General features: G+C 40.9%; 5 protein-coding genes and 2 long non-coding RNA genes across 16 annotated transcripts in view; 2 read left to right on the forward strand and 5 right to left on the reverse strand.

Moving 5' to 3' along the window:
• Nucleotides 1–3,243: 3,243 nt before the first annotated feature.
• Nucleotides 3,244–12,729, reverse strand: LOC136676689 (cytoplasmic polyadenylation element-binding protein 1-like). Of its 4 annotated transcripts, none has more exons than XM_066653868.1 (12): nt 12,604–12,729; nt 11,895–12,063; nt 10,489–10,680; nt 9,840–10,054; nt 9,359–9,620; nt 8,156–8,269; nt 7,968–8,057; nt 7,338–7,474; nt 5,325–5,523; nt 5,158–5,252; nt 4,701–4,781; nt 3,244–4,539 (listed from the first exon to the last, which is right to left on the reverse strand). In XM_066653868.1, exons 1-12 carry the CDS (start codon nt 12,706–12,708, stop codon nt 4,429–4,431), a joined length of 1,770 nt encoding a protein of 589 aa, XP_066509965.1. In that variant the 5' UTR covers nt 12,709–12,729; the 3' UTR covers nt 3,244–4,428. The 4 variants fall into 4 exon arrangements, with proteins under 4 accessions (XP_066509965.1, XP_066509964.1, XP_066509963.1 ...); XM_066653867.1 differs by having other exon boundaries at nt 7,953–8,057; XM_066653866.1 differs by having other exon boundaries at nt 7,941–8,057.
• A 1,756-nt stretch (nt 12,730–14,485) lies between these two features.
• On the reverse strand, nt 14,486–21,817 carry LOC136676173 (RNA-binding protein, mRNA-processing factor 2a-like). Of its 2 annotated transcripts, none has more exons than XM_066653014.1 (8): nt 21,328–21,817; nt 19,527–19,604; nt 19,091–19,129; nt 18,818–18,880; nt 17,660–17,864; nt 17,125–17,273; nt 15,561–15,633; nt 14,486–15,476 (listed from the first exon to the last, which is right to left on the reverse strand). In XM_066653014.1, exons 1-7 carry the CDS (start codon nt 21,379–21,381, stop codon nt 15,568–15,570), a joined length of 654 nt encoding a protein of 217 aa, XP_066509111.1. In that variant the 5' UTR covers nt 21,382–21,817; the 3' UTR covers nt 14,486–15,476; nt 15,561–15,567. The 2 variants fall into 2 exon arrangements, with proteins under 2 accessions (XP_066509111.1, XP_066509112.1); XM_066653015.1 differs by having other exon boundaries at nt 17,660–17,810; nt 21,328–21,814.
• Nucleotides 21,818–23,739: 1,922 nt separating this feature from the next.
• On the reverse strand, nt 23,740–29,644 carry LOC136676272 (uncharacterized). The gene is made up of 3 exons (XR_010796274.1): nt 29,550–29,644; nt 26,695–26,769; nt 23,740–24,155 (listed from the first exon to the last, which is right to left on the reverse strand). It is a non-coding gene; the product is annotated as an uncharacterized lncRNA (long non-coding RNA).
• Nucleotides 29,645–31,041: 1,397 nt separating this feature from the next.
• LOC136676820 (uncharacterized) lies at nt 31,042–35,314 on the reverse strand. The gene is made up of 3 exons (XR_010796321.1): nt 35,175–35,314; nt 33,119–33,180; nt 31,042–31,628 (listed from the first exon to the last, which is right to left on the reverse strand). It is a non-coding gene; the product is annotated as an uncharacterized lncRNA (long non-coding RNA).
• On the forward strand, nt 34,662–42,080 carry LOC136676819 (solute carrier family 25 member 44-like). Of its 3 annotated transcripts, none has more exons than XM_066654063.1 (4): nt 34,662–34,719; nt 36,975–37,654; nt 37,786–37,913; nt 41,139–42,080. In XM_066654063.1, the coding sequence occupies exons 2-4, from the start codon at nt 37,024–37,026 to the stop codon at nt 41,328–41,330; spliced, it is 951 nt and encodes a 316-aa protein (XP_066510160.1). In that variant the 5' UTR covers nt 34,662–34,719; nt 36,975–37,023; the 3' UTR covers nt 41,331–42,080. The 3 variants fall into 3 exon arrangements, 2 of the variants coding, with proteins under 2 accessions (XP_066510160.1, XP_066510158.1); XR_010796320.1 differs by lacking the exon at nt 34,662–34,719 and adding an exon at nt 35,313–35,468 and having other exon boundaries at nt 37,791–37,913; nt 41,139–41,276; XM_066654061.1 differs by lacking the exon at nt 34,662–34,719 and adding an exon at nt 35,317–35,468.
• A 5,330-nt stretch (nt 42,081–47,410) lies between these two features.
• Nucleotides 47,411–54,651, forward strand: LOC136677117 (cellular retinoic acid-binding protein 1). Its single transcript, XM_066654535.1, has 4 exons — nt 47,411–47,642; nt 49,188–49,366; nt 50,838–50,951; nt 54,167–54,651. The coding sequence occupies exons 1-4, from the start codon at nt 47,573–47,575 to the stop codon at nt 54,215–54,217; spliced, it is 414 nt and encodes a 137-aa protein (XP_066510632.1). The 5' UTR covers nt 47,411–47,572; the 3' UTR covers nt 54,218–54,651.
• Nucleotides 54,652–57,018: 2,367 nt separating this feature from the next.
• The window catches only part of LOC136676625 (paired amphipathic helix protein Sin3a-like), a 20,783-nt gene continuing 7,741 nt past the window's right edge, over nt 57,019–70,060 (reverse strand). For 3 of the 4 annotated variants that reach the window (XM_066653735.1, XM_066653733.1, XM_066653734.1), the window contains exons 8-21: nt 69,862–70,017; nt 69,662–69,748; nt 68,333–68,451; nt 68,014–68,224; nt 67,666–67,782; nt 67,075–67,313; nt 66,731–66,914; nt 64,712–65,285; nt 64,254–64,423; nt 63,856–64,029; nt 62,927–63,019; nt 61,981–62,075; nt 59,578–59,779; nt 57,019–58,543 (exon numbers count right to left, since the gene is read on the reverse strand). In XM_066653735.1, coding sequence (XP_066509832.1) covers nt 58,322–58,543; nt 59,578–59,779; nt 61,981–62,075; nt 62,927–63,019; nt 63,856–64,029; nt 64,254–64,423; nt 64,712–65,285; nt 66,731–66,914; nt 67,075–67,313; nt 67,666–67,782; nt 68,014–68,224; nt 68,333–68,451; nt 69,662–69,748; nt 69,862–70,017 — 2,643 coding nt within the window. In that variant the 3' untranslated portion in view covers nt 57,019–58,321. The remainder of the gene's footprint in view (nt 58,544–59,577; nt 59,780–61,980; nt 62,076–62,926; nt 63,020–63,855; nt 64,030–64,253; nt 64,424–64,711; nt 65,286–66,730; nt 66,915–67,074; nt 67,314–67,665; nt 67,783–68,013; nt 68,225–68,332; nt 68,452–69,661; nt 69,749–69,861; nt 70,018–70,060) is intronic. The other variant, XM_066653737.1, reaches the window with a different exon arrangement.

The raw sequence follows: 70,060 nt of genomic DNA on the forward strand, positions 1-70,060 counted from the left end.
AAGTGGATAGCAAGGGATGACCAAATGGAAGGTATCTACATAACCGTGGGATAGACAGACTCCACTGGTGGCGATTGCACTCGTGCTTTTCAAGAAAACTCCATTGAGTGGTTGCAGTGCCTCTTTACAACAAGAACACGGCAAGCCCCAGGCTGCTCCGGGAATCTCACACACTCTCCATTCTTTAGGATTCAACACAGGAGCCCTTAAAGAGAGCATAAGGGGATGGTGTGTGGACACAGACCAGGAATCAGAAAGAGGATATTATTCAGAAGAGGCACTATGGGAATGTGGCTTTAAACAATTTTCCTTTAAAAAAAAAAAAAAAGCCCATTTGTGGTTCCAAGTCCTAGTCCTGGAATTTCATCATCCTGCATTTTGTTGGTTTTCCCTGCTCCAGGGGGAAGCAGGGAATGAGGGCCAAGACCCACTCATATAAGCTTCTGTTATTATGTGCTCTGTCACAGTTTGAATGGATCCTCATTAGTCTAGAGCAATAGTGAGGGATAAAGTGGACGGCTGACCTGTAAATTTATTACGTGAAAGAAAACTCTCCACACCAGGCCGTAGCAGTTCATGGCCGCTAGCCATCTATTTTTTTCATATGTAGTGCATCTAGAAGAGCACAAATCCCAATCCTGACTACCTCTCACTATGTTTTCTCATTTTGACTAATCCTATAGTGAAGTCACAACATGACGTAGTTTAAGTAGCAGGACCACATCTCACCGCTCTATTTAGACCTCTCCACTCTCATTTCATCCCCATGTTGAACCCCCTTCTTCTCTTCACCCACTTAAGCCCACAGGGGGCCATAGCTCTAGGCACATGCATCTAAGCTGCACCAATCTCCTGGGTCACCCAGAAATACACCCCCCACCCCCGGTACAGTATCACCAAATCGTCTCCAGGCATGGTCCATGCTAGCAATAAAACTCATTACGTAATTAAACTTTTGGAAGCTGGAGGATGTGTGAGAAGCAGGAAAAACACAAAAGTGAATGGAACATAGGGTCACCATGACTGCACACTTAAGTTAGCATAACTTTAATGACACAAATGTTGGATCACTCAAGCACTGACACCAGCCTATTTTACATTTTCGTTCCACTTTAAATAATAAAGCAGTTACCGAGGTGTGGATGTAAACTGCTGTGCCATTTAAAGCGAAACGAAGCTGGAAGCTGGAGAAGAAAAAAGCTAAGTAAGTAAAACTCACATCTTTCTCATAGGCTACTGGCACCATCTATTTGCATGTGGGCGTGGCTTTCCCCATCACTCACCATCATTGTGTGGTTGCCCACCCCCCAGGTTACCATCCTCTATGCACCCAGTTTAAAGCTGTAAGGTTATACTAACCTGGGCTTGGTTTTGAAAGTTCTAAGAGCAAGCTACTGCTTTTTCTGCTGTAAGTGCAGCTTGTGGTTGGTTGAAAACCAAATAAAGGTGTTGGTTGTGCACAGCTGTGGTAGAATTGTTGGTATAACATTAGAAATGTATAATATTTATTTGTAGTAATTCATTATTAGTAGAAACAACCCCTTGTGGTTTTAAGTAATGTGAACTTAACTAGAGCAACTCCAGTTCACTTATTTTACTTAACATTTCTGGCCACATAACTTTTTACAAGTGAGTCCATCTGAACTGCGTACCTGTGATTTAGACCAATTTCACTCAGTCTGCATCCCAAGTGAATTTAGAAGTCATTAAAAAACCTACACGATCCCCTACTGAGGACCAAATTAAAGAACAGCCCTAGAGATTTCAGTGGGCACATTGTTATGTCTGGAAATATAGGGAAATCCATATATTTATACCTTGTTAAACTCTTTAGTGGAGTTGCTTACTTAGTTAGTTACTAAAGTATTGATTAATTACACTGCAAACAAGTTTCTTAAATATTTATCTTTAGGAAAATGTATGGTGTGTCACAGCAAGAAAAACAGTGAGGGTACCAAAGCAACAGGATTTAGAATAAAGGACAAGGATACAGTTTCAATGCAGATTTGGTATGATCAGTGCATTCATCACGTATGACTAATGTAGGGAGTGATGCTCCAACTGTGTGGGACAACTGCGATTCTAGACTCGGAGGTGGGATGTGTAGCGAGAAATGAGAAAGGAATGAAGGCACTTACATAATCCTTAATGAACACAGTACCCTCCGCACGACTGGTGATTCACACTGAACCAGTCCATGTTGTAATTCAAAACAGTTCAGCTCCTTTCTCTATACGCTACACTGGTCCTCTGATGGGACACTGCTGTTCTGTAACGCTAGCAGTGACCATTTCCTCTGTGGTGAAAGGTGTTAAAGCCAGAGCTGGAATTGGAAAGGCCCCTTCCAAAAAAAAAAAAAAAAAAAAACATTGACTTGTGCTTCAGGCATTTGACACCTCACCAAATCCCCCAACGTCCATCCACCTCAGCCATGTGGGCACAGCCTGTCAGGAGGCTACAGCTGGAGATGGATCAATTTAGTTTACACCACCATTTTACAACACCAAACACAGGCCAAGAACGGCAACAGCCTAACTGCTCTGCAGCCTTTAATCCAAACACTCCAGGAGACTTCCCTGCTTTAACAGCAGCTTGAGCAGAACTGAAGACCTATCACAAAGGAAAACATGCTCAAAACAAAAAAATATATATATACATTGTTCATGCCAGCTCTGCTTAATGGCTTCAAACCAGTCAAAACATCAAGGCTGTCTGTTACTGAGGGCAGGCCTTTGGTCATAGAACTGTTTATATTTGACCACTACAGGGGGCATCAGGTCAGTCTTGTATGCCAAATCTATGCCAAGTGAGGTTTAAAGCTAGCCCTCCAGTCCCTAAAAGGTAGCGAATTTGCACAGCTCTTGCTATAGCCAACACTCAAAGCTTAACATGTAGATGCTTATCCAGCTTGAATAGAAAAACACCACTGTGTCAAAGTATTCCAGGGTCTTTTGAGAAATCTTGGTTCTGCCAAAAAGGTCAAAAGTGAAGTGACCTTCAAGGGCTTCTATGGTCTGGACGACCCTGAAACCATTGATCTTTTGATACTGTCGAACCCACATGTAGCTCGAGTACTAATACAAAAGGAAGTGTCGCCACCTAGTGGACAGGACATGAGAATTTTCTGAAATAACTTTGGGACAATGTTTACAAAAATTTGACCTCCCAAAAATTGAGGTTTCAGTGTTTCACATGTTCATACCCAAGACCAATCTAAAACGTAAACAAGAAATTAATGCTTAAACACCTTTATTGTGCACAATCAAAAAAAACTGAACTTCACATCTTTATGTACACAAACTCAGCAGATCACAATGAGGTAGAAGACAAAAGCAGCTGGGCTTGAGAGGCTCAGCATGGAGAATATGGAGCAGTGACCGTCTTTAATGAAGACTTTCCAAGCCCAAGAGCTGTTTGAAATAAAGTGACATCTGCACTTGGTCTCACTAAGGCTTCTAAGGTATATTTCACATGAAGTTTACAGTTTTTTTTTTATTCAACAAGCAGCTGTTTTCTGGGGTCATGCCCATAGCAATACCTGCTGAAGTCCAAAGTAAGTGATTAAAAACCTTCCCCTTTCCAAAGTGCAAATTAAAAAGTGCAACAATAAAACTATGTGCAATCTACGGCCATTCTTTGTATCTGATTAACAATTTGATTTGAAAACTATGCAACCCAGTAAAAGCAATGCCTTTTGGTGGCATGCATTAAAAGTGATCTGGGTTGTTAATTGCAACATTCTGCACTAACCCCTTGTTCCATTGAACAAAGCTGGACAAGGGAGAGATACTCTCCAGAAAAATTGTGGAGGGAAAAAAAAAAAAATTGAGAAAAATTAAAAAGCCAGTAGGTAGATTCCTGTTCAACTTTTCCCATGTCATGGACTTAAAACCGTTTTATGTAAAAATCAGTAAAAAAATAACTGCGTAAAATGTCTGGAAGATGAAAATGGCTTCATTATGTAGATGTGTTTCTAAAGTAAAAAACCCAGCTAACTGCAATGGGAAAAGCAGCTAGAGGAGAGGAAACCAATTCAAAAAAGGCACTGTATGGCTTCTGGTCAGTTAAAGATGAAACCTTGCATGAACTTGACTGTTCCAAAACTGCAACTTAAGGGGGGAAAAAGGAAAAAATAAGAAAAAGAAACCTTCTAAACCATGGCCTTATTTCTCACCCCCCAAAAAAAAAATGTAGGGGGATTTTCAAATGTGTGGGCCCCTGCAAACCCATCATTTCACTGTGAAAAGTGCCAAAGTGAACAAGCAAAAACTAAAAAGAGAAAGAAGTGCCAAAGTGAACTTTCTACAGTGTTTCCGCAAACCCGCGCTCCTGTGGGTGCCCTCATCTGGGCTGGCGCTGGAGCTGTGCCCCAGGAGGCATGGAGGAGATTCAGGCTGAAGCACGGTGCTGCCGTGCGAGATGAGGCCTTTAACTGGAGTCCCGGCTCTTCTGATTGCGCATCAGAGGGCGATGGTTGCTCAGGATGTCCATGGAGTGTTGCCAATGCCAGCAGGAGCGACAGTAGTACTTAAAGCAGGCCTGAATGTGACACAAAGGTCAGAGTGTTAGCTCAGACTCATCCATTGAAGTCGACTATACTTTAAGATTCCCATTAAACTTGTGAACCAACGGATGTCCAAAAATAAAACCGGACACTATTGAACTTGCCTATAATCATTAATGACCTTTAAGGACCTTACCTGGTCTCGGCAGAAGAATGGTCCAGGCTGGCGATTGCACACCTGGCACATTGAATCCTCTAGATACGGGTCAATCTGAACCTGAGTGGAGAACGAAGCTGATTGGTCACCAGAGCCCAAACTAAACAGGATTTATATCCCTTCCTCTGTGGCTAGCATGAAACTACCCATAAAAGCCTTTTACAGAGTGTAATGCATACTGTATTCCTCTCAGACTTCCACTGGGAATAACACATCTGAATAGTCTTAATGTCAATAGATTAGTCTTAAAATTGCAAGAAGGTAAACAAATCTGAATCCAATAGAGTCCTAGCTCTAAAGGACATCTGTTCTGCATGGAAACTGAACTCTGTACTCACTCTGTAGGAAGGCCAAGTCCATCTCGTAATATTATATACTTAAAAAAACATTCCAAAAACAATGAAGTTCTTGAATACTGAGGCAGACGTATACATACCTTCTTTGTAAATTTGGGTGTCTTGATTTCAACAAATGCAGCACTAACAGCTTTTAGGTAACTGCGCTGGTTGTTAAAGGTTACACGACCAGACCCTGGCACAGAGAAAAACAGTGAATAAAGAGCCAAGAGGGGAAGAGTAAGAAGGAATTAAGTAGCTATCTTACCAATCGGGTACTTGTGCTTGTCTGTATCGATGCCTGCATACATGACTCCTCCAAACAGGTCATTCATGATACTGGCCAAAGCCTCAGCATTCAGCATGCCATGCAGAGCTCCAACAAACACTGTATTACTGGGGTCCAGCCTCTGAGAGGGGCAGCGCACATAGTTACTGTCCGAGATGACCCAAGGGATTACTTGTACCTGTCGGACATGCAGAAGCAATCGTACAAGGGTTTAGCTGCTTTATTATTAAACGGTAGCTCCACAATTTAGGGGCAAGAACTTCAAATACTCAACTCCCACACATCACTAAGTGAGAATGTGGAATAATCAATAAGCTCAGCAAATGTGCTGACAAGGGTGAGGTACACACTTAAATTTTGCATGGTTAAAGGGTTCTTTGCATCATAAGTGCTATAGATTCTGTGCAGTCGGTTTAAGAAAAAAGGTTCTATATGGCGGCAAAAACTGTTCCTCTTGTTACAGTGTCGAGCTTGTCAATCTACAGCATATCCTCCCTATAGAACCTTATTTTCCACTAAATGCCACTTGTAGAACCATCATTTGTGTTTGTGTAGATTCATTATATACATAGGTGCCTGATCATGTAAAGCTCTAAGTGAATTTAAATGAACCCTAATCTTCAGGGTGCCAAATACAGCAAAGGAGTTGTGACTGCTTAAGGACATCAGAATCTAGCAGCAGCATTCTGCATTGTCTGTAAGATGTCACAGGCAGAAAACAACAATACAATAAGTAATTTCTAGATAAAAATATAAGCCTCTAATTCTACATTTGAATCTTTTACTATTATTCCAGTTTTAATAAAAAAAATAAAAAATAAAAAAAAAGGAAAAAGGTCGTTAGCTGCTTAACGTGAGACTCGTGATACATTAAGGGAGACATTTAATCTACTGAACACACTGGAATGCTCAGCCTTTTCCAGTACAAAGGGTCAAAACCTAAATGAGTACAACTTAAAGGCTAAGCACAACTTAATGGACCTCCATGAATATTTCACATTTTAGTTACTGACATAAGTATGACAAGTATGAATTAAAATGAAAAAGCATGCTAAATTCTTTAAAACTGAATTTTATTAAACTGACGGAAAAACCCGAGCTCGCTACGTAAATTCTTGAACGCAACCGTGTGACGTCACTGGTGGACAACAGCTGAACAACGCCGCGGTAAAACACCGTTATGACTGACTTATGACAGTATCTAGCTAAATAACCAACATTATTCATGACAATAGCCTAGCAATAAGCTAAACTCAAATGTAGAGGTACCGTTATTCTTGTAAATGTGATCGAAGTCGAACTCGAATTCATCCGACACTTTAAACCTCCGTAATGCAGCTACGTAGCCGAGTATAATCTGAGCCACCGAGTTTAGCGAGTCAAGCTAACGTTAACTAACACCAACTAAAACAGGCGAAGTGAGTGTCCTTACCCTGTTTACCTCCATGTTACAGAGGCTCTTCAACACCTTTCGTTGGTGTCCTTACATGCCCATATTGTTGGAAAAGCGCCAGTGAAATGAGCTACAGATAACGGAGTGAGCGGATGGCACTTTCCAAAGTGCCCGTTTAAAGTTGACAAATTTAGTCCATCTCTGGATGTTTTGGGATCTTTGGGCCATTTGTGCACAGATGTCCCACTGTACATTGATTGATTGCAGCCAAAAACACCACACCTTTTCGCCATTTTACATTAAATTAAGTGCAGCTTCTAGAGTTGTTGTCCACCATCTACGTCACAGGCAAGACGCCTATTAGAGTTTCCGAAAACAGTTGGGGGGGGGACAACGGTTTTTAAACCTTATTCCTTGAATTAGTAAGAAATAACATGTTTTCTGACTCTCAATAAACACAAGTTAGGAACTCAAATTCCACTGTATTTGTTTGACACTTTCATATAGCTAGTGCTTAGCCTTTAAAGTTAAAAGGTGAAAAAGCCAGCATTATCAACAAGTATATTTCAGAAATAGTTGTGCACTACAGCAATGCTTACATCCTTACAGCGCATCCTCCTGCTGGACATTTTGAAGTAGTACTCACTGTACCCCTCAGGATGGAGTAGATCCTGAGTGCAGGCCTGCAGCAGTGCACGGACAGACTTCTCAGATTCAAACACCAGGTATACATAGCCTACAAGAGATGAGCCTCAGTCAGAGGACGCAGGGTAAACAAAAAGCTGTATATTCTGGAGTCAGATCTCCAGAGCTATGACTTAGTCAAGGCATGTAAAAGTCTTAAAGGCAACATCTACAATTCTGGGGAACTGCTGCTCTGATTTGTTTACGTTCAGAAGCCCTGCAGGTTTGTAAACAGACCAGCTTCCAGCACGTGAGCAGACTGAACAGCTAGTAAATTAAACAAACATCCTCAATTTTAGTGTTTATTAAAATTGTGAACATTAACTTTAAGTGCACTATAGACTCAATTTAACACACCACCAACCAAAAAGATCCCATCAGTGATAATTCACTAATCCTCAGCTTGCCATCACCTTAATTCAAGTGAAACGTGCTCCAGTACTAACTGAGGACCCCAGTGCTTCTCACCCAACCTCATGCCAACCACCAATAGAGCTGGAACAAACTGAAAGACCTACCCACTGCATTACCTTTGGGCATATTACCTTTAGGAGGGCAGCGAGGGTGCTTGCCATCCTTACCAGGCCACTCCACATTTAGTGGGCCATAACAGTTAAATGTGTTTATCAGGCCAGCTAGAGGAGTCAAGCATAAAACACACAAGTCAATAAAACCACAAAGTTGATGATTAAAAACCCCCATGTTACCCATACGTCAACAAAAAGCCATGTACCTTCAGTAATGTCCCATGGAACGCCTCCAAGGAAAACCTTACAGGAATACACAGGGTTTTTGTAGTTTCTAGAAGGCAGCTGACCACTCCATGTGAAAGTAGCTTCATTAATGGCTGTTGTGAAGAGATAAGCAGCACTTAAATCTATACGTTGCATCTCTAACATGAATGCGCTAAACGGCAGAAAACCTTGAAGAGCCCTTTTACACCAAAAGAAACCTGGGAACTACACTGAACAATCACCTTGCATCTACACACTGCATTTAATCAGTCCACTGACCATAGAGGGCACTTGGTGCTAAGATTAGCCTGTAGTACACCTGTTTCTCTGCATACTTCATCCCCATTTCAACCTGCTCTTCAATGGTCAGGACACCCACAGAGCAGGTATGTTTTCGATAGTGGATTATTCTCAGCGCCACTTGAGTTTTGAAAATTGAAATTATACCTTGTGGATGCAGAGTCACAGACAAGCTGACCAGTTACTGTAGAGTTTGTGTTGGTCATCCTCTAATCCGTAAGGGGACAGACTGTTGGCCAGATATTTTTGGCTGGTGGAGTATTCATTCCAGCAGTGACATTGAGGGCTTTAAAAAACTAGCAGCCCTGTTGTACGAGATCCACTTGCACCAGCGTAACACCAACATCTCATTAGTGACACTACAGTGCTGAGTGTGATATGCCACCCACAATCATAAATGCTCCTTGGGGTCCAGACCACTGATGGGCAGGGAGAGAAACGCTGAATATGTATGTAGAGAAACAGGTGGACTACAGTCTATAATTGTAGAACTACAAAGTGCTCCTGTATGGTCAGTGGAGCTGAGACAATGGACAATGAGTAGATACAAGGGAGGTGTTCCTATTCCAGTGATCCTTCAATATATAAGCAAATAACAAATGAAACGTGTGGGGTTTTTGGCTGTGATCAGCATGACAAGTACACGTGACTATCTGCAGCAATCACACTGAATTTAGCTACAGCAAAGGAGGAACTGAACAACCCCCAGGTCATGAAGCATCACCACTGTCCCCCATCAAAACAGGTGTAAACAGGCCAGTTCACAGGATAGCATCAAGGCTCCAAAAACCTTGAACAGAACTGGTTCAAGAACCAGACTTTTGGTAGAAAAGGGCCAACAATAACCTACATTTTCTCTTTACTCTAGTTTATAATCCCTAAAAAAAGGTAGTAAGACATACACGCAGCTTGTCTGTGGAGACGTGCCTCCCTTTCAATACTGAAAGGGCCATCAGGGGTCTCCAGCAGGTCCCAGTTGGGCCACACAGACGCTCCAGGCCAGCGGCGGGACAGGCTGCTGCTGCCGCCACTTGGGGTGGCACTGGGGGGAGGGGTCAGGGGAGAGAGGTCATGATCCATACGGGAACCCAAACCAAGCTTCAGAGGATCTTTTGGCAAATTGGACATGAGGAAGGGCACTGAGGGGGAGATCCTAAGAGATGACTGCAAAGAGGAAAACAAAGGACTAATTAAAAAATACTACACTGCAGTCAATTACACCAATGAGTCCGTTAAAGTCTAGAGTATGTGTTTGTCTGCAGTAATTATACTGAAAAATGGTGACTGAAATCACTCTGAGCATCTACAGATCAACGTGGAACCGTCAGTTTCCACATGTGGCACAATAAGTGAGAATGTTTCAAGGATAGAATCCCTACTCACCAGCAGGTCAGAAAGCTGATCTGAGCCAGAGCTAAAGCCACTAGTCTCCGAGTCTACGGGGCTGCTGGAGTGTGAGCCAAGCAAGGAGCGGGAGTTCAGGCGTGCCAAGGCTGGAAACTTCTCCAGGAAATCTGAAGGCCTACCACTGGACTCATTGGAGCTGAAGCCCTGAGGCTTGTTCAGATGACTTAGAGGGCTCCCCAGCATCCCCAGCACTGCAGAACAGAAAGCAAAATCAAGAACTTGACATATTAATGAAAAACAACTCTTAAATGGAACTGAAACTTGAGCTGAAAACAAACTTATTTCATCTTCCCCGCATACTCAAAGCAGTCTGAAGGCTGCAAAAGTTCATTAACACTAACAGAAATAGACAGGTTATGTCCAAGTATGAGATCTATTGCTCAGCAGCTACACCAAGCTCTGACTCACTTTCCCAGCATGTTTTGAACTGCCTGCCATGAAAGCATGTAGTCATCAGCTCAAGATGGTATTAAACAGGACTAAGAAAGCAAGATATCTAATTGGATTCCTGGAATTATTAATGAGATCTAAAACAGCAAGTATTTCACTCTAAATGTTTACCACATCACAGTCAAAAAAGCCTTTTAATAAACAAAGAAAACAAGTATTTAAGAAAACCACTTACTAGAGGCATTGCTGTTTGTGGCTGACAGCTCAGAGTCCTGGCTGCTCCATGGTCTCTCCCAGCCGGATAAGCTAAGGGACTGCAGGCCCAGGCCCAGCTCATTGACATCAGGCAGACCCCTCGATGAGTCCTGGCCACCGTTCGGAAAAAGCATCCTGCTCCGGACTGCAGACAGGTCCGAGTCGGGACGTTCTGTCAACACAGTCCAGAATTAAAAGATAAAAGTATTTGTACACACTGCATCAGCCACAAAGGTATTACAAATCCACAGCTAAATCATAGCCTCTAGACCAAGTGAAACACTGATTCCCTCAAAGCTATCAAAATTAATCTGCAAGCTCAAACTGCATGAAGCTGATTCAGATGCCACGCAGTCCCCTGTGCAGACACGACCCACCCTGCATGTGACCCAGGCGCTGATGCCCTCGCACCCCCCTGCTAATGACATCAGCCTTCGGCTCCGGCTTTGCTGCCACACCAATGAATTCCTGTCAAATTCTGCCGCAGGCAAACAAGCAGAGTAGCCTTCTCCCCTCAAGGCCACTGAAGCTATGGCTGTTGTCCTTGACAGAGGCAGCAGAGGGAGAGAGAAGGGAGCTAGCTGCAGGCTGGAGAAAGGAGAGAAAACCCCAGAAAAAAAAAAGTCACAAGACTGGAGCAAGCAGAGGATGTCTGATCAGAGGAAAGAGGATGGGGCAGTCTGCACTGCTCCTATAAACTGGACGTCATCCAGCTGCTTGAGCCAGGCCTGATTCAGCACCCCCTGGCAACGTATCTGCTGCATGACATCGCATGACCAATGCAGCACTTGTGAAAGCAGCATGACTGCAGGGGAAAGAGCTACCCAAACAGAACCACAGCACGTTGGATGCATAAGAATTAAACTTCACTTACGAACGGCTGGCATGACACCAAATAAAAAACCCCACACATCACTAAACTCATTATAATCAATAACCAATTTCCTTTTTGTGAAATTGAGGTAAGAAATATTTAAAAGTTACATCCACCTGCAAACAGACCACTTTAAATTATGACAACACTACCTTCAATCTAAAGCAAACTAGAGCCACAAATTTACAGTTATGGGGCTTCCCAAACAAGTAGTCCAAACTAAATCCAAACTCTTGCCATTTGTGCAAATGCTATTAACAAGTCATACTTCACAATGGCCACGTAAACCTGTTACATAGGTCTACAACAAATGTTTTTAACCTTCATTTCAATATACAGATTCTCAAAGAAAAATGGTCATGTTTCACCTGAGAGGCTTTTAATTCAAGTGCCCTTTTAATAAAATTATGTTTAAGCAGACCAGAGAGACACCCACACTAAGACAAGACTGAACACATCTTCACGCTCCATTTGGTTATAACAGTCACTGACTCAGACATTGGGAAATCTACCTATTAACGAGTCTCGCTTTGTCTTGGCACTTGGAGTGGTGCAGACCCCAGTGAGGTCCAGAGAGTTGCCCAGCATGGTGTTCATTCTGCGGAAGATGTCTGCATTGCTGCATGTGGACAGGGCAGGAGTGTCTGAATCCCAACGATTAAGGGCTCTAGGATTGTCCCTCTGAAAGAACACAGGAGCATGGTTGAGAACACTTCTAATGGAAAGTTTTTTTTTAAACCCAAACTGTGCCATGACCAAACACGGAGCCTAATTTGGCAGAGACCTGTAGAAGCATGTTTTTAGAACTGAGGCCTGAACACTGAATGTAAATGCGCCCATTGAAGCTCTACACCAGTGTAACGCTGGATAGAAAAGGGACAGAGAAAAACAGAACTAGAGACACAAGAAAATTAGTCACAAAGATAATGAGAGGAAAAAAAACAGCGCGTTTGAAAAAGAACCTACTGCGCTCTAGGACTTTTTCCTACTATTAAAGCACGACAAGGGTAGGCCCAAATTTGACCATAAATGTAGGCCTTTCCTGAGTTACAGGGGATATTTACGACGGTATCATTTTAAGAAACGGAGAACTACACCTTTACTGGCATTTAACATGGCGCCAGGAACACAACCAGTGTCACAGACAAAAAGACGGTGCCGTTCTGGAATGGGAAGCCGTAGACAAAACAATACAGAGCGAGGAGGGGGGGAAAAACTCACCAGAGAAAACGCCATGGTAGAATTCTTAACAGAATGATCTAAAACACCACCAAACTCTCCCCCCTCAGTTCTACTTAAGCCCTTTGACCGAGCATTAACTATCATTCAGGACATCTGCTACAATCGCTGCGACCTGACCAATCACAGCCCGCTGCCAATTTAACTGAGAAGAAGGAGCTCGTGGAGGGAGAACTCTGCTTCAGAGGCGTTTATCGACACTTCAATGTCCATTAATGTTCAAAAATGAATTGTCACATTCCCTTATTCCCATATTCATTCATTATCTGTAACCCTTATCCAATTCAGGGTCGCGGTGGGTCCAGAGCCTACCTGGAATCATTGGGCGCAAGGCAGGAATACACCCTGGAGGGGGCGCCAGTCCTTCACAGGGCACTTATTCCCATATGAAGAAGTTAATTTCAAAATATATTGTATCAGTGCTGTGGTCAGATCCATTAGAGCCTAGTCCAAGCTGAGACTGGGACACAACGTTTGAGTCCAGATTAAGACCAGGACACTGTCTGGGTCTTGAATCCCGGTCCTAGACTATGTCATTCTTTCAGTTTAATGTATTGTTGGTTTTAAATGACAGTAGATAATATTCTGTTTTTAAATAATGTTGAGATTCACTGCACTCAGTTGGTTGTGATTTCCTAGTCCACGTAAACCAAGGCTAAGATTATATGTTTACATTCTTGAGACTCATGTATCACAAATCACTGTATACAATGTTAAATAGCAATAATCAATTAGCCACATAGCTATGTATAAAATCCATTACTAGCAATGAACTCAGTCAAACCACACACACATTTCTGCACCTTGTAACGCAGTCATTCATTCATCTTCTGTAACTGCTTTACCCTGTTGTGGGTCATGGTGTGTCTGGAACCTACCTGGAATCCAAGGTCACAAGGAAGGAACACAATGGACAGGGCATCAGTCCATTGCATACTCCCACCTATGAACAGTTTTACACTGTTAATACGTCATGTGTTTTTGTACTATGGGAGGCTGGGACGAAACCAGAGCAGCCGAACCAAACACCTCAGTGTGACCTGAACCCGTTTGTGGGACTTTGGAGCTGTGGCATGGACGCCCACCTTGGTGGTCCAAAAATACCTTCCCTTACAGTGAGTATGAGTTCTGTTGTGGTTGAGTGAGAAATTAAGATGCATTTAAATAGCTCTAATCATTTTTACAGGTTACATGCAAAGGCCCATCAGTGTAACCCTCATTTTTAGAGCTGTTTTTCTCCTCAAAGTTCACTAGAGGGCATACTCTTCTCTGTTTCTGTACAAGTGAAACCTAACAGGGGATTCTACTCTTCTTACTAAACTTTTGCAGGATTCTTCAGTGCTTTCCCCAAATTCCATGCTTAATCCACCCCAGGGTCACCATCTCAACATTGTCTGCTTCTCATGTTCTTGGGCAAAATCAGACTCTAAGTCAAAATACCCAACCTTGGAGCAGAAGAGGACCACAAAACTGGGAAAGTTGAAGGCGTTGATGGCCCAAGAGCTTTTAACTGCCTTAGGGTTATACAATATAAACTCAGTGTAGGTTTGTAGCTAATTGTTTTATTCAAACTATTAAAATTAACTGTTGCCAATGACCCATATCCTGTTTGTCTCAGATCACTTTGAAAAACCAGTTAAATATATATGTCCTTGTGAATGAGTGGGCTAAAGCTCCGTAGGCTGCCAAGGTGGACATGTGCATTGGTTTTTGTGACCTCAACCGTGAAAACAGGTTGTCTTTGCAGCTTAGCATCCATAGTTGAAATTAATGTTCCAATGTTAACACTCAGAGGTTTAAGCATCAGACACAATAAGAAAGAAATGCCAGACAAATGCATTAACATGTTTTTAATACTGTATCTTTTTTTGTCCTTTTTTTTTTTTAAACACAAACACTTTACAAATAAATTTCTAATGTCAGTATTAACCATTAATATAATCCACATTAAAACCCCTTCATGCATTGTTTTTAAACACGTTATTCAGCTTACAACCTTAATGGCAATCTAATGTTAACAGTCAAATCTACCACGTTAGGCTCATGTCTGTATGACAATAAAAAACATACAGTTCATCTGCCACTGCTATACAGGTCCCAGCATCAAAAAAAATCTGAAAATAACAAAAAAAAGTTAATAAATTATACAGAGCATTTATTTAATTGCACAAATACATTTCTCCCCATATGGCCTATATGTACTACTACATGGATTGTCTTCTGCTTTGGCGAGGCCAAGCGTCACACAGGAACACAATTATTGGGGGGGGTTATATTAACAAAACAAAAACAAAACAAAGAGGGTGGGTGAGGAGTCATTTTCCAGGTTTGCACAAGGTGTTGGGTACTCACCTAATGCCTCAAAACAGAGTCAGTCACTACTACACATTAACAGACCAAGCTACTAAAGACAAAATGATACCCAGTCAAGGAGGAATACACACATTACAAGGGCGCACAGAAGAGCACTTCTAGTTCATGCCAAAACATATTATGATGTGTATCAGCTTATTGGCTCAGACCTTGTAAACTCAGACAAATTAAATGGGGGAGAGGAAAAGAGGGAGAAAAAAAAACAAACAAACAAAAAAGCAACCTCCATTTCAAACTTAATTATATAAATTCCTCTTTCAAAAATATTCCATAAAAGAACTCTAACGCAAGTCCTTCTGTGGCTGTAGCAGAGCCATCCATTTAGCACACAACTGACAAGATATATTTCAGCATTGTTCAGCACCTTGCTTCAAACTTTTCCAAAACTAGTAGACATCCATGTTTCTGAACTCCAAAATTAGTGGGACTGGATTAACTTGTAGTGGGTTCCCTTCATCTGAAGTGGACACCGTCTTTCAGATCTGCAGGGAAAGCAAGAAAGAAGTGTGCTTAATTTTTCCTTAAAAAATAATAACAAGCAAAATGAATAAGTGTGGAGGACATACATTGCGTTTAACAGAACTGCCTTGATTTCCATCCAGGCTGGGATGACTCAGAAGTAGATGGATACCAACGCATCTAAACAGAAGATAAAATGTATTTATGATGCTTCCAATAACTACCTGGTTTATTATTTAAAAACAGGCTATTCATTGTCAAGCTAGTTTTATAATCTATATATTCATATGTACACCAAGGGGTGTGCAACAACAATATTTTAGTTTTTAACTTACAAATATGCTTTAATCTGAAAAAAAAAAAAAAAAAACTCTGCCCTTTTTACTGCATGCCCCTGGACATAGAGGATGTAGGGTTGGTTTCCCAGAGAGGGATCAGGCCTAGTCCCGGAGTACACCCCATTTTGAATTCTGGTTTTAATTGAAAGACGTAGTCTAGGACTAATCCCAGTCTAGGAAAGCATCTCAGTGTTTAAAAATTCTAGTAATGACAGAATTTACATTTTAAAATATTTGTCTAAAGCAGCAGTGCTTATGCTGATTCAAACTTCAATTTCAGATTAACCCAAACAATAGGGTGCATATTGTGCATTAACATTGAGAAATTCTTTAAAGCTGGCTGAATTAAAAAAATAAATCCCCTCTCCATGCCATTAGAGAAAAAGATTGTTCAGAGTTTGACAAAACAACACTAACCAAAATGCATCTAGTACAAAATGGCTTGGGAATTGTGAAGCCACAGTCGATTACATCATTCTGTTTAAGAGAATGCTTTATATTTCAATAGGAAAGCCCCACCAAACCGTCCAGCCATTAACAGTAGATATTCCACAAAGCAGGACTTGTTTAGCTAAATAATTTTAGCCAGAAGTCAAGCCCATCCAATAGGAAAAGAGCTGATGGAGATACCTATTAAACAGTTCTCACTTTGAGTTTAAGTTATCTAGCTAACTGAGAAATGCTGCTTGGTGAAATAACACCCCCCTCCCACACACACCAGTTAAAGCAACATAATCACAAGCCATTTTTGAATTAACTGAAAACCAAATTTGGCTTGAACGCCAAGACAGACATTTAACAGAAGATAAAACTGGCCATTTCCACACAGCACACCATGCCCTAGCAACACACTGACGCATGCTAAGTTCAGCTCTTGTATGAGTGCATATTGACCTGAGAACCCTTTTCTCTGAAAGCATCAAGTCACACTCAAACTGAGCCTCAACACCCAGTGGACCAACACGTCCAGCACTGGACCAAGGTGAGAACCAGAAGGGTACCGCTGAGAGTTTAATGCACCACTATAGAGCTCTTAGTGAAGGCAGTGAAGGTGTAACAGCCAGCAGGCCTCTGCATAGCAACAAAAACAATATGGTATAGAGCGAGGCTTTGATTCATTAGCAGGAGAAGAATTAGAAAGATCAATCCCTGGGAGGAAAAGGCAGTGGGATCCAAGGACTGAAACGTTACAATGTGGGGAATCATTACCATTGGTTCATTCACTATTTGAAAGTTATATTAATTTAGAAAAAAAACTGGCTCAGATTTTTCAGCAAATCCACCTGACCTTGGCCTGTTCTCTGATTAACTAAAGTGTTTGTGTAAATCTCACCTGGGCATGGAGCGCTGCTGCAGCAGCTGCTGCTGCAGGGTAAGTGAAGGCAGTGTGGGGCAACCCAGGGCTCAGCTCTGCTGTGTACAGGGGGTAAGGAGACCAGGCCTCAGGGGAGGCAGGTATCAGTGCTGCCCCTGTCAGGTCATCTGAGGAAGCAAATCAAATCAAACATATACCCACAAGGGCCTATTGGGCTGGACAACAGCTTTATTACAGCTAGGGTCATATCAACCACAAATGCTAGGAGCAAGTTAGTTAGGCAACAGTAAAGAAAGAGTGGAGTCAGAAATACTACAAGTTGATTCTCAAAACGGCAGAAAAAGCTTAACGTGGAGTGGAAATGTTGAATTTTGAATGTGTGTAGAATTTATTAAAAAAATAAATAAAAAATGCGGCTTCAATTTTGTTCCAGTAACGCATGCATTTGGAAGTGAATTAGTCCGTTCTTTTGCTATGAGCGACAGTTCTACACATGCCTAAAAAGAGTGTCCATCTCTGCAGAGTGAAAGCTACAATGTGGCCGTACACTTACATGGGTCCCGTGCTATGAAGTGTGCTCCTAGAGCTGGGTGGATATTTGTGGGGTTCGGAGTGCCCATCAGCTTACTCTTTGCCATCTTCGTGTTGGCTTTAGCAAACTCTAACCGGAGGGTCTGCGGGTTTTCAGGGTCAAATCGAACCCCCTGGAGACACAAGGTGGGGGGATACAGTAATAGGAGTGGGCTGTGCCTGATAGTCTGGAAGAAATGTGCAAGTGTGTGCACTAAGCTGGTGCCCACATGCAGGTGAATAAGCCTACGTGACTTCACAGTAAAGCTTGCAGTGGTCTAAACACATTACTATCATGTACTAGGGGTGTAGTGATAATCATCTCATACATTTTAATTCTGAGGTCAGTATTAGATTAGAAAAAGAAATAATAAAATTACGGCAGAGTCAATGTCGTTTTAGTGTAAACATGTGCCTCATGCCCCTCCAACATTTACTTTACTCTGACAGGAGTGGGCAAAACTGCAGAAATTTAATTGGATTCTTTGATACAAGATTAATACAGTTTTATTTAAAATACTGTATTGCAGTAAATAATTAAGTGCCCAGTTAGTTCTCATTTAAAGAATGCTTACAGCACGCCCAAGAGATGAACACTGATGTAATTAATATAAAACCAGTCAAGTTGCCGATCCATAATTTTATAAATCTATGAATTAGGGCAATTGAGACGGGCTTGGCGGTGGTGAAGTGATAAAAATGACAAAATCATTACACCCTTAGACACTTCCTGTTGGTAAAACCTACTAGTTTTTCTATAGCAAAATGTGTGTTCAGCATTGGGCCAAGATGACTCACAGCCAGTGAATCTCTGGCAGAATTAGTTGAATGAGAATACAATGAGTGTACAATTTTATCAAAAGACTCTCCCTTAAATTAACTTGCACTATTTCTATTGGTCCACTGATTATGAAGTAGTCACACAACATAAGAGGAACAACATCTGACCATATACTCCATGTTAAATTTGCTAAACAGAACAGAGCATCAAGGGTTGCAGTATTTAAACCATTGGCTTAACATGGACACTCCAATTAAAACAATGTATATATTTAAAAAAATAAATCTCAATCCCTACTGTGCATCATTTGACAGGTCATCAATAATTCAGGCCATTTGTTACAGATGGCTAGACGCTTACATTTAATGCATTTTTCGCCGCTTCAGCACCAGACCGACTGTCAAAGGTCACAAAACCGACAGGCTGGAAGAGAAGGAACAGTGAAAGGCAAAATTTGGCTTTATGATTTTACTTTGAGGCTAGAGGCATAGTTAACATCAAAATACTACCCCAATATCTTGGAGGGATGTATACAAAAAAAATAAATGACCATAATATTCTTTTCAGCATTGATCATATACCATAAATTTACATTGTAGCATCCGTCAGCTAAGATATATACCACGATCTCACCTGCTTTGATGTTAACTTAATCAGTGAACCTTCATAGCCCTGAAAAGAAAAAAAGAAATCCAATTAGGGGCCATGAAGTCACATGCTTTCAGATTTGGGGGGGGAGAAGAAAAAAAAAATCCCTCTGGCATTCCCATAGAAAAAAGGGGGGGTTAAATAGTAACTTTTAAAAGATTCCTACAAATTACTACATTTATTACAATATAAAAGTTACTTCCAGGCATTGTGAAATTTAACTTAATGGTTCAAGACAAATGTGGATGCACTACTCACAGGATAAAGAAATGAACTCATGTATTCCGGCCTTGCCGTGTCAATTAATTCTCAGCACATTAGCGAACGCAACTCAATAACAAATGACAAAGCCACTGCAAGTATCAGTCCTGTAGTTATTGGGAAATAAATGGGTAGAACACGTCATCTTCAAACGTCTTACCTTAAATGGTCTAAACAACAGATAAAGCTCCCTGGGCTTGATATCTGTCGGCAGGCCACTGACAAACAGCGTTCTAACCTACGGAGAAACGGTGGGACATCTATAAATGACATTGTTACTCAAAGGTGGAGAGGTAAGCTATTATTTAAAACAACCAACAATTCAAATGACTTGTCATTTCTGTTTTTTTACCACACACAAAGCTCCAATATTTACTTAACAATAAGTTGAAGCTGTGTTGTGCACAGAACGTAGGTATTGTTCGCTTCTGATTTACTATATAAAGGTTCTGGGTTAAGTAAATATTATCACTTTATATTAGTATTTTACCATGAAAGGTAATTTGTCAGCTCTATAAACGGGCTAATTTAGTCTGCTCCTGCCAGTAAGCTTACTATAAACAAGTTTGTTTTAAACGCACTATAGAATTTGTGTTAAGTGGACTGCTGGGTACCTTTACAGCTTTTCTGGGAACCCTCTTAAAACCATATCATATCCACTGAACCTCTAGCATGCTTTCTTTAAAATGGGAACGCAGTTTTCCTATCGCTCTTTAGTTTAAAAATAAATAAATAAAAAATAAAAGCCACAAGACGGAGGCATACGTCTGCTTCACAGGCTGCAAAGGAGAGGCCGCTTCATTCCACTGGTCAAAGAAATAAACAAAAATGTGCAAACATCCACTTGTTTGAGCTTAGTGGGAGGCTCTGAGCTACAATGGACTGCGAGTGGAACAGCAACAGACAACAGCGCTCAGCAGGACAGCATTTCCTTCCTCTGCTCCACAGAGCAGGACACAGCAAAGCTCTAGAAGTGGACACAGCTCCACCACACCTCTCCTGGACCTTAAACCCTGTTCTGACAAGTTTGCAATTGTTTTAAAACACATTAGAGATGTCCAAATCAAGGCAAATCCTGGTGGAAGTAGCAGTTGTAGACTATTGTTTCAGAATTTAAGTGTATGGTCTATGGATACATTGGCTACTTAAATATATATTTAAATATTGGAACACCAAATTTCATTTAAATATTTAATATGAAAACAAAAGTTGAAAAAAAAAAACCAAGAAATATGAAACATGTAGCTAGCAACATTAACAAAAACAGCTTAACGAGTAAATGGTTACTTTTCAATTAGTGGCTCTGAACATATTAAAATATGTATTTCCAAAATGGATGGTGACGGATAAAGGGGTTGTTTTCACATAAATGTAAGCAGCTGGTGTTTCAAAGTTGTTCTGAAATGGAAAGGGGGGGGGGGGTGTTAAAGAGACATTTTGGACATTAAAAGTTCTTATTCTGACAGGTGGCAATAATATTTTTAAATAATGTGGTTATTTCACTCAGCAGTTTTACACTTAAAAAACGTCCTTAATATTTGTGGAACCTCACCAGAAATTTCAAACACCAGTTTTACCCACACATCCCCTTTAAACTAAAAAATAAATAAAATTAAAAATACCCCTCACACACATCTGAAGCAGCCTCTTTATTAAGTTCTCTTCTTAACACAAAGCTAAATTAAATACTTCGATGCCTCAGGTGTGAACACCCAGCTGAATTTACTTTTAAATAAGTGCAGCGGAATATTGTGAAAATTTAACTTTACAAAAAAATAAATTTTAAAAAGCCGCTCAGTTTCTGCGAGGAAAAATAAAAATAAAACACTTAACACAGGAAAAGATTAGGTAAAAGATGCTGTAGCCTTTGCGTGAGTGAGGATAAATATATATATAGATATATAATAAAAACGGCAAATATATTTGGGGATTAACGTTCACTTAAACCCGAGATAACTCACCTCCTCTTCAAGGGAGACGTTGTTGTTTGGCTCCGAGTCAGACTTGACACTCATGGTGAAAGTAAAGCCCGAAAAAAAGAACCAAAAAAAGCAAGAAAAACTCTCCTGTTTCCGTTGAAGTCCAAATAAGTGCCGCCTGTTGAGAGCTCTGTGCCCGGGTGAGGACGGTGGAAGAGTGCTCGGATCCACAACAGTTCAACGAAGCCCTGGAGGAGCGGCAGGTGAAGGAATGAAGAAGCGGTGAGAGGTGAAGCCTGTGTTGGAAGGTGCTCCTGGTGTTGGAGAAGGAGGAGGTGGTGGTGGTGGAGAAGGTGGAGAAGAAGAAGGTGGTGGGTGTGTGGAGGGAAACCAGTGTACTGTGAAGATGAGACAGTGTAAATGGTGGAGTTCCCACTTTTCCTCACATCTACTCTGTTTTAAGCTTTCAAGCTTTAATAGAGAAATGGAACATAAAGGGGAAGCCGTGCCATCACTACACTCCGCTCCAATCAGGTCATCAGACTAAACAAGAGTTCACTCTAGTAATCAGGCCTCAGAAAGGCTGCAGCTGGTGACAAGAACACGCCCCTTTATCACTGTCATCGCGTCACAGCGCCATCCGCCAATCAGAGTGCAGGATCCAATTTCATCGTCCACTTTGATTGGTCACAGTGATGTTAGGGGGATTAACAAGAAACACAATGAGAAAGAAACACTGTCCACTAAGAAGTACAGACAAAAGTATAATTAATTGGGCATTTACTGTGTACTCTCTCAGGGATTTCGTCAAAAATTACTACACAAAAATTACTTCGTCAAAAAACTACACAAAAACAAATAGATTTAATGTTGCCTTAGCTTGCTAATGAGTGGTGTGGAAAATTATTATATACATTAGCACATACATTAGCAGACTGAAAAAGTATGAATAAATAAATAAATAAATAAATAGTTAAAGTCATAGTCTGTGTCACAGGTTGTGACTTTTTGCAAAAATTGGGGATCCTGCATCATTTCTGTTTGCGTCCATCAACATTAAGTTAAAAAAGACTGAGCACCTCACACCAAATGAGCGAGACAGAAATTCGTCTGTGACATTGATATAGCTTGGGAATTAACTTGTTTTTGTATTTTTTAATTGCTGTACAGCTGTAATTAGCAATTGCTGTATTACTGAATGTGGTCAAAGGTTTAATAACATCACTCAGTTCCAATGCACACACATTTGGTAAAATTTAAGGTGCAAAATGTACAAAATCTCTCTTAGAAATTGAATAAAAATAGAATAAAAATGGGCCCTCATTATTGTAAACCAAATAATAAACAAAAGGCTGTAATGTTTAAAGTAGTTTTGAGCTAGAGTTTAGATGATGAACTACACTTCAAGCTAAATTTTTGGTAGTTCTGCCCTGCTTTCCAGGGATGTACCTTATTTTGGTTTAGTCAGAATGACTGTGCAATGAAAGGCACACTGTTTCCTGACATTGTGTGGTAACACAATCAGAGTTTGGGCTGAAATAGTTCAGGGCATTGGTCTTTCTATGGTATTTGGCTTAATGTTGTTCTTTTCTAAATTAATTTAGTCAAGTTTCAGTGCACGTGGGTGTATCCAGAAGGTGGTATTCATGATCACGTTTTTCATGGGAGCTCTGGTTCTTGGAAACAAGCTTAAAATGAGATTGGTGGCATTTGTTTATCAATAATGAATAGAGTAAAATTAAAATATTCTATTCTATGGTTTTAAATATTAAAATGGTTTTAACTTAATTACATGATCACTAAAAAAGGGCTTTAAATAAGTTTACATCATGTAATGATTAGAGGGGAATTTGGGGTTGCAACACATCCCCTCTTCTCTAAACAGTTATTTCCTATTTCTAGATAATAACTGTTTAGCTTTTGCCATTTATTTCGCCTATACAGGTGCTAGACTAGCCAGTGCCCTCCTCAGTTTATACATGTGTTTTCATGCACATTCATTAAAGGAAAATGCTTTAGATTCTTTACTACTTGTGCAAGGTTTAAAAATAAACGGTACCACCTAAAGCCAAAGATAATCATGAGTTTATAGATAGCATTATCAGTGTTGAGTTCTTGAAAATGACATGAGAACTGATTGAGTGAGTGGAGTTGACCTGGCAGAGAGAAAGGGACTGGGATTTGTAGAACACTAGGATAGCAAAGTGACACTGTATGAGGTGTAACAGCTGACAAAAGCCAGTTATTTTATAAACTTTCTCATTTAATTTCTTAGGTTTAGACCATTTATTTATAAGATTGTATTCACAATCATTCATTCTTAAGTCATTAAGTCTAATAACTAATGCCTTTTCAGTCCTGAACTCAGAATAGCTCCTAGCTTCATTAGTGTTTATCTTGTACAAAGCAAACCTTTGACAACCAGTCATTTACAGCCAATTACTAACACGCTCATTTGAATTCAGGTTTACCAAAGAGGCACCACAATTCAGCTGCGTCCTTCATCATCAGTCGAAGTATTTACAGTGTACACTGTACGCTGTTGGAAGAACTTTCGTTTCCTGTTGTCTCCTTGTTGCCGGTGCTGAATCCCCTACACACAAAGGCCACAGAGTGAGGCCAGAACCCTGTGATGAGGCCTTCATGTTTTATACGAGAAGAGCAGGCCCATTGTCCCAAAAGCCACCTCGCTCTGCACTCCTCCACTCTCCGCCTCACTGAACCCATCCCATCACATCACCGTCACAGAGCTCCAGAGCACTTAGCTTGTGTTCCTAGTGTCCTCTGTGCCTCAGTGCACATCCACCATCCACCGCAACTTTTCCCATCTTCAGTCTACATCAAGAAGCACATCTCCGCAGCCTCCGTTACTGTGGTTGTATATTGTGAAAGTTGTTCAAAGGAAAAATACATTTTGGAGGTTATGTTTTTATTTTTAAATGTAGCTGTTTCATATCTTACACTTCATTCCATTCACTGCATTTAAATACCTCATTCTAGGAAAAAAACTTCACTTATTATGGGATTATCACATTATGTGAAGTTTTTAAAGCCAAACCAGCAAGGAGGGGTTATGTTATCTGATGCTGCTTTAGAAATTTAATGATTGTCTGGATATACAGGGCTTTATGGGAAAACATACACTGGTATGGAAATATACCATTATTTAAAGATTATTTGTAAACATTTTGAACTTCTTTAGACCCTTTACAAATAGTTTTTAAGGAACCAAAAGAGTTCTTCAATGGCATCACTCCTAAGAACAGTTTGGAATGTGTGTATGACTGTTTCATGGTCACACACACAGGTCTTCAAGAACTGGCTACTATTTTGCAAAGTGCTGTTGTGCTATTACGGCTTACACCAAATGACCAGTACACACAAATGTGCACTCCTCCAATCCTTCACTCATACGCTACAACACATGATGTACAGCTGAGATCTGGATTGAGATCCTTGTTTGGATTAGCCTCGCCTACCGTTAGCCTGTCATTCATGAGTGAGGCCACACAAACACCTCTGACGGGTCACTGGAGTTCACTGCTACACTCTCAGGGACACATTTCTCCCCCTTGACCAATAAAAATAAGACCAGTGCCAGAATTAGACTGTGCTTATTGTTGATTTGTAGCCCAATAAAACAAACAGAAACTGAAATATGATACGCAGTGTTTGGAACAATACCTGCCTTTTTTCTCTTAAATTTCATGGGAATCTGTTAAAAAAGATGCAGAAGAGACTAGATCATGTTGTAATAATAATGTCTTCCTTCCTCCTCTTTCTGATAAAGTACAGACAAACCAGAGCTAAAAGGGCAGTGTGATGTTTTTAAGACAGAAGTGATGTGTATCACTTAGTAATTCCTGCTAAGGAAACCACGTACGGCAACATCTTTCCCAAAACATGGCTTAGTCTTGGTTTAAAGGCCTACGTCTCAGTATTCTCCATTTGAGAGTTAATTTGTTTTCACATCCTCCCTCATATTTTCTCTACTGAGCCCCAGTTTCCTGTTTAGATGTGAAGAATGGAAATAAAAGGTTATGTTACTAAAGAAAAGGGCAACACATTCCCAGAGCGACGGGGTCAGTAATAACAAACGAAGCTATAAAAAAGAACTTGTTGTGACTTTGCTTAAAACAGTCGATTATGCCACTGTTGCCTAATTATGTGAAACTTTTAAGCTACCATCTCGTTGATTATAAATTAAAATACCTCTTTCTGTAGAACGTACAGATTTTGAATGATTTACTGTGGTGAGGCCAAAGTGGTCACAATGAATGACACTAATACATCTGGCTTCTCAAAGCAGTTATTCTAATATTGATGCTGGGCCACGCTGAGAGATGGAAAATCATGATTAGTTGGGTTTCCATCTGCATAGAAGAAATAATTTCAGACAGTGGACAAATGTATAGGCACCTTCTTAAACCCGAATGTGGGCCTGTGATATCTTTGTTGTATATGATTTTTGTTGTACATGATTTTTATATCATAAAAAACTCTAAGTAAAAGCCTAAAGTCATGAGCTTTCTTGCTTCTTAGCAATAATTTCAAATATCTCAAGGTAGTTTGTCCTCTCCTCCAATGCAATAAGAGCCTCTATTCTAGATGCTACGAAACTGCAGTACGTTTTTAATGGCATTTATAAAGCTGCTCCTAAAGGTATTGGATGGTTCCCCATCACTCCAGAAAATGCAGTTCTGATCCACAGCACAATGCAGCTGGGGATTTATACTCCTCCAGCTCACACTTGGCACTGGGCATGGTGACACTGTTCCAGAACGTCCTATTTTTTTGTTATGCTTTACTATGGAGGTTGTATAAGCCTTGTGTGCATCACTGAACATGTTGGATATTGGTTTTACCTTGAAGTATCTGAATAAACTCATTAGAAGTGGTGTCTACACATATATCTAGATCCTGAGCATTTGAGTCTTACAAGAGTCAGTATGAAGGCCCAACTCCTTCATCAGCTGGTTCTATAAGGGTTCTTTGCTAAATAAAATGGTTTTATATAGAATCCTGAACACTTTGAAGAACATTTTGCATGATTAAAGGGTTCTTTGCATCATGAAAGGATTTATCAGATTAAGAAAAATTTGCTCTAGATGGTTCTATATAACACCTTTTAAAAAAGGCTTCTATATGGCACCAAAAAGGGTTCTTTTATTGTAACAACATCAAGTTTGTTACAACAGGGGAACCATTTTCTAAAAGGTGCTATATAGAACCAGCCATAACTCATTCCCCATCAATCTGAAGAACCCTTTCATGATGCAAAGAACCTTTAATCATGCAAAACGTTCTTCAAATGTTCAGGTTTCTGTATCGAACCATTGCCTTTAATAAAGAACCCTTGCAGAAGCCTAATTTTTAAGTCTGAAACCTATATTTAAGACTGAAACCTACTTTTGTCCTAGAACAGAGAGTGACTGTTATTCTAGATTGCTGCCACCCCACTACACCAGACGTGCAAAGCAGGACCTGCAAAACAGAACAATGTCAGTGAAGAAGAAGTAATCTCATCAAATATTGAACAGAACTTTTGAGATTGACTCAATGATGCATGGGGCTGCCAAAGGCTGGAGCATCTACATTACTGAATTTAACTGGGGCACAGAACTTCACACTGATGATAAGAGCACACCTTTAAAAGCACATTCTTTAAAATTGAGAGCACTAAAACATTCTTTATAGTAAGTCTGTAGAATAACTCTTTTTATAACTCTCCTCACAGACAGTCACCCGGAGGAAACCCACACAGACACAGGGAGAACACACCACACTCCTCACAGACAGTCACCCGGAGGAAACCCATGCAGACACAGGGAGAACACACCACACTCCTCACAGACAGTCACCCGGAGGAAACCCACACAGACACAGGGAAAACACACAACACTCCTTACAGACAGTCACCCGGAGGAAACCCATGCAGACACAGGGAGAACACACCACACTCCTCACAGACAGTCACCCGGAGGAAACCCACACAGACACAGGGAAAACACACAACACTCCTCACAGACAGTCACCTGGAGGAAACCCACGTAGACACAGGGAAAACACACCACACTCCTCACAGACAGTCACCCGGAGGAAACCCACACAGACACAGGGAAAACACACAACACTCCTCACAGACAGTCACCCGGAGGAAACCCACGCGGACACAGGGAAAACACACCACACTCCTCACAGACAGTCACCCGGAGGAAACCCACGCGGATACAGGGAGAACACTCCTCACAGACAGTCACCCGGAGGAAACCCGCGCAGACAGATTAATTAAAATTAATTCAATGAAATAAAAAAAAAATAATAATAATAATTGTCCCTCTAATTTTCCTCAGTAACTTTGTTCATTCTGTTAACTGTGATATTGTAACTCTGCATTGAGCAACGAGAAACAGCATTTCTAAGACACTACAAAAACGGCTTAACATTTTTTGTAAAATGTGAAGATACTTACCAAACAAAAGGTTTCTAATAGTACCTTCAACTAAATAACAATGCATGCATTTCTAATTTATATTAATCTTTTTGTATGAGCTCTCAATGAAACGTCAGTCTTTCAGTAAGTTCATTCGTTCTCAGGTCAGGCCAATTGTATTTTAACTGAATTGTAACTCATTCTGTGATTTTTTCACAGTGGAGCTGCTCCAAATGTTTTTCTTTTTACATAAACGTCCAGTATTGAAGGAGGAACATGATAAAGAGTTCCAGCCTGCACGAGGACTAGCAGGTCAGGGCACTGACCTGTTGTCCATCACCTCAAGCAAGGTTTGTCTCAACCACTAAGAAAAATGAATATTTCATACAGACCCTCCCCCTTGAGTAGTACTGTCGGACCCGGTTTCGTTCTATAGTTGCACACCAGGCTTTCTGGGCTCTTAAGAGTATGCTGCAGTTTGCATAATTCAGAGACCACATGCTGTGGCTCTCTCCTCTCTCTTTTAATAAAAGGGTAGGCCAGCTGGGATGGTGGGTGTAACTAAAATCTAAGTGGAAAGCAATGGCATGGCTCTAAACTTACATATCTAGACGAAGATGTACTAACACTTCTATATAACATCTGTGTAGCATCTTGCAGACATGGTGACCATCCTTATTAAAAGAGGGGGGAAAAATCATAAATCAGAGCTCAGCAAGGTCAGTTAGTGTGTCTTGCTGTGAAATGAGAGTCAAAAATGTGCAAAAAGAAGGATTCTGCTGTTGTTCTGAGTACAGTAGACTAGCTATCCCATAGTTCAGGAGTACTGGGATCTTGAGAAGCAGAGAATGCAACCAACGTGGACGTTTAACTGTAGAGTTCCTTAAAAGAAACCAACAAAAGCTGCAATAAGTTCAATTAAACAAACCGTTAAATAATTAAATACATGTTCGGAAATCAATACCTGCCCCATTCTTGTCTCAAAAAAGAAAGTAAACAAATGAAAACATGCTGATCATAACTGCTCTTCACATGTCTTCTGGTGTTTACATGGCTGTAGCTCTTTTTACTCACTCAGTGGTGAACGCAACATTCAAGAAACAAAAGACTCATTGACATTAGAGGGATAAGAGCCAGAGCACACAGCAGCTGTGTCAGTAGACACGTCTGACAACATGCCCACTGGGGTCTACAGAGCCACAAGTGCCGTGATATCCAACTATGAAATAATTCAACATCTATATGTTTCCACTTCACTTTGTAAGTGAAGGTCACAATGATAAAAGCAGATGATGCCCTGGTGCTGAAAAAATACAGGTGTTACTGTAAAGAAAGAGGAATCTGTTATATTCATGAGAGATGCACCTCTAATTTTTTTATCTAAAGAATGCAAAGACTTTTACAATGTCATACACTCAATATACAGACACCTAGTGTACCTTTTTACGCTCTCTATGGAAAATAAACTGGTTTAGACACTAAAATGCAATCTGAAGCTTTGTCTTGTGTGGATTGCACCTTATGGTAAAGATAAAAGTTTAAAAATATTGTTTCTTTTTGATCGTAAAATGAATGAATTCTCCTTTCAGGATTTTTGTACGTTGGGGTTAACAGGAAAAAAGAGTGTAAATGTAACATTTTGTGGCCAAACTATGACTTCAGATCATGAAAATCAAGAAGAGAGTCAGATGTGAGGAAAAGGATCTCTGGCATAAATCCTGCACATGGCTGGAGTGTTGCTCATCAGAACTGTGGGAGTCATGGTCCCCAGGGAGGCCTCCAAAACACAACAAGCCTTCTGCTGAGAATGTAAAATGAACTAATAACCCACCGTTATCCGACTCCTCTCTTAGCATAAGTCAACATGTGCCTTTCTCAGACAGGGTACATGCTCAGATTCATGTGCAGTGTTCATTAGTGTTACATTACATCTGCCCTCCTGACCAGGGCTTCTGTACACTTCAAAATAAAAGTTCTTAATTGCTAATCAAGAGCTTGGAGAAAAGATTTTTAAAGATATAGTAAAATCAGTAAGGATTCAGACTTTTTTCTGTACTTTCTCAAAAACAAAAAAACAAAAAAAAACAACAACTCACGTATACAAATAATAGCTTTACATAAGCTAATGTATAAGTTAATGTAAAATGAATCATTCAAAGTGATTCTAGAATGTTTCCATTTGTCTATAAATCATGACATTTAGATACAACGTTAACTAAAGCCATTATTTTCATATAAAACATGTCAAAAATGAAGAGATTTTAGCCAGTGATATTAAATTAGTCTAGTTCAGAATAATTACTAAAAGCCCTAGAGGATTCAGATGACTGAGAGCTTTAACAACATTAATGGAGACATGATGGCAGATTAACCAGACAAAAATATATGTAATTGCATTATTAAATCAAATGATTCTTTTCTTTCCAAAACTCCTGAAATTTTGAATACAACAATTAAAAATACCTTTAAGCAAATAGTGAGTACTATTTTGATCTACAGTACTTTATATTATATCTTAGGGTGACCAGACGTCCTCTTTTACACGGACATGTCCTCTTTTTTAGACTTAAAAAATGTCCGGGCAGAATTTCACAAAGGTCCGGGATTTGTTTTTCTAGAGCTTACATAGAACTTCGAGAAGCGCTTCGTTCACAAACTAGTCCCGCCCTCCCCTACTCCGATTGGTTCAGTTGAGTGAGAAGGGGGCGTGGTGAAGTAGCCTAAAATCTTCGGATTGGACGGTCTGACTGTAGCGCTACCGTTATTGGTCGATAACCTTCTCTGTAAACATTTAATTGGTCAGTCTGCACGTCAGTAGTCCCCCCCCCCCCCCCCAGTAGTCGTTTCACCATCTCAAAACTGGTCACCCTATTATATCTACATCATAAACATTCTGTCTACATTTTATTATAAATAAAATATACCTATATTTGCATAGCTTTCTTTTTTATAAGAGATAATGTGAATCCGAAAGCCCCAGGTGAGCAAGCAGAAGGCCCTTAAAATGGAGGTTATGTCACCTTTAACATGGTTCTGAACACTCACTCATCTCATGTACTTAAAACAATCTTTTGGGAACTATGAGTGGTTCTAATATGTCACTCCAAACGGTTTTTATTGACATCTGTATTTTGAAAGTGTCATATTTATTTGAAAAGACAATCAACCAGGCAGTGGTTAAACATGGCAGAGTAAAAAAGAGTCAAATATGTGAGCTCTGATTTCTCTCAAAGTTGAGTTGTGTTCACATGCTGAGATTTATTTGAAGCTCAGAGACAGAAGGGCAAGTATGTGTTAGTAGCAGAAAGAGTGAGAGTGAGCTATGGCTGGATATATATATATATATATATATCAGAAGAATTTTCCTATTAAGATTTAACAGAACATGTCCAAACGTATATAAGTAGTTATATAAGTACTTTTAAATAAGTAGAAAGTGAAAATAGATACAAGCTACAACAGCATACATCATGTATCATCATGCTCAGTACCAGGCATCTGCTAGAGAGGTACAGCAAACAGTTGAACACAATTTCTTTTTTATAAATGTCAGATTTCATTACACAAATATACTGGTAGTTAATTATATATTTTAGAAAATTTTCCACAATAACCCCAGACAAATTATCGCATAAAAGGAGTCATTTGAATAGAGTCCCTCTCCAGCTTCCTTAATAAAGTAATCCATCCTACAGCGTCTGCTTGTGTTTGGAGGGTGCTGGGAGGCTGTCATCCAAAGGGCTGATGCAGACCACCTGCCTTGGCCTTTCTCTGACCTCCTGCCGCCCCCACAGCTCTGGCATTCCACTACCTTCCCCTGCCATGTTTATCCTGAAGACGATTAGACAGCACTGCTATCAAATGCATGCCTCAGAACGGACCACCACTCCTCCATGCTTATTCTTCTGCTCTGAGAGAGAGAGAGAGAGAGAGAGAGAGAGAGAGAACATACCAGACCGGCTTCTCTTCTCTACTCCAACGTACTAAATGTCCAACTGCTAGAGCTGCCTTCTCATACAGCTTTTCTTTATTAATATTAATAATAATACAAATAAAGGCAACAATAAACAAAAACACTCATAATTACAGACAGTAATTGAATTATATATGAAAAGTAAGCCTAGAGGATGTTACTTTTAAGCTTTGAGAATATAAATATTTTTGGAGTATTCCAGAGCTTGGTTTCTGTATAAAAAGTAAGTGCACTAATTAAAACTGATTTATTTTACACTATATTAAGTTATTAAACATTAAGTTATTAAACATTTTGAAATTGAATGAATGCCTGAATACCAACGCATAAAGCAGCACAAGCTGATCGTGTAAAGTGGACACAGTGACTAAATTCCTTTTCGATTGTTTTAGGTGTAAATAAAAAAGATCAATGGGGGCCTGTTTTTAGCTGCGTTCTCCTAGAGAATTCACTGCCAAAACCATTCTCCCCCCTTCTGCCTCCTCACACAAACTTCAAACAATGAGCAACAGCAGCCTGATAACATAATTCACTCTCTGCTTGCTGAAGAATTTCTCTTGGAAAGTGGAAGCATTTTCTGGGATTTGATTTATAAAGAATTGCAGTTTAAGATTGTAAATGTTTAAACAAAATATAAAGCTGACCTCATCATGACCAGGCCTCTAGGTCTAGAGGAAGAGCAGAAAGATATGTTCTGTTTCTTCACAAACAGCTGCTGCTATGCTACAATAGCTACTCTTTAAAATGTTAATATATATAGTTTCAAAAGGAATTCCCCATGCACTTCCCTATGTATGTTATTTTCATCACTGAAAACATTTAATTTGCATTAAAACAATATCTAACATTAAAGAATAAATATAGAAGACTATGGCAAATTTAACGCCATAAAAGACTTTTGAAATAAAGGCTACAAACACATTGATTTATTACCATTGTTTTCTTGACCAATAAACAGCATAAATTAGCATGGCCTTGCTGTTGTTGTATGTCGGAGGAGGTCTGTTCAGATGAACAAGTTTCATGTGTGGTTTTACAGATGGTCACAGCTGACTCTAATCTGATTGCTCCATCTGAGATGCTTTATGCTGTATATAGCTGTAACAAATGGTCAGTTGCCATTAGAGGCCTGTTGCAATGGCCTTAGAGGGGAACTCCAGTGATTTTTTTAAAATAAATTTCAGCATATAACCACTCGGTGCAATATAAACACATTCTTTCATATTTTTATGATTAAAAACACTGAGTCAGAAAAGTGTACAATGGTAGTGACTGTAACCTGGTGTTGAAAGCCACACAGAAAATGATGATGACATTTAGAAAAATTGGTGGATTTCCCCAATTTCCGTAATGATCAAACATTATTAAAGCTGTGAGGGTAGGATACCCTTCGATGGACTGGCACCATTTATAAGGTGCGTGCTTACCTCATGCCTGTTGACTCTGTGCAGGCTCTGGATCCATTCTGACCCTGAACACAATGAAACACCTACAGAAAAAGAATGAAAGGATTGTCAAGTTTTTGTCTTAGATATACAGCAAGGTTAAATATGCTATATTCAGTTCATCCATCCATTATCTGTAAGCGCTTATCCAATTCAGGGTCACGGTGGGTCCAGAGCCTACCTGGAATCACTGGGCGCAAGGTGGGAATACACCCTGGAGGGAGCGCCAGTCCTTCACAGGGCAACACACACACACATTTGAACACTTTTGAGTCGCCAATCCACCTACCAACGTGTGTTTTTGGACTGTGGGAGGAAACTGGAGCACCCAGAGGAAACCCACGCAGACACTGGGAGAACACACCAACTACTCACAGTCACCCGGAATGGGATTTGAACCCACAACCTCCAGGTCCTTGGAGCTGTGTGACTGTGACACTACCTGTTGCTCCACTGTGCCGCCCTATATTCAGTTCAATCGGTTAAACAGGGAGAATGAAAGAGGCATTCAACCAGTAGCTGGAGGTCTGGATGCAGTATATTATTTACGTAGGATGCTCAGTATTATATATAAATGAGGGAGTCTAAATTCTGGATTGTACAATTGAGATCTAACTGGGGATTATCAGGTTTAATATGCACTCTATAAAGTATTTTTGGGTGATGCTACACAAGAAACAACTTTGGTTCAATCAAAAAACATATAACTAATTGTTTTTATAGGTGTGTGAAGGTGAAGAACTTTTAAAGGGTTTCAGAATTCATCTCTTGATCTCAAGGTTCTTTATTCCTATGTAACAGCAAAAAAATGGTTCTTTATGGAACCAAAATGGTTCTTCTGTGGCAATGCTCAAAGAACACTTTGTGGCACCTTTATTTTAAAAGAGTGAGTGTGCAAAAACAAAATCCATCAAACTGTGCTGGAATCATGCTCACTTTCACTTTAGAAAATCAACAGTAAGAAAAAAGTTTTTTTTTTCCATTGCTTCCAGTTTTGTCACATATTTATGACCTCTGAACCTGAGTGGGGACTTCAGAAGAGCACTTTTGGCAGCAAAGGAAGAATGAGGCTCTGTGTCTGCTGAATCATGTTTTACAGAACAGCCCCATCTGCTGTCCATTTTCACACATTTTACAAGTTTGTTTATACAGAGGCCTGCTACGTTTTAGATATTTCAAATGTATATTTCAAGTTCTAGTAGGGTGACCAGACGTCCTCTTTTACCCGGACAAGTCCATTTTTTTACGCCCGGACATAAAAAAAAATGTCCGGGCGTAATTTCACAAACGTCCGTCCATTTTGTTTTTCTAGAGCTTACATAGAACTTCGAGAAGTTTCGTTCACAAACTAGTCCCGCCCTCCCCTACTCCGATTGGTTCGCTTGAGTGAGAAGGGGGCGTGGGGAAGTAGCCTAAAATCTTCTGATTGGACGGTCTGACTGTAGAGCTACCGTTATTGGTCGATAACCTTCTCTGTAAACATTTAATTGGTCAGTCTGCACGTCACGTCAGTAATCCTTGTGTACGTCAGGCAAAACTCATGGACCCACCCTCACCTCGAGCAGCTATGCCGAAATGTAAATGTAAGTTCTCGGATGAATTAAAAAAAGAAATTCCCATGTTTTGTGTAGCAAATAAAGGTGTAAAGGACCTAAAAGCACACATAGGTTCAGCTAAACATACAACGGCAGTGAGGGGCGAGAGCTCACCCACCCCCCTTTTCATTCATGTCCTCTTTTTCACCGTCTCAGATCTGGTTACCCTATCTGAGGGTGACACCATGTTCCATGAAAAAGTAGCCTTTACTGCAAATTTATGCAACACTTGGGCTAATATTAGAACACATGTACACACACATACTCATAAACAAACATTTTATTCTATTCTTACTGGCAGAAAATAACTACACTAATAATAACTGTGATAAGATTGATAATTAATAACTAACTAATCTGTATGAAGTCTGGGTCCAGCCGGGCCCTTGTCGTCAATTCACTAGCGGACACAACTTTTTCACTCTCTGTCACCTTGGCCTCACCTTCGGTTCGGTTTCTTGGCGGTGTTAGACCGGACAGCTTAAAAAAAAACAAAAAAAAAACATGCTGCTGAGAGAAAACGAAGAGGGCGCTAATGTACCTCTGAGGAAAAAAGAGCAGCCCAGGAGCTAAAGAACAAGAAGAAGCCATCGCCTGTGACTTGAGTGTGACATGTTTTTTTCTGAGGACAAATTCAGCTCGTAACCTAGTGGTATCTTGCTAAAAAATATAGGACTTGTAATGGAAAAACACAAGCCTATGATGAGATTTGAATAATACAGACATTTTGCTGCACGGTAGGTTTTTCCCTGTGTTGGTTGGTGTATAATTTGTTCGTGTTGATTTGACGTTAGCTAACTTCTAAGAAAAAAACTACCTCAGTATTTTTAAATTATACCGAATAATACTAAAACAACTTAAAGAGTTAGTGCTTAAAACAGAACAGAACACAACATTTGTTACTATGTGAGACAAAAGACGAGAATGCAACGTTTGAGTGGGTTTTTTTCCAGGTGTTTGCTAGCACAGCTAAGTTATCTTACCCAATATGTCAAATACAGTGTTAACCCAGAATTAAAAAGGTCAAAAACCGTATCTTTAAAAGACATATATTTAATATTTTTATTTTTTCATTTAATATCCACTCATGACATTCCAGTAAGGTCGGTTCATTTGTGAAGGCTAGTCCAGTAGTGAAGGTTAATCTAATATGACCATTTAGCCAAGACTTTTTTCCTTACATTTGTACCGGCCATATACATGTTCTGTGTCCTTTTAAAACGGATATATATGTAAATTACATCGGTGCTGATTGGCTACGCTGTGTTTTGCCTTTAGGCTGACGTCACAAAAGCAGTTCACACTTGTGCGATGTGTCTAAAGGGTGTTTCACAAAGCAGGTTGTCTCAGTTTAGCCAGATATGGCAAAGAGCCAAGGGACATTTCTATTGGACAGTCCCCAACTCTGGGCTAAGCCTAAGTTATCCAGCTAGCTAACTCATAAATCCAGCTTTGTCTGACAACCCCCAGGTGTGTGCCATGGTTGTGTCAAAATGCACTTATACTGTGTGCCCGTAATAAAACAATTAAACACACCCTGTCGATACAGCAGCCTCAAAGCTATTGGGTCAGTCTTATATCCCACAGTTCAATGCACTGGTGGCTCAGGTGTGAAAGGTAAAATACCTACAACATCTACAACTACTATATGTCTGATACATATATGCACACTGTCTGCCTTCTGTTCGGAAATGCAACGTATTAATGTGCACTTATGAAAACCACAAAGCTCAGATGTGAATTGAGGAAAACCAGAAGGTTGCCGGTTCGATCCCCAGGACCAGCAGGAACATCCATGGCTGAAGTGCCCTTGAGCACGGCACTGAACCCCCAAACACTCCTCGCCGCTCTGGGTGTGTGTTCACAGCCCCCAGTGCATGAGTGTATGTTTGTGTTCACTGCCACAAATGGCTAAACAAGGAAGACACATTTCATTGTACAATCATTGTATTATCATTAGCTACTTGTCCAGCTTAGACCCCCGGTCATTAACAACAAACGAACAAAGGTTAACAGTCCATTTTTGCCGTGGTACTAAAAGTTAATCATTAATGCACAGCTTTAGAACAGAAGAGTGACACACAAATGTGTGTGTGTGTTAATGGTGGGATAGTGTTTCTTCTTGCCTGGCATTTCATTGGTAGAATTGGTGCCGAAATGTAAGTTACTGAGAACAAAATTGCTGTAAAAGTGTCTGTTGTAATGAATGAAAATGTGTTATCTCCCATGTGACTGTGTCTCAGGTTAACAGCCTGAGCCTGAGGCTGATGCTGGGCACTTCAGGAAGGAGCCATGCAGCAGAAGCGCAACATCCAGATCATAGAATGGGAGGACCTGGACAAACGCAAGTTCTACTCCTTTGGAGTTTTTATGACCATGACCATCCGTGCCACCGTCTACCCAGCCATGCTCATCCGCACCAGACTGCAGGTACAGAAAGGGAAATCTCTCTATACTGGGACCTATGACGCCTTCCGAAAAATCCTGCGAGCTGAGGGTTTGAGGGGCCTTTACAGAGGTTTCATGGTCAACACGTTCACCCTCATATCCGGGCAGGCGTACATCACAACTTACGAGCTGGTGAGGAAATATGTCTCTGACTATTCCAAGGATAACACTCTTAAGTCGCTAGTGGCAGGAGGATCAGCGTCATTAGTTGCTCAGAGCATCACCGTACCAATAGATGTGATCTCCCAGCAACTCATGATGCAGGGCCAAGGGGAACATCTCACACGCTTTAAAGTCAAACCCAAAGCACCGTCGGGAGCAAAGCACAAAGTCACTTTTGGCCAGACCAGAGACATTATAGCTCAAATATTTGCTGCAGACGGCTTCCGTGGGTTTTACCGAGGGTATGTGGCATCTCTTCTTACATACATACCCAACAGTGCAGTCTGGTGGCCTTTTTACCACTTTTATGCAGGTAAGAACTGCCCTGTTTGTTTGGCTAATCATCATTTAATGCATCATGCAAATGAGCGATTGAAGAAATTACTTGTGTAAGCTTTCAATTTGTCATCAAACACTTATCTTGTATCTTATACTTCTCCACAGAGCAGCTGTCCAAAATGGCACCGAATGACTGCCCACATTTAATTCTCCAAGCCATGGCTGGACCTCTGGCAGCTGCTACTGCCTCCACTGTCACCAATCCAATGGATGTAGTTAGAGCCAGGGTTCAGGTAAATTACATATAATGCAGTTGTTTAAGTGTACCATTGTGGGGTGGTTTCCCAGACAGGGATTAAGCACAGTCCTCGACTACACAGCATTATTTAAATTGTGATTTCTTTCCATTGAAAGGAGGATTTAGTCCAGGACTAAGGGTAATCCTTATCTGGGATACCAACTCTGTGTCTTGCGCATTTTAGGTCTATAACACCTTGTCTTGACTTATTTTTTGCATTCATTTCATTCATTCATTCATTATCTGTAACCCTTATCCAGTTCAGGGTCGCGGTGGGTCCAGAGCCTACCTGGAATCATTGGGCACAAGGCGGGAATACACCACACTCCTCACAGACAGTCACCCGGAGGAAACCCACACAGACACAGGGAGAACACACCACACTCCTCACAGACACTCACCCGGAGGAAACCCACACAGACACAGGGAGAACACACCACACTCCTCACAGACAGTCACCCAGAGGAAACACACGCAGACACAGGGAGAACACACCAAACTCCTCACAGACAGTCACCCGGAGGAAACCCACACAGACACAGGGAAAACACGCCAAACTCCTCACAGACAGTCACCCGGAGGAAACCCACACAGACACAGGGAGAACACACCAAACTCCTCAAAGACAGTCACCCGGAGGAAACACACACAGACACAGGGAAAACACGCCACACTCCTCACAGACAGTCACCCGGAGGAAACACACACAGACACAGGGAGAACACGCCACACTCCTCACAGACAGTTACCCAGAGGAAACCCACGCAGACACAGGGAGAACACGCCACACTCCTCACAGACAGTCACCCGGAGGAAACCCACAGGGAGAACACGCCACACTCCTCACAGACAGTCACCCGGAGGAAACCCACAGGGAGAACACGCCACACTCCTCACAGACAGTCACCCGGAGGAAACCCACAGGGAGAACACGCCACACTCCTCACAGACAGTCACCCGGAGGAAACCCACACAGACACAGGGAGAACACGCCACACTCCTCACAGACAGTCACCCGGAGGAAACCCACGCAGACACAGGGAGAACACGCCACACTCCTCACAGACAGTCACCCGGAGGAAACCCACGCAGACACAGGGAGAACACGCCACACTCCTCACAGACAGTCACCCGGAGGAAACCCACGCAGACACAGGGAGAACACGCCACACTCCTCACAGACAGTCACCCGGAGGAAACCCACGCAGACACAGGGAGAACACGCCACACTCCTCACAGACAGTCACCCGGAGGAAACCCACGCAGACACAGGGAGAACACGCCACACTCCTCACAGACAGTCACCCGGAGGAAACCCACACAGACACAGGGAGAACACGCCACACTCCTCACAGACAGTCACCCGGAGGAAACCCACGCAGACACAGGGAGAACACGCCACACTCCTCACAGACAGTCACCCGGAGGAAACCCACACAGACACAGGGAGAACACGCCACACTCCTCACAGACAGTCACCCGGAGGAAACCCACACAGACACAGGGAGAACACGCCACACTCCTCACAGACAGTCACCCGGAGGAAACCCACACAGACACAGGGAGAACACGCCACACTCCTCACAGACAGTCACCCGGAGGAAACCCACACAGACACAGGGAGAACACGCCACACTCCTCACAGACAGTCACCCGGAGGAAACCCACACAGACACAGGGAGAACACGCCACACTCCTCACAGACAGTCACCCGGAGGAAACCCACACAGACACAGGGAGAACACGCCACACTCCTCACAGTCACCCGGAGGAAACCCACACAGACACAGGGAGAACACGCCACACTCCTCACAGACAGTCACCCGGAGGAAACCCACACAGACACAGGGAGAACACGCCACACTCCTCACAGACAGTCACCCGGAGGAAACCCACACAGACACAGGGAGAACACGCCACACTCCTCACAGACAGTCACCCGGAGGAAACCCACACAGACACAGGGAGAACACGCCACACTCCTCACAGACAGTCACCCGGAGGAAACCCACACAGACACAGGGAGAACACGCCACACTCCTCACAGACAGTCACCCGGAGGAAACCCACACAGACACAGGGAGAACACGCCACACTCCTCACAGACAGTCACCCGGAGGAAACCCACACGGACACAGGGAGAACACGCCACACTCCTCACAGACAGTCACCCGGAGGAAACCCACACGGACACAGGGAGAACACGCCACACTCCTCACAGACAGTCACCCGGAGGAAACCCACGCGGACACAGGGAGAACACGCCACACTCCTCACAGACAGTCACCCGGAGGAAACCCACGCGGACACAGGGAGAACACGCCACACTCCTCACAGACAGTCACCCGGAGGAAACCCACGCGGACACAGGGAGAACACGCCACACTCCTCACAGACAGTCACCCGGAGGAAACCCACACAGACACAGGGAGAACACGCCACACTCCTCACAGACAGTCACCCGGAGGAAACCCACACAGACACAGGGAGAACACGCCACACTCCTCACAGACAGTCACCCGGAGGAAACCCACACAGACACAGGGAGAACACGCCACACTCCTCACAGACAGTCACCCGGAGGAAACCCACGCGGACACAGGGAGAACACACCACACTCCTCACAGACAGTCACCCGGAGGAAACCCACGCGGACACAGGGAGAACACACCACACTCCTCACAGACAGTCACCCGGAGCAGGAATCGAACCCACAACCTCCAGGCCCCTGGAGCTGTGTGACTGCGACACCTACCTGCTGCTGAACGCGTGAATTCATAAGTTAATTATGCTTAACCTTACCTACACTGCTGTGGTTTCTAAAGCCCATTGGTCTTCATAGAGATGATGTTTTGTAATGTCAGCAGTTACATGCATGGGCAGGAGCTGTGGTAGTGGAAGACAAACCAGGTACCAAAAAGCAATAGAGTCGAGTAGTGTATGTACCATGCAGCAGAACAATACCATGTGTTTTCTCAAGCGATGGAGGTCCACCCAATACGTTTGGAGATCCTGAAGTAATTGTCAAACATTAACTCATGACTGCATGCCATCAGACCCTTTCTATTCTAAAGCCTTGCCAACGGAGAAGGGGCTCCCTGTTGATACATTTGATGTCTGCTTCAGTGTATTGTCAGAATTTATCAGTATGAGATGTAGTTCTTCAATTGCTTTTATGTTTGTTGCTGTATGTATGTTTGATCGACTTTGTGTTCTACAGGTTGAAGGCAGGAGTTCAGTCATTGAAACCTTCAAACAGCTGATCAGAGAAGAGGGATGCTGGGGGATGACCAAGGGCCTTTCTGCCCGCATCATATCCTCCACCCCTACAGCAATAGTCATGGTTGTTGGTTATGAAACACTGAAAAAACTGAGCCTTCGTCCAGAGCTGGTGGATTCCAGGCACTGGTAGAGATGTTGTGTCTCAACCATCTCCTCTGTGACTTCCTTTGTGCATCTCATCCATTTCAGACTTTGCCTTCTTTACCTTACTGCCTTGTGGCATCGTATTTTTGTCTTTGAGGCATTTTATATTTGACGTGTAGTTAATATTTTATGGTTAAATCTCACATCGCAATAATGGAATATTTTTATTGGTTTTAAGTGGGAGAGGGGGGTGGGAACTGCTCAGGTTTGTGTGGAACTTACAAAGTGTTTGATGAGAAAGAGGGACATTTTATTGTATATTTTAAGACTTTAATTTATTTTTTGTTACCGCCTGGGTTGTACTTCACTTTTTCAAATACTAAATAATTCTCTTGGTTCCTGAGGTGGGGTTTATATACAGGATGTATATTTTATAGATGGTTGCTCAAGGTACCTGTCTCTGCCACGTTGTGTTCTGTGGTGCACTGGATGTTGCGCTCCCTGAATTTTCTCTGCAGTTGTCATTTCTAATTATGTGGACAGTGTCATTTTTAAGTTCATTTAATTTAAACCTCGCTTTGTTCTCCTGGATTCTGATGGGAGTGATGTTGCCAAAGCACAGTGAAATATATTTCAAGGAATGAAAGGAAGTGTTGCACAGAATGTGTGGGGGAAAATATGTAATGTTAGTTTATCAGGTAAATGGATTTGTATGAGATGATGACTGTCTGAATGCAATTGATCACCTGTGAAAATGTCTCTGTCCTTGAATATAACAAAGAAATGATTTGAATTGTGATGGTATTGTGTTCTTTTTAAGGCTGTCCTTTCTTCCAAACAGACCATTCATTCATTATCTGTAACCCTTATCCAGTTCAGGGTCGCGGTGTGTCCAGAGTCTACCTGGAATCATTGGGTGCAAGGCGGGAACACACCCTGGAGGGGGCGCCAGTCCTTCATAGGGAACAAACTTTATTTATTTATTTATTTAAAAAAGACACTTCATAGAGTTCAGTTTCTCAAGGACATAATCAGTAAGTGTTACAGATATGAAATGTTATTGTAATTTTTAGTAGATCCACTAGAGGGCAGATACACCACATATTGAAACAAAACTTACATTAATTACTGGACTGATTTAAAGAATATTGCACTTATTTCTCAACACCCTGCATTTACTCTCTGGGGAATGTATATATCAAAATAACAGTCTCTAATATTAAAAATGTATAAGAATGTCTAAAGCATAATTTAATTTAACATATTTTTTTAAAGCATTCGTGATTTAGACATCTGTTTCAACCACAACTGTGAACACATGCGACTTTATCATTTTCTCCAGAAAAGGGGTATTTCACAACCAACCACTGTAAATGACACTTTGTGACATTTTTTGGCATCTTACTCAATCGGTGGAATTCCTCTTTTAATTCATTCATTCATGAATCCAACTTCAACTTATCCAGTTCAGGGTCTCGGTGGGTCTAGAGCCTACCTGGAATCATTGGGCGCAAGGTGGGAATACACCCTGGAGGGGGCGCTAGTCTTTCACAGGGCAACACATTCACTCACACCTACGGACACTTTTGAGTTGCCAATCCACCTACCAATGTGTGTGGAGGAAACCCACACAGACACAGGGAGAACACACCACACTCCTCACAAACAGGTACCTGGAGCTGTGTGACTACGACAGCTACCTGCTGCACCACCGTGCCGCCCCCTTTAATACAGTCTGTCAGTAATAACATATCATTTAAGTTATTAAGTAACAATTTAATTTTCTTTGGGCCTTCATTTAAAATGACTGTTTTACTTCATACTTTACTGTCAACAAAACAGTCATTAGTGTTGATGAAAATAAGGCATGCCATCTCAGGAATGCCCGTATACAGTTTTTTTTTCTTTCAATGCAAATCCATTCTCTCAACGTGATGAGGTCATTCTTTTCTTTAAAGTGCGCCCAGTTGGGCTCAGTGTCTGGGTTCATACGGGCAATGAACTGCAGGATTTAGCCTTTCATTGACTGCACAGACTCCTGTGGTGGTGTTTTATGAAATTGTCTTAGAGCTGAATGGAATGCCCAGATTTAATGCAGATTCTCGCAGAGACTGTCCCTCGCTGCTCTAGTGCCTGCAGGGAAATGTTCTTCCTTGGTACCTCATATCAAAGAGAGATTGAAACATTATTAATCCCAAAGGAAAGTGCAGGGTTACAACAGCAACACAAAAGGAGCACTGAGGCTGTAATTGGACAAAACTACTAAAATGTGGAAATGTTAGAATATTGTGAACCTAAAGAATGGCTCAAAAGAGCTGTTTTTTTTACCCAGCTTTTAAACTTTATAGAATGTTAAGACTTCCATGCGTTAAAGTACTCAACACGCCAAATATTATTGAAATATGATGTGTAGAGTAAATGGAAATATATTGTTTACGATAAACTACACAGCAGCAGGTTAGTGTCGCAGTCACACATCTCCAGGGACCTGGAGGTTGTGGGTTCGATTCCTGCTCCGGGTGACTGTCTGTGAGGAGTGTGGTGTGCTCTCCCTGTGTCTGCGTGGGTTTCCTCCGGGTGACTGTCGGTGAGGAGTGTGGTGTGTTCTCCCTGTGTCTGCGTGGGTTTCCTCCGGGTGACTCTGTGAGGAGTGTGGTGTGTTCTCCCTGTGTCTGCGTGGGTTTCCTCCGGGTGCTCCGGTTTCCTCCCACAGTCCAAAAACACACATTGGTAGGTGGATTAGCGACTCAAAAGTGTCCGTAGGTATGAGTGTGTGAGTGAATGTGTGTGTTGCCCTGTGAAGGACTGGCGTCCCCTTCAGGGTGTATTCTCGCCTTGCGCCCAATGATTCCAGGTAGGCTCTGGACCCACCGCGACCCTGAACTGGATAAGCTTACAGATAATGAATGAATTAATAAACTAGAAAAAATTCATGCATCCTTTATGTCACATGGTTGCGTTGTGGAGAAAAGGACTAATTCAGAGTTTTCTCAATGGATAAAATAGTGAAATGGTTTATGTGGGTCTCCCTTTAGTTGAATAGTAAAATGACTTGGGCTTAATAAGATTAGGTACATGACGTAATGGTTAAATGGGATCATTATCACGTTCAGACTGCGGGTGTAACTCTGATATGTTTCAGCTTTATCAAATTTTAAACATTTGTATTTACAGTGTAGAATATATTAGGACTGTACTAATGGATTGCTGAGAGGCCTGAAGGGTCAGTCAGTGATCAACCTAAGGTCAGCAAAGACTAATGATGAAGCTTTAAGATACTCCTGACCATCAAATCAATCTGCAGTTGGGGCATCTGTGCTGTGAAAGGCCCGAGGCTCAGGCTCTCCCACTGGGAGTCCAGCATACAGCAACGAACGCATTATTAATGACTAAATAAGCACAATGGCAAAAACAGATGCCCTGAAGAGCATGGGAGCTAAATAAGTGTGATATTAGGAGATAAGGTTTGGAAGCAGAAGGTCACATCTTTCTTTGGTGCCTCACAGGTGATGGATGCCCCCCATTAGTGAAGCCTGAGTCAATGAGAGGGTTGTGATTTAATCTGAAGATTTCGTATGCAAGGTCCAGCTGGGACCTGCCAGATATAAAAGGACTAAAAGGTTCCAGAAATGCAGTGTTCTTATAATCTACAGCCAATTGCGAAAGCTAGAGCACTCCAGGTTCTACATTAACAAGTCCATTACTGTTTGTTCTTGGATGTTAACTCATTGGGTAAAGAATGTAAATCAAGGCATGCACAGATTTCATTGCATTGTTTATTTTGTACTTTATTTTTGTTGAATTTAGCAGCTGTGCTCCACAAATTGATAAAAGTGCTTTGCCTACGTTATATTTGGAGGATGGATTCAATTATTTTTACTTGAAAAATCACCAAAGTGTAATTTTTTGTAAAGGACCATGTGATTATACTATTTATTTATTCAGTCTCTTTTTTTTCTAAGGAGCTCTGAAATAAAGATAGAATAAAGCAATTATATCTCCTCCAGAAAGGCAAAGACAGAATGACTCAAAAGAGCTGTTTTTTTTACCCAGCTTTTAAACTTTATAGAATGTTAAGACTTCCATGCGTTAAAGTACTCAACACGCCAAATATTATTGAAATATGATGTGTAGAGTAAATGGAAATATATTGTTTACGATAAACTACACAGCAGCAGGTTAGTGTCGCAGTCACACATCTCCAGGGACCTGGAGGTTGTGGGTTCGATTCCTGCTCCAGGTGACTGTCTGTGAGGAGTGTGGTGTGCTCTCCCTGTGTCTGCGTGGGTTTCCTCCGGGTCACTGTCTGTGAGGAGTGTGGTGTGTTCTCCCTGTGTCTGCGTGGGTTTCCTCCGGGTGACTCTGTGAGGAGTGTGGTGTGTTCTCCGTGTCTGCGTGGGTTTCCTCCGGGTGACTCTGTGAGGAGTGTGGTGTGTTCTCCTCAAATATTATTTCAGAGCTCTAAGGAGCTCTGAAATAAAGATAGAATAAAGCAATTATATCTCCTCCAGAAAGGCAAAGACACTTATTTTGAAATCCAGCTTATGATGCTCTACTTCAGGAAACTGTTGAGCAGAATTTTTCATAATGAATTTGCAAACGTAGTGAATCTGTTGAAGGCCACACTCGGAGCACAGTGACCTCACTGTTTAAAACAAAAAGGAGAAAACAAAGAGACGAGCAGCAACTGAAGGCCCAAATCAAGCCCATTGATTGATGGGGCAAACAGTGTGTGATGAGGGTGTGCAGGGAGGTGGATGGGTGCTTTCCTTTTCTCGAACACTTCCTGGGGGAAAGACAAAGTGCTCTCTGGCCTGGCTCTACATTAATTATCAAGTGCTGTCCAGAAGGCACTTTGTCAAAGAGATAAATGAAGCACTGTCAGAAAAGAAATCAGACATGAGAAGAGGGTGGGCCCCTCTCTCTCTCTCTCTCTCTCTCTCTCTCTCTCTCTCTCTCTCTCGCTCTCTGTCTCTCTCTCACACACTCACTCTCTCTCTCTCTCTCTCTCTCTCTCTCTCGCTCTCTGTCTCTCTCACTCTCTGTCTCTCTCTCTGTGTCTCTCTCTCTTTCTTTCTCTCTCTTTCTCTCTGTCTCTCTCTCTGTTTCTCTCTCTCTCTCTCTCTCTCTGTCTTTCTCTCTGTCTCTCTTTCTCTCTGTCTCTCTCTGTTTCTCTCTCTCTCTCTCTCGCTTTCTCACTCTCTATTTTCAGTTCCTTTACTTGAGGCACCTTTCCCTCTGTGCTTGGGAGGTGTGACCCAGGACCAGGATAAATTGTTTGTCATGAGGATCGTATTAAGAACATGTCTAGAATGGCACAGGGACATTTCCCAACACGATGAGATCACAAAATAAGCTTAGGCCTAGACAAGGGGGAAAAAAAAGCACAGAACCCAGATTTCATAACCTAGTTTAAGCCAAGTGTTTATGTTCAGTCGGAAAACTGCTCCTTCTGCTACTGACTACTGAAGGAAAAACAATGAGGAGTGGCATTACACATCGTTTTTAAAATTGATATTATGTATTCCAGGGGTCCATTTCTTTTTCTGAGCTGTGAATCCACCTCCAATCAGACCCACAGTGTTGAGTTCATTAGCAGCTTGGGCAATTTTTTCCAGATTTATTCTCTTATCAAAACCATTAAATATTATTCATCTGATGTCATTTCTACAGGTCTTAGGAGTCACATTCTCTTTTTAACTATAGTCATGGACTCTTCTTTCCCTTCTCAGTGTGAGTGGATTATCTTATGTTCAATCCCTTCAGAAATATTTAATAAATTCCTTTAAAGAATTGACTGAATATTAAATAACAGAGGCGGTTTGGATCCAGATTCCTAATAAACCGGTTCCATATGCGGCCTGTGTTCAGGACATGGATTTAGACTAGTCTTGCTGTATCACAGCTTCATATTTCTTTAATCTAGTCCTATGAGTAATATTCTTGTGGCCCATAAAGTCATTGCAGATGAACAAGAGATGTTAAAGTATTAACTGGCTTTGCTCCTGTGAGTCAGTGCGTATCTGTCCAGGAGAAAGGGAGAGGGAGGGACATCTGAGGCACGTCACACAAGCTTCACTATCAGCAGTGGTCCAGAAGAGCTCAGCACACTGAGAGAGAGGCTGGTGGTGGATGAGAGGGCTACAATAAGAAGCAAGTCAAAGACCAGAAGGAAGCGGTGGCAGATTGTGATTTCCAGAAAGAAAAAAAAAAGTTCAGAAACTGATTCCTGAATCATTTCACCATTTTACTTTATTTTTCCTGGCAATTAACCTGAGAAAAAAAAAGATGCCCAACTTTGCAGGGATCTGGAAGATGAAAAGCAGTGAAAATTTTGAAGAGCTTCTCAAAGCCCTTGGTGAGTGCTTTGCTCATAATTTTCCTTGCATTTACAAGTCTTTTGTGCATTAGGAACACACCGTGATCACATGCAGTCATTTGTTTCCTCAATGTCTAGCCTCTGACATCCCCTGCCTTCTTGGGTTTTCAGCGGCATATTCATGGTTTAACTGGTGTGAAGAGTAAATCACTATTATTCTCAGGCTGCTGCTCTGCTTTTTCTGCTCCTTTGTTTCTTTGGCAGCGTGTTTCATTCTTATTCAAATTTCCAGTGGAGAAAGTTCTTGGGACTTTTGGCTAGAGGCAGAACAAATACGTGCTGTAAAGCATAAAGTCTTTGAGTTTTGGCTTATTTTCTTTGGTTAGCATCAGATAATTTTTTAAAAACGTTTTTGTGTTTTGTGGCTTCATTAAACCAGTGACATTTGGATTGTGATATTTTAATGTAGACAACGTTTTAATGTTTCTTTGATAAGATACAGATGGGTTCCACACTTGGAAATATAGAATCCTTTATTATAAGTGGTTCTTGGCTTATAAATATGGTATTGATTGCTATAGGAACCTACATTGTGTAAAGGTTATGAAGAGATTTTTACAAAATGTACTATTTTAAGCTTCAAAAACATGTTTGAAAAGAGCTTTGAGCCTTATTCATGCTGTAAATTGGATCTTATGCTGTAATGACCAGTGTGAATGTGAACTTTGAGGTTTTCACAAAGTTCTTTAAAGTTCTTGATATCTTCGTCTCTTCAAAAAACTAAATGGTGTCTCTCTATCCTTAGAAATGTATAAGATCCTGTTTTCCAATATATTTTAAAGATCATAATCATTGTACCTTGACGAATACGGACACTTACTGCACACGAAAGATCTGTAGCTGATTTACAAACTTGGAAACTGCAGCTGTAGACAATAGCTCTCGCCTCTTTCCAGTCTTTACAGAGATGCAGATTATGAAGAAGGAACCCAAATGTGAAAGACCCCTTAATGATTATGTTCAGGAAGTAAGCCAGACATTTAGTCACCCACTTGTTTAAACCAGTCCTCTGTTCTAAGGGCCAGTGGGTAATCAGTCCATGTAGGGATCCAGCGCAGTGCGATGAGAACACAAAGCCAAGAGCTGAGACATTCCTTCTAGTCAACACCTTGTCATTGCATCCCCATATTGGCAACATCTGCTGATAACAATCTACTTTGCGGTAGCCTGATGACTTTTTCTGCAGAAAATTACATACCGAGGGCATGTAGGAAAGATCACTTGACCTGACACATGACTGAGAAAATAAGTGCCAGTCAATCACATCACGTAGTTCTCGTTTTTCCCTCTCGGTGAATACACAAAAGCAACACAAACACCATTCAGCCATGTCCTCTCATGCCAGAGACTAAACAAATCATGTAACTGTATCCATCTCCGAGGAAATTATGCCTACATGGAAATGAGAGATGAAACACTGCACAAAGAACATAGCCGTTTCTGGAAAATACCTTGATGCATAAATATAATCTTCTACAAAGGAATGAGATTCATTCATGGTCTGCAATTCCATATATTCCATAGGGGTGAATGCTATGCTCAGGAAAGTAGCCTGTGCCGCGGCCTCAAAGCCTCTCGTGGAGATTCGTCAGAACGGACAGCAGTTCTACATAAAAACCTCCACAACCGTCAGGACCACAGAGATCAACTTTCAGATCGGACAGGAATTCAACGAGGAGACTGTAGATGGGCGAAAATGCAAGGTAATCGCGCAACACTAGGATTCCTTCATGTGCAGCACATGACTATGAATGTTGAAGGAAATTACTTTGATTATTCATGATGACCAGTCTCTACTGATGTAAAAAAAAACTTCTTAGATCATAACCAGATGAGATCATCATCCCATAACCTTTTAGTAAACTCCAGAACCTCGACACTGAGACCAGTGGTTGTTCTGTGGGAGCTTGCTCTGTGGTAAAGGCAGTGGAGTCAGGCCTATGCCAGGTTTGATTTTGGAACCTAGGCCTATAGGCAGCATAACTACCCCCACCACCACCTACCCACCCCACCCCACTCGTTATCTACTAGATTTAAATACATTTTAGAAGCCTCTGAAAATACCGTTTTTTTGCGTATATTTAACAGATTGCCTAGACATACCGATTATTGGTTGTTCAACCAATAAAGTGCTCACAAAATGGTGTCATTTATGCTATTTATTTTATATTATGTTCATTGTGTATGCATTTTCAGACTTTTTTTTATAAATTTTATTGTGAGTTCTTGCTTCGACTTGCTTCGAAGGACTGATACAAACGGTACATTGTGTTATAAACAGCCCTCATCATCCAGGAGGTGACTATGAAAAAAACAGGGTGGTCACAGACTAAATCTTTATAAGGAGGTCAGACTGGTGGCAGGCAGTTTAACTGCCTCACCTCTATGACCACTCTTTTTTTATGGCTGCATAAAAACACCGCCAGTCATGGCTGAGAATACTCAACTGTTTTTACAATGAGAAAACTGCTTCCATTTAAATGCTTCAGAAGGAAGCTAAAAGTTATTAGCATTTTATGATCAATGTGCTGTATGTTGTTACTGGTAGATAAGCAGTTGCTCTGGATTTTGTAAGTGATCCAGCGATGGGTCCACAGCCTGTGGAAAGTTCAGAAGCCCCAGGAGAGTCTCTCAGGGGCCACTTTGGAGCGTTAGAGAATGGTGAAATATGGCAGTGACTCATAGCCACTCTGTGGTGATGTAGCCGGGTCAACTCCTCAGTGCTCTTATGAATCACACTTTAACATCAATGGCCTTTAAATCTTTGATGTGCTGATGGAATGCCTGTGTAAATATTATTAATACACTGGTATCATGATCTCTAAGGGGCGGGACCTACATTGTCCTTCATTTTATTTCGCTAAAGTTATAATTCATTTTCCAATGTCCATTTTGTAACCTTCTTTATCGCTCAATAAACAGTCAGATGTTGTCACTGAAGCTTTAACGTTAATTTCTATACATTCCCTAACTGGTCTAACTGCAACAGGCCTCATTTCAAAAGCAGGAGTATGTTAAACTCTTTCAGTTTAATTTATCTAGGTTAAAAAAGTAATCAGAAGAGTCAACAGTCCAACTGGTCAGTCCCTAGCAGTTAGTTTCCCTATAGATATTCAGTCCAGCAGCAAGGATCTTCATTTGTGTTTAGTATCGCTAACAAGATGTTGCTCACAGAGTCTGGCCACATGGGAGACCGAGAATAAGATGTTCTGCAAGCAGACGCTGGTGGATGGAAATGGCCCAAAGACGTACTGGAGTCGGGAGTTGAGGGGAGACGAGCTGATCCTGGTGAGGAACATTCCAATAACATTCCAGTCAAAAGCTTTAGCATGAAGTGCTATCTAGAATCTGAAGCTAATTAGCAAACACGAAGTCCTCCTTCTTCTAGTCTCTTGGCTTGCAAATTTCATACCTCTACCTTCTACATATTTCCCACGATAAAGTCTCACCCCAACACTATCTTATCTTTTCCTAGTTCCTCAGTCCCTTTCTCAGCCCTGTATCCGTTGATGAAAGTGCCATGCCCTTAAACTCAAAGCTAAAGCTGGTGAAAGTCCTTCTACAGTTGTCTAATGTATTTTTCATATTTCAGTCCTGTGGAAGGTTGGTTCCGGACTAGTAAATCATCTTTAGTCACTGACACAATATATAAAAACTTGATTTATATCTCATCATTTCATCAGGAGGTGATTTATTATACTTTTGGACCATAATAGCAACGCATAGGCACATGAAGGCAATTAATTTCCTCTAGTCAACTATACGCTTTGTTTATCAGAACCAAAAACACTTTAATATACTGTAAGATTCACAAAGAACTAAACTAGCATGCTAAAGACATGCTCAAGGCATCGTATACTGTTCAATTCACAAGTCCCAAAGCATCTATTCCTCAGTCGTGTTTGGTTTTTCGAGGCAGACAGAGCTGTGCCCTTCCAGCTTTTGCTCAAACATAAGGTAATGGTTAAAGCACATTCCATGCAGCTCTGTGAATCTACACCCATCAGAAACACTTCTCTGATTTCTCCCGTTCATTACTTTTTTTCTGAGTGAATTGTAAGAATGTGGCATGGATAAACATCTGGCTCGTTTGGTTTTATAGACCAGATGGACAACAGTAAACGGGACTAATATCTTAAAGGAGAGCTTTACTGGAGAGGAGGACTTTTTATTTTACTGCCTTTGCAAGTCCCTTAGGGACATCAAATGTGTTCCTCTCTCAGTGAGGTATCTGTAATCATCTTAACAGGAGCTTTTTTTTGCAAGGCTCAGCATGGACACTTGAATATAATGGAAAAATCAGAGGCGCACTGTTCACATGTCATAGTGTGTTTCTAAATTGTCTAAATGAACAGAAATACACACCCTCCAAAGAATGCAGGATCATCTTTCTGCACATTTCATGCACAACTACTACTACTTTTGCTGTATGTAATTTACAAAAAATGTATTAACTATACAATAGTAAAAGCTTGAGAATTATTAAGACATTGATGAGATTTACTACAGCCTTGTGGCTCTTATTGCATGTTTATATTGGCTTGGTGCTGTATATAATGACTGTCACGGCGAGACAGATCGGAGACACAATCAGAGAGGGTTTAGTTTAAAGAGTAATTCAGAAAATGTAAAACCACCTGGAATTAATTGACTTTTTTTATTAAGAAAATACAACAAATCACAGCAAACGGAACTCAGCTACTGCCTCTCGGATGATCTCATGTATGTGATGCACTGCAGAGTGAAAATTAAGAAACAAAGACATGTTTTGACCTGTCCCAGGAAAAACTGCAGATACTGTACTCAGTCAGCCATCAGCGTGAAGATATATTGGAGCTCAGCTCTGGGTCAGTGGCGTGCTTCTGCTAGTCACACTGTGATGCACATGGCCAACATCAAAGCTGACGGGAGAAATGAAGCATCCAACAACAGGATGAATGAGGGATCACACGTTGCTTTCCTTTGCTTCCTCCTCCATTGTTTTATCGTCTTTTCAGGAGAAGATTTATTGATATTTGCTGAGCAGTCATGTCAAACTTTTGTCTTCTAATGGAAAGTGTTTGGACTAGGGTATTGCTACACCCACAAGGCTTTACACTACATGTTGGCACATTTCGGTGAGGATTTGATGACATTTAGCAGCTTTAGCAAGGGCAAAAACTGAGGAAGCTCCATCACCTAAAGGTTTCAAAGCCTAATGCTGGAGAGATTTATAATAAATGTATGACAAATACTAAACTCTACAGCTGTTAGGCTGTACTAGTTTGGCACTTAGTTGTCTCATCTGTGTGTGTGTGTGTTCTCATTGGGGTTAGTGTTTTCCCATAAAGCTGGCACTTAAAGCTCCTTGCAGTGACCCAGCCCTAGCTGCACTAATGGGGCTCATTGATCATGTTACGTGGGGGAATGCCTGCGTGGTGGAGGGCCTTGACACTGTTCTCACTAATGTGTCCCAGGACACCGCTGCACTGGGCAGATGGCCTGTCCTAACACCCATTCTTTAAAGAAAGCATGAGGTGGGCCGGCCTTCTCATCCTGCTCTGGGACACAGATGGCGTTTGGCGCTGACAGCCGTCCTGTTTTTGTCCTGCTAGGCTTTTCAAACCCCAATAAATATGGCAGGCCAGCAACGAGCTGTCAACCCAGCCCAGTCTTCCTCTCCTCTCACACCGACGTGACTGACAGCTCATCTCTCAGATGGTTGTACTCTCCGTTCAGAGTAGAATAGAGGATTAAACATAGCACTGTGAGGTGGAGTGCAGCATCAAACCTCAACAAAATATTTTATAGATGTTTATGTCATCACTTCCCAAAGACGACTAATGATGTTATTTTGTGTGGAAATTTTTCAGTGGACAATGCTCAAAAATGTAAAATTAATTCCCCCATCCTTACATATTTGTTCAGTCTATATACATTTTGTTATTTGTGACATCTCCAAGGATAGTTCCACATCTGCCTATTCATTTTAAAATGATAAGGATTGTTTCTATCTGGACCGCGTTTTTAAAAAAGGCACAATATATTCTCGCAGAGAATGTGATCTTCTAAAAAAAACCTGTCTGGGGACTCTCCTTACACTGCACCCACATGCCCCACACCAGTATATTCCCCTTAAAGTCAAGCCCCAGAATGCATTTTGGGTGTCAGACCATCACACACTCACCTAGTCACTCAGACTCACACCTATGGAGAACTTCACACAGCCAAGCAAAGGGAGAACCCACCAAACTCGTCCCAGACAGTGACCCGATCCAACTTAGGACCCCAAGACCCTGGTTCTGTGTGCCTGAAGCACTACTGTGATGCCAAAATGTTATTTGTGTATTGTACCATTAAATCTGAGTATCCCTACACACCCAGAAGGAACATGCCATGAGCTTTATTCCAATGAAGCATTCAGATATCCCCTCAAGAATCAGAGAGGGAGGGGTCATATGAAAGAAGACAAATGCTCCATAGCATTAAATAAACATTTCACTCCCTGTGTTTTCATTCTGCAGATTTTCGGGGCTGATGACGTGGTGTGTACGAGGATCTATGTACGAGAATGAGCTCCACCAGGAACAGATGGAGGAACGAGCCAACACTTCATTTACACTTTACATTACAGGGCTTTTCATAGGAGTTAGTAGTTACATCTGGGGTGATTTTCTTACAGTTACAGGGACATAGAGATGGATGATATGTCTTGATCACATAGTTTTCAGACTATTTTTGCTCTATCAGATCAGGTATGGATCATTCCTGGAAACACCCACCAGTACAGGGGGCTTTACACCCTTCTTGCCGACACTTTGCATTGGGCATGGTGTCTTTACATTCATGGGCAAATGCCCCAGCATTTTCTATTAGTCGTTGCATTTCTATAGAAGAAGTGACTCCATAAAATTCTCTAAATCTACAAACTAATGGACATATAGTGTATATTCATCATATTTCTCATTCCATGTTTACATTCATCATATTTCATGTTTAACTGCTTTGTACTTACCAGTAGTGATTAAAATCTCTATAGACGTATCTCACCAATGTGTGGCTCTTTTCTTTCACAGCTGTAATTATGTGTCATCAGCTCAGTTGCTGAATAGATGTAAATTACAGGGTCATAATCATACGGAATATTCACGCTGTGGTAATATTGTGAAAGCCGGTTGTTATAGTTATAACCACATTTCTCTAAAAGACGTAGAAATGAAGAATATAATTTCAATTGGAAAAACTTTGTGATGACTTTATTATGCTTTATTGCCAACACGATGAGGCATTGAATAATTAAGTTACAGTTAAGGGGAATAATTCAAGATCCCCTCCAGCCACTGCTTAAACCCTTAAAACTCCTCCCTGTGCTCATCAGAATCACAGATGTAGAAGTTCTCAAGGAGGAAAATCCCCTAGTGTAACTCCACACATGGCCTTCATTCAGCACACGCCGATCTATGAATATGCAATCAGTACTTGCCTCTATCTCCAGACACCCCTCCATCACTCACCTGCAGCTTGAATGCCCTGCCATGCAAGACGATGGGATTGTTTCTTTAGGTTTGTGATGTAAGAAACTCTGGCTTACGAATCCATATGTTTGAGACTGTGGAATTTCTCAGCCGTGTGGTTGACTGCTCATTTTTTCTCCTATAAACAACACCACACTAATGACTAACAAGGTTAAAGTATGATTTTCAGAGGAGGGTGTCTTTAAAATAAGCCATGGTTTAAAACGGAGATTTACTAATCATTTGGAAATCAGGAATTCTGTGAACAAACAGTGAAACAGCTGTTGGCTGCTCTCTCTCTCTCTCGGTTTGTTGTCATGGTGACAATTACATCGCACACAGAGAGTGCAAGTTAAATAGGCTGGTCCCAACTGAAATTGGTTTGGGGCTGCGGCACTACATTTAAGCGTAAACATACAAATGCTTACAAGCCTTAAAACATCTGCTTGGAACCAAATCTAGGGCTGTTCGTTTTAATGAAGCCGTCCAAAGGAGGATTAAATAACAACATTTAGTGTTCCACACCGCAAACTGGGGTTTGATTCCCACCTCAGACAGGAACGCCATGTTGTACCAATAAACGACTCCTAACACCGGATTTGCCTACTTCTGTGCTCTCTACGCTGCTCTGTAAAAGAGTGTAAAAACGTCAGTACAGAGATTAAACTATTAAGCACAAACACCTGTTTTATTTACCTACTAACATGTAAAGTACGTAGCAGTGAATGTGGTGTTGCTCAGGGAAACCGAACAGAAAGGCCTGAAGTTTCCACATTTCCCTTGTGAGAAACCACCCCTTTCCCTGACAGCATTCATTTTTCAGCGCTGAGGGGCTGGCCCACAGAGGGTCCGAATGGCCTCTTTCTGTTGTTTCATTAAAGTAAGGGCAACACTGGACAGGGCTGAGATCTGTGGGCTTCTGGCTGTGTAACAGGCCATAACATCTCCCACTAGTGAGACAGAACATCAGTCTGGGACTCTGGGTCTTTTAGCAAACGGCATTCTAAACACTTCCCCTTAAAACGGGCCTCTACGTATCTAACTAAGCTTTGGCCATTTCTTTTATGAACATGGAGCACAAGGATGGGGAGATACAGACTCCTGTGTTTTTCCAATGGCACTACACCAGTTGTATTCGGTGTTCTGATTAAATTAAAGGTTAAGGGGAAAAGGAAATCATCACATTGTAGGCTATTTAACGTTATAAGTGAGGGTCTTATTGCTAATTCAGTGTGTTGTAATCAAAAATTAGAGGACATTTTAGAGGCAGGCGAGTCATTATACTTTCAAAGAAATTTACAAAATAAGAGTCTTGTCTTTTAAGTGCTAAATAAAATGGTGATTATAAAACCAGGGACATTACCTAACTACTACCTTACTGGCAGCTGGGGGTAGGTTATGTGACAATGTCTCTAGTGGGGTCTTCGGGTAAAGAGTTAGGCAAACAATGAAACACTGCAACACTTTACAAGACACACTGCAGATCATGAGTATGTTCCTGTACATGAACTGCTCCCTCTGCTGTCATTTGTACCCAACTACTGCTAACAAATTGCATACGTGTTCTGGCAAACACAAGGATGTCATCTGCTCTTATTGGAGTCAAACAGCTTTAAAAAAGGTTTCACACTTGAATTTTCATCCAATTTGTGTAGCTTTTGAACAAATCCAGCAGGAACAGGATGCACCCTGATAAGCTGCTGTACTGGCAGCAGGAGCTACAATGGCTCAGATAAGCAATCCAAGATAGATGGTGCTTAGCAGCATGAAGCTGCTTCAGTGTTCTCCAGTGTTATAAAAACGAAGATTTACTGTGGATTCGACGGAGTAAAAGTGATCAGATTAATCTACTACAATTTGCTTTATTTCAATCTTTAAAACAATGATGAATAATACAAAAAGGCTGTATACGAGAACATAGAAACATGCCGTCATTGTCTTTTTTTGAATATGCGTTTACATATTTTAATCAAAGCTTGGTGCACAAACAAAAGTGCCCTAACGAATGTCACAACTTGTTTCATATCAGGACTAGGTGGGAACCAAAACAAGACAATAACACTGAACTGTTTCTAAGCTCTAGATAATACAGGAGCACGGGCAGTGTCACACGGTTTCAATATAAGGTCGAGTAAAAATTCTTCCATTAAGTCATGAAAAGACATTCTACATACAGAACATTCTTTAAAGTCCCAGACAACTCACAAACACAAAGATCTTGAGATAGGATCAAAACAAAAGTTATAACAATAACTCCCTTTGGTAAAAAAAGGTGATTGGTTATAATATACAGACCAGCATTAGTCACCTCTGCTAGGATAAAAGTCTAAAAGGTGAACAAGTTTTGAATGTGTTCAGAATATAAACAGTCTGGTTTATATACAGCTTATTTACACGATTTGAGATTCTGTGGCTGCTCTTTGTCCTTTTGTTTCCATGTTGTAGCTGGTATTGGAGATGACCATTAATGCATAATTACTATTCCCATGGGCTTTATAAATATTTAACAGCAAAAAAAAAAAAAAAAACTCTGGCATGGACCTACAGAGCCTGTATAAATTCACAGCATCGTGCCAGGCTCCGATCCCTAGACTCTAACCCCACTATCTGTCATCATCAGTGCTTTCTGTGTGCTGTTTCTGTGGGACTTTCTTGATAGTGTTTGTATGGATGGGGTTAACACTGAATCAAACAGTCATAATAATATTAACAACATCAACAAAAGGCATATTGCTAATCATCTACAAGAACAACAACAACAAAGAAAACAAAATCTTGTAAATAATAATAAAAAAGAAACATTAGACACTGACCTGTGATATTCAGCATACATCTTTATGAGTAGTTCCACACTGATCATTGTCTGGAGAGTTAAACAAGGGACTTCTGTGCGATTAAGAACCCAAAATAATAAAATTATATAATAAAACCCTGGAGTCTTTTCTCCGTCGTGATTGAAGGTCAGGAAGGCATGCCGAATCGGCAATAAGCTCAAGGAAAAAGGAAAAAAGTTCTCATCTAAAAGTTTAAAAAAGATAAAAAATGAATAAGAGCAAGGAGCGCCATGGCAACCAGCATTTAAATTCAGTGCTGCTTCAGTCAGGTATCATGTTTAATTCTTAAAAAGTTTAAAAAGCAACAGTGCCAACCCCAGAAAGTGCAGTGTTATGCAGTGGCGCTGTACAGGACCCTGTATCTGTTGACACTCTGACAGTGTAGGATGCTGGGCTCGCAGCTTGTCTTACAGGGCCGCAGCCCATCCTGGCTTTCCCCCATCAGCCACTTCTGATTATCTGTGGCCATGTCAGTGGTCACGTTGACCTTCTTCCAAGAGTCCAGCCATGTCTGGAAACGCTGATGAAGACGAGTACAGACTTGCTGGTGGGACTGGAGAGAAGGATAAACATGTTAGTTGTTATCATACACTGTCTTCAAGCTAATATCAGATTTGTGCACTAATCAAGCTGTCAAGATATTTAATTCTACATTATACCACATGCCGCAATCGATAGCAATAACAATATCTTTGCTCCAAAAGGACTAACATAGCTGATGGATCACCAGCCTTAGCCAATTACAGAAGGCCAGTTATGGCACAGTGATTACTGTCAGATAAGTGTGTAAGGATTTCTGTGATTAAAAATCATTATACTGTCTCAAACATTCTGGGTTTTTTTTTAAAGTTAAATTGAAACTCTAACTCAGCGGCACAGTGGTGCAGCAGGTAGTGTCGCAGTCACACAGCTCCAGGGGCCTGGCGGTTGTGGGTTCGATTCCCGCTCTGAGTGACTGTCTGTGAGGAGTGTGGTGTGTTCTCTCTGTGTCTGCGTGGGTTTCCTCCAGGTGACTGTCTGTGAGGAGTGCGGTGTGTTCTCTCTGTGTCTGCGTGGGTTTCCTCCGGGTGACTGTCTGTGAGGAGTGTGGTGTGTTCTCTCTGTGTCTGCGTGGGTTTCCTCCAGGTGACTGTCTGTGAGGAGTGTGGTGTGTTCTCCCTGTGTCTGCGTGGGTTTCCTCCGGGTGCTCCGGTTTCCTCCCACAGTCCAAAAACACACGTTGGTAGGTGGACTGGCGACTCAAAAGAGTCCGTAGCTGTGAGTGTGTGAGTGAATGTGTGTATGTCTGTGTTGCCCTGTGAAGGACTGGCGCCCCCTCCAGGGTGTATTCCCGCCTTGCGCCCAATGATTCCAGGTAGGCTCTGGACCCACCGCGACCCTGAACTGGATAAGCAGTTACAGATATGATGAATGAATGAATGAAACACTAACTCATTATTCAGCATTATAGCATAACGTATCACTTGATGACACCCTCTTCCTAATTTGGACTTTAGGGACTTCAACATCCCAACTGCATCAACATTATAATGCAAATAAATATGACCATTTGGTGCACAAAGATTGCATCTCAGAACATTTGCATACCTGATGGGCTCTTGACAGTGCTGTGCGTCTGTACATGTAATCCTCTGATTTGATAACATAGACCATCTTGTAGGAGTTGAGCTTGAACATGCATTCGATCTTGGGGTCCTCTGCAGCGTCTGTGGATTTTTTAGCAGTTTCCTTTGCCTCTCTCATCTGTATGTCCTGCCCTCGCTGGCACTTTCGGATCCGTCGAAGGTTCCTTACAAACAGAATGGAGCACTGCATTAATGTATAATGCTATCTGAAAAAACCTCCACTTGCGGTATGTATTCCAGAACATCATCTAACCCACATACCAAGGCTTAGCATCTCAGAGTGATCAGAAAGGAAAAAACCCAATCAGAAAGCACAGGATAGTGTAAATAGGCAACTGTCTACAGTGCACCTCTGAGTCATAGATTCCCTTAATAGGCGCATATCCTTGGCAAACCATGTTTTGATCAAGTATATGAAATCCAGATTTTGAAAAAAGGAAACTATATATAGATTAAACAAATAAATGCAAATAAAAGAAAGAAATTTCCCCGCTTCAATAAAGGACTAAAATTAGAAATGTACTTACCACACAGGTTACAGATGAGAGCGGGGACTGAAACCATGAATCAATATTTTGTATTCAGAGCTCCACTTTACAGAAATTGAGATGCACTAGCCAATTCTCAGTAAAAATAAGAAATGACAGTTAAAAAGCCAGGATATGGGTTGGTACTTTGATGTAAGCATTAACAGTTCAAACACCATTATGACCATGCACGAAAAAACCTATTTTATTTCATTGTTGCATTATTTTTTTTCTTAAGGCAAACTGTGAAGCAACAGAAATATGAAATTTGGGTTAATAGCCTGGACTGCCCAATCGCACACCCGTGATGAGATGCACAGAACAAAAAAGCATAACACTGGCAATCAACCACTACCACAAACACGTCAGTCAAAAGAAATAGCTGCTAGGTTGTTTATGATTCATATAAAAGGTTTTCCAGCACTGCACATATTGGGACATGCAAAATCAAAGCACAAAAATAAAGTATGATAACAAGCCACAAACATCCTCCCATGCAGGTGCAAGTGCTAGAACTTTAGGAAAGAAATACACGCACATTTTAGGATACAATTCAGACCAGCATTTTATTGACAAGCCTCCCCCCATCTGAAATACAGTTGTGTGGGTGTCACAGACCAAGGCGAGTTAGATTTCGATCCATTGCAACACTCTGAAAACTTTGATAAGCCAAGGTATAAAGAACAAACAGAACTGGGAGCACAGTGTATCTCTGACATATGTAATACACAGTGTCAATGGAGGAAAGGCTAACACTCAAATTTTAAAGACCATAAAATCATTTACAGGAAACATGTCAAGAAAATTGATCGCTTCAAATACAGAATAATTATTGGGAAAAATCATTACATGAACATAACAGGGCACGGCTGAGTGTGATTGGGCAAAAATACAGGTTCTTTTTATACTGAATAAATGATATTCTAATTATAGGGTTTCAATCTGTAAGCCTTTTCCACTTAAAAAGGTTCTGGAAAATCCACTGAAAAGGATCTATGGATCAGGGGAAACTGCTATTTTCAGAATGAGCCCATTTATATAATCTCAATGCATATCGTCTCATTCATTTCAAAGGAACATGATTATCCGACAAGTACCTGTTAAGATTGGGGATATAAAATATTTTCCACACTTACATTTGAAATACAAAAGATTAAAATCATACGCACTTACTTCCTATTAGCAAGTTATTTCCATCACAATTGTAACAGAGTGTCACAACTGAATATATATTTTTTTTCCATCTAAAAAAACTGAAATGTTTCAGTATGATTGACCAAAATGTATTAAATAAATAGCACTCCTTGAAACACAATGTGTTGTGCTTACAATACAGATAATAAATAAAGTAAACACCAACCTTATATGTTCTGTTGCATCCCCTGAGCAAAAATAAACAGCCTAACAACTCCCATGGTTCTTAAATAAATCTTCAGTAAAGTGCAATCACGAGTAGAGAAAGGGCTTGTCCTTTTTTGAGTGGAAACACAGTGAAGTGATTACAAAGAATGGCAGTTCAAGATTAAGACACCCAAATATTCGGCTACAGCAGACACAACTGCTGCATTTCACTGCATTGCACCTGTTCAGTTACACTAAACCTAATAATACCAGCAAATCTGTGATGAGTCAAACGCTTCACTGGGAAACACTTTGGCACCGTACTGTACCCTGAAGTTCCTCTCGCAAGAACTAGTGGGCCTACAGTCCCAAAATGATGGTTGATGTTTTTCGTCATCTATCTATCAGGCTGAAGATATTTAGCCCAACAACAGGGCTTTGGTAAGAGAGCCATGGCAGACTCAAGGCTCAGGAGATGGGGCAGGGCCGAACCTCACCTGGGCAGGAACACGGGCTTCTGGGAGAGATGCTCCCTCAGTTCTGGAGACGCAGAGTCCGTATTCAGGTACCGCTCCACATAGTCTGACCAGCGCTGTGGGACAGAGATCAGAAGATTTTATTTTTACTGCTCAGTTCCTTACTCTTAAAGCCAATCGAATTTATTTAATTTATTATTTAATTTAACTTTTATTCCATACTATAATTATTGCACTCTAGCTCTGCAATGATCTTAAGTAATGCCAAGTAGAATAAAACTGATCAGAATGCGGAGGGGAAAAAACAAAAAAAAAAACACAACAGTAATCTGCAATTCATTATAAGGTTATTCTCATTAATATAATTTGTCACTTATTTTTATTACAGCTCCATTCACAATTACAGTTTTTAAGGTAATAAAAAGTTAAAAAAAAAACCCAGTACTGCTAATATTATTGGAAACTTTATCAGTAGTATATGTTAGTATCTGTATTAATATGTGTAGTAAAATGCTGATTGCATAGACAGCTGTTTAAGACAATGTCGTCTGTCCTCATCGGGCAGATTATTGAGACGCTCTAGTTAGAGAGTGATTGCGTCGCGGCTTGTTCCCGCTCCCCGCAAGCAACCGGTGTTTACCTTAGTTTCTAGCATCACCTCAGTTTCAGTGCGGTGGAGTCTAACCTTCCTGTTTTTAATCACGATTTTAATTATTTTTGCTCTGGGAGAGGAGCGAAATTGATGAGAGTTGTTCTTGCGTTGCATCCTGGGATTGTCTTCGTGGCTATGGAAGGGGTCGATGCTGCCTTAAAATTAAGATATCTTATTAGACAGCAAAATGAGGTGTCTAAGAATTGGGACAGCCTATGTGTCGGAGTCGCGCAGACTCTCTAGTTAGACAGCTCACAAGGTTTTGAGACACACCCTATATGTTGGTAAGTAACACAGAGAGGAGGTGTTACATACCTCAGCCTCCACAGGCTCATCTGAGTTTTCTTCCTCTGTGTCCAGCAGCTCCACTGCCAGCTGCACACTCCCTTTGCTCTTTTGGAACAGTAACTGTTGAGTGAGGACACACACACACACACACACACACACACACTCAATTAACAGATATGCAGCCATTACTGCTAAAACAGCATCTTTAGCTTGTGTATGTGGTGCTTTAGTTAATTAAACTGGAAGGCAGAAAGTATGGTCAAATTTGATTGAAACAATGACTGAAAACTCTTCAGCAAAAACATTTTTCTCCACAGCCATTTAAACCACACATTAAGCTCATTATACCAGGCACCTTCTTTACAAGCTTCAGTTGTAATTTGTCAGGTGAGTGCAGTGACTGTAGAAAACATGGACAGCACAAGGTCTCAAAAGTCAAGCGTGAACAGGTCTAGTGCCTCTGATGGCTTGTTTTAAAAAATGATTTTTTAGGAAAAATAAAAATCTGCTACATCATTAAAAGGTGGTGTGACACTTCTCTTCTTAAGCTACTTAAGTACTGTGTACATATAAGCAATATGTATTGGTTGAAATGCACTGTACTTGCATGTACCCTGTATTTGATTTAATTTTTCTTTCTAGAAGTCAGCACTGGCCCCTTAAGGCCCTGTGTCTTGGCTCAAGTGTATTTCAGACTTTCTAATCTATCTACAAGTATAATCTATTTGTACTAGCTAGAATACAAACTCTGAATGAACATAAACCCCTTTTGTCAGTTGCTCTGTATAATAGAGAGCCTTCTTAATGCTGTAAATGTATATTTAGGAATTCCTAGAGAATGTAAAGAAAAGGCTAGACGTCCACCTTTCTACAGTCATTGGTTGAGCGGAACAAATCTTATTAGCCATTGCCTGTCAGTAACAGACTGAAATCCTGTCATCTGGAGGATGTCATACCTTGAAACAGTTTTCATCTGACATCAGCTGCTCTGCTTTCCGCTGGTAGGCTACCTCAGCACTGGCCCTGGATGCCTGAGTGGATGTTGTTCCGCCAGTGGCTTTATTAGTGCATTCACTGAGGTAAAGTTCTGTCACCTGAACACAGAGCTCATCACTCACTATATGCTGGAGCTACAGGAGGAATGAGAAGAAGAAAAAAAGACAAAGATAAAGTGAGAGCAGAAAAGCATGCATAATAGAGGAAATTTAAAGTACTCTGTGTTCCTCCAATGCAATGTTCGGAGGAATAAAATGCATGAGAAATGAAAAATACCTTCTCCGTTTTTACCGATTTTAATAAAATCATTTTTTCAAAAGCTCATTTATATCGTACTCAGAATCTGAGTCAATCTGACCTGCCGGACAATGCTCTGGATGAGCTTGTCCATGGTGAAGGCGATGTAGGCATGGATGGTGAACATTTCCCTCAGCTGATCCTCATACTGAGATGTTTCCATGTTCCCATCCAGAAGATTCCGCACCATCTCCAGAAAGGCAGAGTAGTAGTCTTCAACATCGATATCCACTGCAAAAGAGCAACAAAAATATTTTATAACACTTGAAACCATTCTGAAAATAGACACTTATTTTCCAGTGAGATTAAATTGTTTAATTCCTATCCAAAATAGTCAAATATTTGTTGATATCCATTAACTTGTACTTCTTTAATCATCCATATAAAAAGTATTCATACCCAGGCTTTGAATCCAATTTATTTAAATTGTTAATGTAACTTTTTAACCACTTTTTTTGCAATAAATTCTTCAAGATGGCCATCTGCTTACAGTGACGTTTTTATAGAGGCTGTACTTACTCGGTTCTCTCAGGCGCAACTGGACGGCTGGGCTATCATTCTTCTCTCTCTTCAGCCCCAGCACATTGCGCTCCCACTCCCTCTCTCTGGCTTCCTCCTCTATCTGCTTCTCTGCTTGCCCATAGATGCGCAGCAACCTTGAGCACAAAATGTGGTGTAGACGAAAGAAGACATACCAGTTGTTGTTGACATAGAAGAGGTTATAGGCCTCATCACAGGCACTCAGCTTTTGCTGTGCTGGGGTTGTGTGGCTAAACATTAGCTTGGATTTGGCTGGCGTGGTCCCATTGTGCTTCTTTGACACATCTTCATCTGGCTCATGCTCCTCTTCTTCTTCTTCCTCTTCCTCGACGTCAGACAGTTCGCCTCGCCTAGCGAACAGCATATCGGGAATGAAGTGATAGATGACTTGTTTGATCTTGTACTTGTCGTCTTTGTGGATGCTGGACTGTCTCTTAACGTGGTGGATGATCAGAGAGGCGGCATCTTCCAAGATCTGACCGTCTTCATATGTAAGAGTCATGTGAGGGCCAGACGGAGGGGAGGCACTATCTTCCGATGCCTGCTCCTGGCGCTAGAGGAAATTGTGAAGAGGTTAATCGTAAGATAACATTAAAAAGTACCTAAGAGAAGAAGCACAAAAACTGCCCACCAAACATCCAACATTATCCATTAAAGAAAAAAATAATGCCTGCCAATATTTTGTAATTGTCTTCTTGTAATTTAACACTCAATTCTAAGTGTTTCTTTCTATTTATATTACCTACATAATGATATGGCAGCATCTCTTTCAAATTATTTGTTGAAGCGGGTTATTTCAATCATTAAATAAGCTGGACGCTCAAATTAATTTATTTGAATTAAATATCTATGTCTAAACACACTGATACAGGCAGCTATCTAACTGTGTTATAATCCGGTGTCCTGCCGTCCTAAGCCCAATGTCTAAGTATTTAATTTTAAATATTTGTCATTAAAAAAAAAACAAAAAATATAAACTGAAATCAGCTTTGCTGTTGTACTAATTAGTACAACCCAAAAAAGCTCCCCATGCTTGATGTTTGCAATTGTAATCTCATTTCTATTTTATTCTTTACATCCTAATAAAAGCAGGTCTTTGAGACCTTATTGTTTGGGCCAGTAAGGAAAAAAAAACAATAATCAGAGATTAATCTGACAGAAACTAACTACTTATAAATGATAAATACACAACAAACCAATCACAACCATATGCCTTGAAAACAAATGTACAAAGAACACTCAATTCAGTGTAATACTGTTCAGAGCATTCACTGTTATTACTTTATTACTACTCTGGCCTGGCATATTGTTGATGACTGTTAAACTACAATAGGCAAATTTATGCTCAACATAAAATATTGATACCGTTTCTCAGTTTCCTGACTCATTTCATCCACATTTGTGCATATTCTCTAAAAGCCAACTAATACTGATGGAATGGAGCAGTACCAGAGGATACGGTGGGAGCAGCACAGCCAATAGCTCAAGTGAAACATGACCACTGGCCAAAGATGTGAAAGGAGTCCTTCATCCACATGCTGCAAAGTATTTAATAGCCTCTCAGATAACCGCTGTTTTACACTGCTGGCTCTTTCATCTTTTTTGTAGTAAGTAAGATTACATTATCACCACATCCTTCACCATCAACATCATGTATGTTGTTGTTGTCAGAAACTTTTGCCTCTGAACTGCCCTCTAGTGGACGTATTTCTTAGCATCCACGCCAGCGTAAAGAGTCAGAATTATGTACGCAGTGACTGTTACAGCATTTAAAATGGACGTATTCGCTTACACATGTAAAGGGAGTATGAATGGGCCTCAGAAGACGAGTGTTGACTTCCAACAATTGTCTTTAAACAAAAACTGGCTCAGCATTTCATTTAAGTGACATTAACAGACAAATATGCTTATTTATTATAATAAAACTTTATAAACAGTAATGCATACATAAGCTTTGAAAAACAAATACTTAAATACACGTGACAGAATTTCTATTACCTCATCATACTGAGCCTCTATTTCATTGAGCAGTGTCTTGGAGCGGAACACTTTCGTGTCATTCTGTTTGAAATTAATGCCCTGGTGGTCCAAAGACTTTAGGTAATACTTCTCATTCTGCTCCCTCCAGATCTTGTTGAAACCTCTTTGCGCCTCACGCCACTCTTCCTCTTTCATTTTCAATCTAAAAACATAAATAGTGTGTCAGAACACACAAAAATATCAACACAGAAGAAAGCCATATCTAAAAAGATTCGCTTAATATCTTTCGGGAGCTTATGAAACAGTTCAGTATGCCAGATGTTTTGGTTAGGAATAAATGTATTAGATTTGAGGGTACTTGCCGTTTCAGTACTATTGGTACAGACACCGCAGGGTTCCTCTTGAGACCATCAATGATGTCTGCAGCCTTGTCCCCATATATCCTCTGAATAGCTTTACGATGAATGACCTCAGAGGAGCCTCCAATTGTATTGTCCAATCTAAACTTGGCCTGTTCTTCTGCTGACATCCGTGAGAGTCTTTTCTGGACAGTTTCTAGAACACGGATTGTGGCCAGGTTTGTCTCCAGCACCACGTCCAGCTGCAAAAAAAAAAACATTTATATAAATTATCAATCCACTGATTTTGAGGTAAAATGCATAATTTATAGAAAGTACATCATATACATGTTAGTATTTTGTGGGTCTGATAAGGAGTTGGCAAGACAGTATGTTCTGTGAATTGAATACATTCTAAATACACTTATGTTTGGTTAGACTTGAAGGCCGACTATCTAAATAGCCCTCTTTTGTAAACGTTTGTATATCTGTAACAATAATGTATTATATCTTTTGTTGACAATATGTTCCATTTCGTCAAAATTTGCAGATCATTACACGCATGGAACATAACAAAAGAATCTACCAGTTATTGTAGTTGAAGAACCTTCTTACCTCAAAGCGCTCATCTTCACATCTGTATATGTGCTCTTCATACTGAGTCTTTTTGGAGCTGACAAAAGTAGAGTCCTCAGACCAGGATGGGAATGACACCCATGTGTCGTTAAGAACCTGAAATTGTTAAAAACATTTTTTACTCTTTTAAATCAATTAAAACTTCTCTGCATATTAAACAAGACTTAAAGCCAATATTTAAAAACCACCTAGCATGATTTCTTCTGAAATCATCTCATTAAAGAGAGGAACATAGATGAACATGTCTTGTTAAAGTATACACACACACACACAATGTATTAGTGGGGAGAACCCATAATTAATATAAACCCTTTTTAATGTCCTCACCTCCTTACAGAGTGGAGTTCTCCCAGTGCATTTAGGCTGCTGGAAGCTCTTGGGCAAAGCTCTGTAACTGAAACCCAGCCTCTTACATGACGAATAGTCAATCTCCATGGCAATCCCTTCTGTGGCCCTCTCTTTGGGAAAGCTTTCAATATGGGCACACTCTTTATAGCCCAGGAAGTTCTTAAACCAGGTGAACAGCTCTGGGAATTTCCTGTGAGAAACATCATGAAAACGTTTTTTTTTTTTTTTTTTAAAAACATGTATTTTCTAACTTGGCGTATGTTCACCATGACAGTATTTATAGCTGACGTAGACTCACCCCAAAAAAGGTAGCACCAGTTGGACTAGTTCTGCTTTCGAGATGACTTCTTGATTGAAGATCACCAAACAGCGTAGGAAATTGTCATATGCTTCAGCACTCCGCAGTGCTTTCCTTACCTGAAGAAAATAAGCATTTACCATGAATCTATGAATATATAACATAGGACGTTCTCAGTCTATTAACATTTAAAAAACTGCTTTTAAATTCAAGAAACAGATCATTCAAAGTGCACAGAAAGGTACGTACATGTGTCGTATTTAACATACACTGATATTTCTGCGACTGTGGCAGATTTATTTAACACTATTCATCTCTACTGCAAAAAAAAAAACCCTGAACTTGGGTGTACACATTTATAATCTGCTGTGGGTTTCCTGAAAAATGTCCCAGGCTAAAAAAAATGCATACATACAGCACAGCTATTATCTGATTAAATGTTGCTGGTTCCATTTACTTTGTATGATGCAGCAGTTCCAGTAGCAGCAAAACAAACCCAAAATATGATGCTACTGCCAACATTTCAGTTTTGTTGGGGACAAACGCCAGATCTTTTTCTCCTCCAAACATACTCCAATATATTCCAACCTTTTCTTATTTCATTATGAAATGCTCCTCCAGAAGGCATTTTCCCTCATCGATCAGCCACAAACTAGAAGTTAACAATTGTCGAGTTGGATTCACAAGACCCAACTCATAGTAATGTAAAATTTACTGATCTGTGCACAGTGACACTGCTGTTCTTGCAGATCCCAATTCATGGCGGATCTTTATCTTTGCGGTTCTTAGATTGCATTTGACCATCTGGACCGTCCTCCCAGCTTCCTCTTTGATTTTGGCAGTGACCACAGCTCAAAATAACGTGTTCTTACAAAGAATTGGACTGATTATTTTGGTATAAGTCTCTTGAAAATGAACTTGTGTAAAGCTATGACCCTGCTTGACCTCTTAGAACTTTCCTGTTGTAATGTTTGTTGGCTGATCCAATGATTTCAGCTTTCAGCTGTAGTCAGTCATGTCCAGTAAGTGGTAGTTAACAGGCCATGTCACCTAACTTGGAAAAATTTTCAGCACAATTCAGTTTATAATTTAGGTGGGTGTATATATCGTTATGACCCTGTATGTATAATTTTACTCTGTCGTTTTGAAGAGATACCAAGTTTTTATAAAGCAATATAATAAAGTAATAAATTCAAGTAATAATCATTCATAGACAAACAACAGTTTTCAGAAATCACCGAAAACCAATAATATATTGATATGCGCATCAGATATGATTAAATGTAAACATTTGACAACATGTGTATATGTGCATGTCTATATATTTACCTTTTCAAAAAACAAAGACTCAGTGCCAATCCCAAATTTGCTGCCTTCAGCAGCTGGATGTTCTTTCACCATAAACTTTGGTTTCTTCTGTTAATAATAACAAAAACGGGTAATATAACAACATCAAAACATCCTCAAATATACAACCTACAAACTGTGTTTAGTTGTATACTTCTTAAAAGGCTTATTATAGCATTTACCTTTACAGGTGGTGTAGAACCAGGGCCAGAGTGCCTGCGGATCTGGCAGCCATTTTGGTTAAACCTCTGCTTGTTGTTGAGCTGAGGCCTCTTCAGCATGCCACCAGGATCCATACGAACGGCCTCAGCCTTTTCAGCTGTTGCTTTACTCAATAACTGTAGAGAAAGCAAGTTCATTGAAATATAAACTTGCCTCGCA

This window comes from Hoplias malabaricus, chromosome X2 (assembly GCF_029633855.1).
Source record: "Hoplias malabaricus isolate fHopMal1 chromosome X2, fHopMal1.hap1, whole genome shotgun sequence".
Lineage (NCBI taxonomy): Eukaryota > Metazoa > Chordata > Actinopteri > Characiformes > Erythrinidae > Hoplias > Hoplias malabaricus.

What these genes read in the sequence shown, in the direction of transcription:
- LOC136677117 (XM_066654535.1), top strand. Translation starts at nt 47,573, where the DNA reads ATGCCCAACTTTGCAGGGATCTGGAAGATGAAAAGCAGTGAAAATTTT. An exon ending in TAGATGGGCGAAAATGCAAG is followed by an intron (nt 49,367 to 50,837) that starts GTAATCGCGCAA and finishes TGTTGCTCACAG; the next exon opens with AGTCTGGCCACATGGGAGAC. An exon ending in GGGGAGACGAGCTGATCCTG is followed by an intron (nt 50,952 to 54,166) that starts GTGAGGAACATT and finishes TTCATTCTGCAG; the next exon opens with ATTTTCGGGGCTGATGACGT.
- LOC136676173 (XM_066653014.1), bottom strand. Translation starts at nt 21,381, where the DNA reads ATGAGTGTCAAGTCTGACTCGGAGCCAAACAACAACGTCTCCCTTGAA. An exon ending in ACGTCTCCCTTGAAGAGGAG is followed by an intron (nt 19,605 to 21,327) that starts GTGAGTTATCTC and finishes GTTTCTCCGTAG; the next exon opens with GTTAGAACGCTGTTTGTCAG. An exon ending in CGGCGAAAAATGCATTAAAT is followed by an intron (nt 17,865 to 18,817) that starts GTAAGCGTCTAG and finishes CATTTCTTCCAG; the next exon opens with ACTATCAGGCACAGCCCACT.
- LOC136676689 (XM_066653866.1), bottom strand. Translation starts at nt 12,708, where the DNA reads ATGATAGTTAATGCTCGGTCAAAGGGCTTAAGTAGAACTGAGGGGGGA. An exon ending in CAAGCACAAGTACCCGATTG is followed by an intron (nt 5,253 to 5,324) that starts GTAAGATAGCTA and finishes TCTCTGTGCCAG; the next exon opens with GGTCTGGTCGTGTAACCTTT. An exon ending in CACCCAAATTTACAAAGAAG is followed by an intron (nt 4,782 to 5,157) that starts GTATGTATACGT and finishes TTCTCCACTCAG; the next exon opens with GTTCAGATTGACCCGTATCT.
- LOC136676819 (XM_066654063.1), top strand. Translation starts at nt 37,024, where the DNA reads ATGCAGCAGAAGCGCAACATCCAGATCATAGAATGGGAGGACCTGGAC. An exon ending in TTTTTACCACTTTTATGCAG is followed by an intron (nt 37,655 to 37,785) that starts GTAAGAACTGCC and finishes ACTTCTCCACAG; the next exon opens with AGCAGCTGTCCAAAATGGCA. An exon ending in TAGTTAGAGCCAGGGTTCAG is followed by an intron (nt 37,914 to 41,138) that starts GTAAATTACATA and finishes TGTGTTCTACAG; the next exon opens with GTTGAAGGCAGGAGTTCAGT.